At 31.3% G+C, this 60,948-nt stretch overlaps 1 protein-coding gene across 1 annotated transcript; it reads right to left on the bottom strand.

Moving 5' to 3' along the window:
• Positions 1–48,426: 48,426 nt before the first annotated feature.
• LOC127723544 (uncharacterized) lies at positions 48,427–56,784 on the bottom strand. Its single transcript, XM_052230197.1, has 2 exons — positions 55,997–56,784; positions 48,427–53,136 (listed from the first exon to the last, which is right to left on the bottom strand). The coding sequence occupies exons 1-2, from the start codon at positions 56,325–56,327 to the stop codon at positions 51,158–51,160; spliced, it is 2,310 nt and encodes a 769-aa protein (XP_052086157.1). The 5' UTR covers positions 56,328–56,784; the 3' UTR covers positions 48,427–51,157.
• Positions 56,785–60,948: the final 4,164 nt, after the last annotated feature.

Consider the following 60,948-nt stretch of genomic DNA (forward strand, 5'->3'; position numbering starts at 1 on the left):
ATGTGAACTTGGGAGAAAATCAGAAACGCCCCAGCTTGTCTGGCAAAACAGCCGTTGGCGTTTCTCGAGTTCCCTGTCGTTTATATCGCGAAAATCTCGGCATTTTTCTTACTTTGAAATACGGTCAAACTGAAATTCGTAATTCTTCCATGAACAGGAAGTTCAGCTAGCTGTGTAAACTGTAAAATTAAGTGACCCATTAAGTGCATGGCTTCACCTGACAGCTTTGGTGTCAAACACATTGTTAATTAAACACCAATTATCTTTGCTTTATGTCAAAAACAATTTGTCTATTTCAAAAATGTTTGCCCAAAAAAAAAAATGAGTTACTTCCCCTTTTTAATCACCTTTTCACAATATATTCCGTTTATTTATGGGTTTTTTTTCGTAATTAAATAAATAAAAAACAAATTGAATGCAAATGCATATTAGAATATTTCTTTTAATTATTTTTAACCTGAAAACACTTAGAATATTAATATTTTGAAAATTTTTTTTTTTTATCTTCACCTCCAGTCATTGCTCTATCAAGTGCATTGAAGTAATAATTCAAATTGCTTTCTTCTAAGTTTGCATAAGATCCTAAAGATGAGTAACTAACAGGTTAACTTATATGAAACACATAAGCCACTAAATAATTAAATTCAGCTGCAGTGTGAACGTGTTATTAGTCACTACTAATGACCCGAGATTTTTAAAGCTAAACATAAAAAATTGTGCCAAAAGTATTGAATTTTATTACTCCCCTTCAACTAAAACTTGATTTTACCTTAGTGCCTGAGTTTTATTTTAGTTTAATTGCCCTTTTTTCAATGACATTTTACGAATAAAATTGTATTTTCTGACTAGAGCACCCTGCCCTTTTAAATCCTGGCTAGAACACTGTATCTTCATGTGAATGTGAATATACATATATTTAAAAAACAATAGTTAATTTCAGTCCCATAGATTTTCTTTTTTATTTGGTTGAATTTGTAATACAGATTATATTTTTTCTTAAGTCCCAATACCAGGAATCATCCAGGCCTTTTTTTTCCATTCAGATAGAATTTGTAAATGTCCTGAAAGTTGGATGAATGATGATCGAAAAGTCCTGATATATTCTGGTTTATATAATATGATTTTTGAAAGTCTTGATATATCCTGAGAATTCCCCCAGTTTTAAGCTGCTTGATTTGAAAGTCCTGACATTTTCTGGAATTCTCCCATTAATTTTTTCCTAAAAAAAGGACTTATAGCCTAACAGGATATTTTCAGGATATCCCAGGATAATCTTGAGATATCCTTATAATAAAAGTTGTCAGGATTTATTTCTGCAAGGGGTGTATGCATCATTTGATGGAAAATGTAAAAATAAAAGTATTGGTTACAGAACAGTCATATAAATAGTGACAAAAAAGTAATTTTAACAAAAAATAATATGTCACATTTAATAAGTTTACACTGGTGGAAAAAAAAACCCAAAGTATTCTTGAAATCCTTTCCTGTTACAAGATATATACAAGGTATTGCACAGTTTAGGAAATTGTTTGTTGCAACTTTCTAGCAAACAAACTCTTTCTTGCAACATTGCAGAAAGATACTGCAACTTTCTCACGAACAAATATTATTTCAGTAACATTGAGAGATTATGTTACAAGTTACAGTTGCAACAACATGTAACTTTCTTGCTAGTACTTCTTGTTAACAAATTTGTTTGCTCCAATATAATAGAAAACGTTTTACCTCAGTAAGGGATGTTAAATTTTCAGACATAATTATGCTGAAATTTTCTAAGTTTTTTTCCATCAAGCAAAATGACAGAGTTTAAATACCATCACACTTTCCATCAACAAAATATTCTAAGTCCAAATTCCATCTCACTTTCCATCAAAGAAAATGTTTAAGTCCAATTTCCATCAAACTTCCTTCATTTCCATCCTATTTTCCATCAGGTGGAATAAATGCCATCATATTTTCCATCAGAGGGTAAAAATGCCATCCAATTTTCCATCAGGGGTTAAAGATGCCATCAAATTTTCCATCAAAAGAATGCGGATGGAAATAAAATTCCTAATTTCCATCATCCTTTGATGGATTTTTTTGGTTTAGGATGGAATTCCATCAAGTACCATCAACTTTCCATCAATTGTCCATCAAGTGTTGATGGAAAATGAAGAAATTGATGGAAGATCTAGGGAAGTGATTGCTGTCATTTGTTTTATACATTGATTCCTGACATAAAAAATATGACTGATTTACTATGCGGGTATATAGATTTACAAATTAAAGTACACATGTAGTCAGTTTTGGTTGATGCGGTCAAATAATTTTGTTGTACAAGTCAGCATGCGGTTTCAAAACTACTGAAATTTTGTTACGTATCAATATTTTGAATAAAAGGAGGACATGCTGGCACCCTAAATTTATGCGAACAAAAATTTGTATTTATTGTATTTCAAAATTGCTGTCATTTGTATTATACATTGAATCCTGACATAAAAAATATGGCTAAATTTAATATGCTGATATATAGATTTACAAATTAGAGCGCACATGTGGTCAGTTTTGGTTGATGTGGTCAAATAATTTTGTTGTACAAGTCAGCATGAGGTATCAAAACTACTGAAATTTTGTTTCGTATTAATGTTTTGAATAAAAGGAGATCATGCTGGCATCCTAAATTTATGCGAACAAAAATTTGTAGTTATTTTATACCAATATTGCTGTCATTTGTAATATACATTGAATCCTGACATCGAAAATATGGCTGATATACTATGTGGCTGTGTAGATTTACAAAATAAAGTGCAAATATGGTCAGTTTCGGTTGATGCGGTCAAATCATGTTGTTGTACAAGTCAGCATGAGGTATCAAAACTTCTGAAATTTTGTTACGTATCAATATTTTGAATAAAAGGAGGACATACTTACATAATAAATTTATGAGACCAAAAATTTGTAGTTTTTATATTCCTATATTGCTGTCATTTGTATTATACATTGAATCCTGACGTAAAAAATATGGCTGATTTACTATGTGGGTATATAGATTTACAAAATAAAGTGCAAATATGGTCAGTTTTGGTTGATGCTGTCAAATAATTTTGTTGTACAAGTTAGCATGAGGTATCAAAACTACTGAAATTTTGTTACGTATCGATATTTTGAATAAAAGGAGGACATACCGACACCCTAAATTTATGCGACCATCAATTTGTAGTTATTGTATTCCAATATTGCTGTTATTTGTATTAAACATTGAATCCTGACATAAAAAATATGGCTGATTTACTATGCGGGTATATAGATTTACATATTAAAGTACACATACAGTCAGTTTTGGTTGATGCGGTCAAATAATTGTGTTGTACAAGTCAGCATGCGGTATCAAAACTACTGAAATTTTGTTACTTATCAATATTTTGAATAAAAAGAGGACATGCTGGCACCCTAAATTGATGCGAACAGAAATTTTTATTTATTGCATTCCAAAATTGCTGTCATTTTTCATGTTTGTATTATACATTGAATCCTGACATAAAGAATATGGCTAAATTTACTATACCGGTATACAGATTTCCAAATTAGAGTGCACATATGGTCAGTTTTGGTTGATGCGGTCAAATAAATTTGTTGTACAAGTCAGCATGAGGTATCAAAACTACTGAAATTTTGTTTCGTATTAATATTTTGAATAAAAGGAGGATATACTGGCATCATAAATTTATGAGACCAAAAATTTGTAGTTTTTATATTCCTATATTGCTGTCAGTTTTGGTTGATGCGGTCAAATAATTTTGTTGTACAAGTCAGCATGAGGTATCAAAACTACTGAAATTTTGTTTCGTATTAATATTTTGAATAAAAGGAGGACATGGTGGCATCCTAAATTTATGCGAACAAAAATTTATTTTTTATTGTATACCAATATTACTGTCATTTGTATTATACATTGAATCCTGACATAAAAAAAATATTGCTGATTTACTATGTGGCTATGTAGATTTACAAAATAAAGTGCAAATACGGTCAGTTTTGGTTGATGCGGTCAAATCATTTTGTTGTACAAGTCAGCCTGAGGTAATAAAACTACTAATATTTTGTTACGTATCAATATATTGAACAAAAGGAGTACATGCTGGCACCTTAAATTTATGCAGACAAAATTTTGTGGTCATCTGTTCCAAATTTTGCTTTCATTTTGTATTTTAAATTTTATCCTGACATTAAAATATTGCTGAGTTAAACATAGTATGCGGTTATATAGATATACATAATAAAGTGCAAATATGGTTGAATTTGATAGGTATTGGAATATATATTCAATGCCCGTTAGCATTGTAACCAAGATTGTTTTTTTTAATTGATAGAAAGGCAGATCATGGATAAATTTGTATAACAAGTTACGTTTTATGCGTACTTTATTTACAAATATATGTATTTAATCCTGTTTATATCACGGAAGTATTGAGTTCACTTCATTTTGATGTTTATACCAAGAAACAAAGATATTAAAAAATATTTTTAAAAAATCGACGTAGAGCGGTCCTGGTTACAAGTTACCTTAGTGTTGAGCAGACCAGTCATAAGTTAACTTGGGAACAGGTCTGGTTTCGATAGGAATTGTCAAAGCAAAAGTTTACGCATGTTAACTTTGTGGCAGGACTGGTTTCGAAGATAACTTATGTTAACTTTATGGCAGGACTGGTTTCGAAGTTAACATATGTTAACTTATGACTGGACTGGTTCGAAGTTAACTTATATCAATAGCGGACCTGTTTCCAAGTTAACTTTTTGGCAGACATAAAAGCAGTCCTAGGACCAACTCCGCTTTTCAAGTTAACTAGATTTTTGTCCTAGGACTGGTCAGAGCAGTCCTAAATCCGGTGACAAGTTAACTTTGACCAGTCCAAATGACTGGTTATCAAATTAACTTGCTGTACAGGTTAGGACTGCACCCATCTGTAAAAGGTATACTTTTTTGTAGAATGTTTAGGGTGTAAATATTGTCATTATGGACTTATAAATAACTGTATAGTACGTTTATTGATTATTGCTACAGGCCGTACCATAGTCTATTGTTTAATTCATAAACACTGGCTTTCGATTGGTAGAATATTGTCCAATTCGCAATCACACCAAATCGTCTTCTTTTAATCAAAATTACCAAACAAATAGCAATTAGTCATTTTTCAAATAATGATAAATGACTATAGTTGATGATTTTGGATAATGTGAGTATTCCTATAGAAAATGAGGCTTTTAAAATCAGAAAGTACTTTCCTTGTATTTTTACCTAAAACACTTTTATACAGAACACCTTATATACACTTTATATACTAACTTACAAAGGATGACTTGGGAATATAAATGTTGTCACTTGGTGTTCTCCCGAACGGCAGTAAAACGCTTGCCTAAGTGTGGCGTCTGTTTGGCTCTGCGGGATGTATCAAGTTTGCAGCCATGTCCGGTCAGAATGGGGACAGAATTCGATGCTACGTGTTAAGAGAGTGCCACATTCTGCACTTTAAGAACCCTTGCAACAACTCTGTGAGGGGTAAATAATATAATGCACGATCAGAAAAAAAATGAATAATAAAACCTGTTTTCATTAGTAGACATTACTCACATAATTCTATATTGATATTCTGGTAATGGATAGAAATAATCAAATTACAACATTTCAAAATTCTTCCCAATTTCGAATGGTATTTTTAGAAATTTACCTGTGACGTTCCTTTTCGTGGCTTTGATACATTCGTATGACGCACAGTTTGTTTTTACGTTGTTCTGTAATTGTTTTCTTTCGTAAATTAATTTTAAGTGTTTGTTGTTATTCTGTGGTTTTCATGTTGAAATGGACTATTATATTGTTTGTTTATGTATTTCTCTGTCCTGAATGTTCTTGTATTTATTTTTACTGTATTCCCGTCACTTGATGTTGTTTTAGAGGTATTTTTTACATTGCTTCATGTATATAAGTGGACGATTTGACATGCCATAAAACCAGGTTCAACCCACCAATTATCTCTTTAAAATGTCCTCTACTAAGTCAGGAATATGGCAATTATTATGGCAGTCCGATATTTATGTATGATGGCGTTTGTTTTTGTAGCAGTTCAGTGTTTTGTTGTTCCTTTTTGTTTCCTCTTATAGTTGACGTGTTTCCCTCAGTTTTGATTTCTGACCAGGATTTATTTCAGTTCAATCGATCTATAACCATTGAAAAGCGGTATATCACCATAGCCTTTATCTTAAACATGAATTTAACTACATATTTGAAATGTGAAGAACAAAGCACTACAACCGAAACACATAATACAGTGTGTAGGTAGTATTTAGCTTTTTTACCTTAACGACGTTTAGTATTAGAAACAAAACGGGTAGTAACTGGTAAAACAATTATATATTAAGTGCCCAAACCAACGCGCTATGGAATCAAAGTGTTAATCGTTTTTATTTTGCTTTATTTGTTTGGGGTATTTTTTTCACCGTTGTTGGTATTCTGTTGTTATTAATGGTTTTATTTGGACGATTCCTTTTGTTTTAATTGTGCGTTATGTAAACAGGGGGAAAAAGTACGCATTATCACAACTTTTCATCAACTTAAATGTTTTGTCTAGTATCAATTTCAAAATAGATTAAAAGAATGTTGAGGGAGTTTCATCAGTTACAAACAAACAATACAACATGCGTCGACAGAATAAGAGTTTACTGCATTGGCCACCATTCAGGGAACTCAAATAAAATGGCAGATGTTGCAATGGTAAACAATAATGAACTTTAATTGATAATAATAGAGTTGTGGACACAGTATTTCTTCTTTTTTTACAAAACTGAGTTTCTTTGGTGGTTTATACAGACTGCTAGTACATTAATGGTGTTGTATACAGACTGTTAGTTCATTGATTGGACCTCTTGTAATGCTTCAAATGCACATGTAAACAATTAATGCGACTTTAGCGGATTTGGAATGGTTTTATTTTAAACCTGCCCTTTAAACAATATATTATAAAAATATAAAAAAAAAATTCCCGTCATGAATAAAACCAAAGAGTTCCATTTATCGGACAAAAGCATAAACAGAGTAGCGAACATCCTTAAAGGGAGATAATTGTGGTCTCTTACAAACACGATTGACGGATGATTGTATTTCTAGAAATTCAATGTCAGACTAAATGTATGTTCAATTAATTTATTTACAATACTTGTACACAAAGAGCACATAGGCTAGAACATGATTTTAAAGCCGCTGTCGCATTTCTGTCTGGTGTATTACAAAAGCAATCAACCGTGAACTTAAACTATTAAAGCATCTATTTTGAGATGCTACTGCATTGATAAAAAAGTAAAACAAATACACTTTTAGAAACATTGTTAATCAGAATGTACTTTGCTGAATAAACAGTAAACATGAACACATATGAAAGAAGTGGGACTGCTTCCATAAGTTTTCTTTTGAAGAAAAAAAAGGTATGTATCCGATATAATCCCTTTATTGTCTGATATTTGCCGAATATACGGTAAAGGTTTTTCTCATTGTTGAAAGATGTAATATTGCCTTTAATTGCTGAAATCCATTTTATTTCAACTTTGGTTGATAGTTGTAGCTTTGGCAATCACACCACATCAATTATTTATATATAACCATTTAAATATTATTGTTACATAAGAAGGGTTACACAAAATTTGGTTATTCCCATAGACTGCAAATACGTATTTTCGTATTTTCATAGAAAAGCGGTTTATTAGATGAGACTTTTCACGGTTTAAATTGCCATTTTCTACATATCAAAATGCCTGTACCAATTCAGAAATATGACAGTTGTTGTCCATTCGGTTGATGTATTTGAGCTTTTGGTTTATCCCTTTGGTTCGGGACTTTCCGTGTTGAATTTTTCTCGGAGTTCGTATTTTTTTTGGTGATTTTACGTTTTACTAGATGTGGCGATACCTGACATCATTTGTCACTTAATGTTTGTGATTTTCGGTTAATCGTGACAAACATGTGATATGATTGTTTATTTATAGAAGAAGAGAAGAGGATCAAATAAGTCAAGCACTTCATAGTTTCGTTCACATATCCGGATGTTCTTCTTTCTATTCGAAAGTTTTTTTTTATTATACAAGACTTTGTTGAACTGAATCGTATTTAAAAATACGCAAAACATACTCACATGTATTATTTTCACTTCAACAATGCGACTCACTACTTAGCCGAGGAACTAAAAATATAGCTGGGGATCAAACACGGGACTCATTACATAGCTTGACAAGTACATGGGATATATGGCATGAGGTTTTTGGCAAACAGTATCTGATGATAACATCTCGTTCAACAGTGATGAAAAAACTTGTCATTCAAAAAGGAATTCTGTGTTTGTCTTGTCAATATTATAAAGATGGACTTACTTTTTCGAAGGTGAGAAGACGTTATTTATTAAAATGAAATTGTCCAACCAAGTATTAGTAATAATCACCAAATTAAATTACAGTAGGAAAAAAATAAAACTTAATATAATCATTGAGATTTTTAAACATTTCACAGTTCGTGATATTTGAGCTAACACTTAAATCTGCAATTTTTCAGATAATAATTGTAAGTTTGATGTTTGTTAGTTTTGTTAAGTCTTGTGTGTTCTTTTTTATATTTGTTATTATAATGGTTAATAACAACTTTATGTGGAATTAACACGCCAACATATAAATCTGCCATTTTTTCGATGATGATTAAAATGAAGAATGTAGATAGGGAATATGTCAAGGAGACAACAACCCGAACAAAGGGCAAAACAGACCCGAATGCCACCAATGGTTCTTCAACACAGCGGGAAAAATTCTGCACCCAAAAGCGTGTTTCAGCTGGCCCCTAAACAAAAATGTGTACCAGTTCAGTGATACGTGTGTGTTTGTTGTAATAGATCTTTCGTTATGTATTTGTATTGCTAAATGTCAACTCTGTACTATTTACTATTTTTATTTTGTTTATTGTTAAAGTCATATGAAACCTCAAATAAAAAAAAAATGATGCATATGTAAGTTTTTATAAGTAAAAGGATAGTTGTCACTATTAAACTTATGCACATATACTTTTTTCTGAAGAAAATTCTTTAGTTTGTCCACAATTTGAAGAAGTTTACTCTTTTATAATTGCTTGCTTCCAGGAAACAATTCGCCTTTAATTTTTTGTATTCAAAGTGACCTCAGAGAGACCCTTCTCGTAAAAATCCGGTGATCGCAACACGCTTGGATCTGTCACTGAAATACACTATTATCTGATTGTACATGTTATACACGTGCTAAATTTCCATGCTTCTTTGTTTATTGTTTACTAAATGGTGACAATCCGTAAAGTTCGGCTTCAAAACATGACAATTATTGAGCGGCCATATTTTAACTTCATTACAGACAGAGAGAAAACAAAATGACGATTATACGATATTTTTGCGTAAAAAATTAAAAAATCGTGCACAGAAGACTAAGTTTATGGTATGTACATGCATTGGTTCAACAATTGGATAAACATTATTTTTCACCAGTCACTCGTTTCATATGACTTTAAGTACATAAATTATGCAGTTACTTTTTTCAATTATATTATATAAAATCTGTCATTTTTGGGTCTTTGACTGCTTTGACAATTGTTGGTCAAAACTACATTCATACAGTGTGTACTACATATTGTATCGCATGTGGTCATTTCACGAAACATATAAATCTGATACAAGATATATTACATTCCAGATTAGGTGTGATAACACTCGTCTTCATTTGCTGTGTGTGGCCAATAACAGCAGCAGTGAGCTACCGCTGTTTCAAGCTTAATCGAGGATTATCCAGTGGCCGTAGTATCCCATTATTTAAAAAAGTTTTCGTTCAAAAAGAATTTCACACCAGCCTGTCAGTGTCATCATATCTGCTACAACTGGGTAAGTATACAGAGAACTCAACACGTGTCGTATTCAACATTTCCAATGAAATGACTCGATTCATCACCGTGATTATATTGACGTGCTATAGCGATTTATATGTACTCGTCTTGTCCAATGAAATGATTTGATTCATCACCGTAATTTTATCGACGTGCCAATGTGATTTCAATGTATTCGTCCTGTTCAATAAAATGATGCGATTCCATCGTGTTGCAGCGATTTTGTCTAATCAAATGTATCAATTCTTCACCTGGATTACATTACTAGGCAATTGCAATTTCATTGAACGTGTTTCACTTATCAATAAATAATTGAAAATATCTATAAGTTACTCAATGAAAAATTACAGGTTGAAACAAAATGTGTAATATTTCATTTTAGTTGAAATAACTTTGATTTATTTCAAATTCTTTTTCAGGTTCAGAATTGAACAAAAGCAGAAAATACGGCGACGATCTATTCCTGAAAGATATGAGGTAATTTTATGGGAAAATTAAATGGTATCAGAGAGGAACCTGTATATACTTCACACGTGTTTATTTCAGGGCTGTTCGCATTTGTGGTTTTTATAGTTACGAGCTTTTTTCAAAGAAAGAATGTAAGCAAACATGATTACTCAGATGTTTACCCTTAACAGTAGCGAATCCATCAATAAATTTGTGGCTTGTGTTCGAGGAGGAACATCATATTACAATAAAATATTCAACAAAACATAATGTTGTTATTAATTATTTAATGATACTAGAACACATCCATGACATCGCGGGACAGTTTATGAATGTAAGTAAGTTGTAGCACGATTTGATAGTATTCGTTTTGTCATCTGATAAAATCATGCTGATTATTATGTGCACCGTTTTCTCTTCTGGTTTTCTTACTTGGTTTTATATTTGATTTTATATATTTTGAGGATTAATGACACAGGTCAGTGGAATCTCGTTTTTGTATTGCCTTGAACTTTTTGTTTAAGGGGAAGATTAATTGTCATAATAGTAAAACCTGTCATGCACAGGCTGTGAAACTTAGAATGTAAATAAATCTGTACCGATTTACATGTAGTGTTGAATGTCCTCTTTAATACAATTACCAAAGGTGGTGTTCCTACTATAAGAGGAAGATACATAACATAAATATTTAATACACCCGGAAATAACAGGTGATATATACGATTGATATCGGTATCTGATTTGACCCGAAACTTCTTAATGATGGGTAATGGTAATTATGTCGAAAACAGCCTGAAATATGGTTTTGTCATTGTCCTGTATTAATTAGATATAAAGTTGTATAATTTTATTGGTCGTGTTTACGTCAGGCCTGCTAGCAAACTGGACCTCATCATTTTAGTAAAATAGATGTTCTGTATCTTACAATGTGTACTTTCTATTATATTACTGTGTAAGGAATAGTCCATGATGTTGATCGCTGGTGTAGTTTGTTGTACTGCTTTTTTTAAATTAAGTTTTATACATGGTCCATTATGTTGATAGTTGGTGTGGTTTGCTGTACTGTTTGTTGGATTACATATTATTTATATATATATTGTCCTAAAATTATAAAATGTAAGATTTATCAACACAAATTTGACCTTCGAGTATGTTATTATAGTCATGATAGTTTTGGGTGAGTTTTTACACAATCTTAACTCTTAAGTATTATTATATACTATTACTGTACGCGACGAATATATGACCATTTAAAGACACCCCAACCTTAAAATAGCCTTAGATTTCAGTTTTAAAGATTTAATTTGGAGGTTAATGTAGTGCAATTATCAAACTGTTTAAGGTGGCTCGGGTGTCTTCCTCCATCTTGGATTCTGAAGTAGCAGATAACGTTGGTCTAGATCTTTGATTAAATGTGCAAATTTTGAGAGTAGTATGCAATTTATGTGTAAGACTTTTAAAATAATTATAGAAAATTGTATGTTTCATCATAATTGATGCTGTAAGTTCTCAAAAACACCTTATTTGTGTTTGATTAATTTTTTTTCAACTTTGCTAAATAAGGGGAGATAACTCCGATAAAGTCATTTTTATAATAGAAAGTGTTGTGAATTTACCTATTTTAATCTGTAGCAAGAAAACAAATTCGGTGACCCCATTTTTTCTTTTTCTTATCTGAAAGCATGTTAAAAGAGCTATCTTCTCACATTATATCTTAAAATTCTATCAGATAGTTTTCTTTTTATCACACAAAATTTGATTTTCCATGCATTATATATACAAAATCTTACAATTTTGCACTACCTGTAGCATGAAAAAAAGTCCGGTGACCCATACTTTTTATTACATTTTTTAAAAAAGCATGATAAATACTTCATTTTGACAAATTATTAAAAAATTTTATCAATTTTAATTAAGACGCCCTAGCCACCTTAATGTGTCACCATAACGACCTGCAGTATAAATAATGTTAATTAAGAAATCATTCTGACTTCTATTTAACTCTTGCAAAATCAAAGACAGTTTTGTTTTGAAAACCGTCTATTTAGGAGAAAGAATAAAACGAAAGTTGCATATGAGTACTGACATTGTCAATCAGATAAAAAAAACGATGGAGAAGGAATAAAAAAAAAGAAACTAATCAACAGTGTTGTCAAACAATAAATGTTCCTATCATATTATTTATAAGGACTTGTGTTTTTTCAACATGTTTTTGTTTTGCCACGCTACTTTCAGTTGCTGGTTGTCTTAGTGCGTTCGATATAAACCCCATGTTTATATTTATTCATTAATACAAAGCATACAACGTACAAATAACTGCATTCGAAAAGAAAAATGTGAACACAATTGTATTTTTTATTCTAAAATATGTGTTCACAGTTTTGTAATGCTATTCTATGATACTTCATTATGACGCTCCTTTTAAAAGCCGGTAATACATATGTTGACAAGTAACACGCAAACTGATCATGTGTGTGTAGTGAGTCATAACAATACAGTACTTGGTTGCTATGCTCAAATACTAAATAATAGAAGTTTAACCTAACAATAAGAATAGATTTAAATGATATCGAAGTTATCTATAAATAAAAGACTGGCTAAGTTAATTTTCATATCGAAAGTAGAAATTCCTTTTTGACATGGACAATTTGGTGTAAGTGTCAATTTTTCAAAAATACTAGCTACATTTGAGCTAGGGTAATTTTTTGTTTTGTTTCATTTAATATATTTTGCAGGAATGGACATAACTTATAAGTAGAGTGGTAGATGTGTCAAACTATGTCTAATTTTGCGCAAAGCCCACTACTTGGCAAAATACATGACATAGCAAATCAGTATTTCAAATGTGTCCAACTGATGGATATAGGTTAAAGATAGTTATTGTTAACTATTTATTCGTCAGTGTTCTAAAACCATCATTGATCCTATGATATTATAAATATGACTGTTACTTGTCTTTCCATCAGTTTTGTTGCCACATTGCTGTTAGATGTTCCTTGTCTTAGTGCGTATGATCTCAAGTTCACAGCATAATAATACCTATTTATATAAACAATGAGTACACCATGTAAACGTTACGAACAACAGAGTCAGCATTAGGATATAAGAGTGCATATTTGTTTTTCCAGTTCGGACTTTGTTTTATTTCATCTTAGCATTCACTGTTTTTGGATTTGTTTAATACTTCATTATAACTCCCCAACAAGGTTAATATGTATGTTGACAAGTTGCACGCAAAATTGCAATTTTTGTGTAGTGCGTCATAGTTATACAATAGTTTAATGTAATGATTAAATATCTAAAAATAGAAGTTGAACATAGTGAGAAAAGATTTAAATTCCATCGAAGTTAAGAATAAGGCAATGTATTAATTAGGATATCGAAATCGGAAGTTCCCGGTGGATTTGATGGTATCGTCCTTTTAAAAGTAGACAAGCAATATTGTTTGAAGCTACTGTAAGTTATTTTTCATGAATATGTTTTTGCAGGAATGATCATAATTCTCTCTTAAACTGATATATTACATTTTCAATATATTATAAAAATATACTGTGAAGTAACTTGTATTCGTTGGAATCAATTTTTGTGGAATTTGAAAATTTCGTGGGTTTATGAATTCGTTGATATTATTAGAGCATTTAAGTTTTAAATAGAAACCAATTTCGAAATCTCGAAAATGAATACCTAACAAACAAGAATACGTTCACGGTATATATACTACATTTGTCATTATGTAAGCAATATTAGACTTTTACAATAATGCACAATATATTTAAAAAAAAAAAGTAAAATCACAAAAATACTGAACTCCGAGGAAAATTCAATCGGAAAGTCCCTAATCACATGGCAAAATCAAATGACAAAACACATCAAACGAATGGACAACAATTGTCATATTCCTGACTTGGTACAGGCATTTTCAAATGTAGAAAATGGTGGATTGAACCTGGTTTTATAGCGCTAAACCTCTCACTTGTACGACAGTCTTATCAAATTCCGTTACATTTAATGTATTGTTAACAGCCATCATGAACTGACAAGAAGATACGAAAAAGATAAGGATCTTAATATGTATGGATTAACGAAAGTAAGCTTCTGGGAAACGTTTTACTTACCGTGGAAAACGCAGATACACACCATTTGTTTACCGATCTGTAGACGGCGGGGTCATCATCTCAAATGACGTTTTCGGGCTGACAATCAGACAGTTTGACCGAGTGTTTAAAGCTTGTTGAAACAAAGGAAAACACATGAACAGTACATACTGAACTTAAGATATTCTGACAAATCATCAGATGAATATCTGGAATACTTACAGGATAGTACATATTTTCAATCAAGGTAATAACATAGTCATATAATACGTCATAGACAATCACTAAATGTGTATTGATGTTGATGGTATACAAATCATGAATAAGTCTTAAACAAAGAAAAATATACCTAGTTTGAAATTAAAAACCATGAGACAGAGATAGATGCATCATTTATCTCATGTGTTTATGTTTTGTCCGTTTAAATGTCTACCTTATTAATGCATAATATAATATTCTAGTGCTTTAAACAATAGCATTGTGCTTTTCGTAGATGTACTACTAATTTGTTTAAACCTAGACTATTGGTCGGTCTAGGAAAGTAGTTGAAAGCTATTTTTAACCACTAAGTATTTTTAAACACTTGGTCGCGAAAAAATGTGTTTAAATGACATATACGCAATAACTCAGATTGCATGAATCTTTATCATCTTATTGATTTTGGAAAAGGTTTACATTTTCAGACCATGATATCAAGTTTAATGATGTTGAGATTAACAAATAATTGATTCTGTCCATAAAAAGCATGTTAGAAAGTCGTTTTAAAGCATGGTCATTTTAATATTAAGTAAAAAAAAAAAACAGTTTAGAAATTCATTCACGAGACAGCAACTAAACGACACAAACTATAATTCATATTGCTGAATATGACACATTTAAAGCTATTTCGTATATAGAAAAAGCGAGTGTTGAATAACTGCACTCTCCAATCTTCGTTGTTGTTGCATTGAATATGTTTAATGATACTTTACATACTTCAGATAGTTTCTTTTATATTATTTACAATGACTTAAGTATGTAAAGTAACATAAGATATATTCAATTTTTCTAAATACTAGCCCTCCTAAAATTACAAGAAAAAATGTTTTAGAGGTTCAAACCATCCCTAAACATTGCAATATAATTGTGTTATTGTAATGTTGGTCTCTGTTATGTAGTTATAAGTTATAAGAATCTTTATTTCCATTTTTTAATTTGTCTCATCCTAGATTTTTAGATAACGGTGATGTTGAATGCATTACAACAATGAAATCGCAATTTCTTTATTTCCCTTATTTTTTTTTTTTTGTACTGAGAGATTTTATTTCAGCAACACATACGTCATTCTTTTACCTTTGCTTTGTAAATGAGTTCATCATGTCATAAATATATTTAAACTAGGAATTAACAAGTTTAGCACGGAAACAACCAGTGCAGCAACATCATGTGTTTGTCTGGTAACACGCAATGCTTTGAAGTATGTGATGTTTGATATCAGTAGTATTTCTGTTCCTGTTTTTCTGTGTTTTATAAAACAGTATTGTTCTCGAAAGACATTCGAATGCACGATACGAACATTCAAAGACCTTACAGTATCATATAAATAAAGGCAACAGTAGTATACCGCTGTTTGAAACTCATAAATCGATAGAAAAAGAAATCCGGGTTACACACTAAAACTGAGGGAGGCGCATTAAATATAAGAGGAGAACGACGACACAACAATAAAATGTAACACACACAGAAACAAACTAAGCATTAGACAAAATCCTAAGAGAATAACAAATATAACATCAAAACTAAATACATGAATTTGGGATAGAAAAGTACCGTGACACGTCTTAGCGTAATTTGAATTCACACTCAAATATAAGAGGAAAAAAACGACACAACAGAAACACAACGTAAAAATGTAACACACACAGAAACGAACTATAATATAACAATGGCATATTCCTGACTTGGTACAGGACATTATTTAAAGACGAAAATGGCGGGTTGAACCTGGTTTTGTGGCATGCCAAACCTCCCGCTTTAATGGCAATGTTATATAACATTAAAATGACAACATAACATTACAGGACTACAATAAAAATAAATATGAGAACATTTTGGACAAAGAAATACACGAATAATAGCTAACAAAAGACACCAGGTTTAAAATTTAATACGCCAGTGGGCGTTTCGTCTACACAAAACTAACTAGTGACGCCCAGTTACAAAAGTTCGAATGCCAAAACAAGTACAAAGTTGAACAGCACTGATGACCAAAAGTTCAATAAAGTTGTCCCAAATATGGCTAGGGTTTTCTGCTTGGGATAAGAACATCCTTATTATTTAGATTAATTTATACTTTTGCCAACAGTAAATTTTATAAAATGACTAAATAATAGATATACATGATAAAACTGAAGTATTAACTAATTACAGAAAAAAACCCGGATACATTACATACACCAACATAATCCAACACAAAAAAAACACCCGAGTTAGTCCAAGCCTCAACACAAAAAATGACTTCACATTTGAATGACTAAAACTATTTCTCAACAATAAGATAGAATTAGGATTGATTTAAGATTATATTTGTACTAAATACTGATATTACATTTAATAACAAAGAAAATAGCAATAGTTATTAATAACAAACTGAGGTAGCAATTAGACAATTAACTATATTATATAGCTATGTCCGGTTTATTATGAATCGAACTGCAAACGTAATACGTCGTACAAATTACGTTGAACCAAATCAAATCTAATAAATGAAGGCGGTGATTAATTTTCTTTACCATAACACATGATATAACAGAAAAGACGTCAAGACATTTGACAAAATCTGATGAGAATTACAAATATAACATCAAAACTTAATACATGAATTAGGGATAGAAAAAGTACCGTAACACGTCTTATAGCAATGCGAATTCACACTCAGCAAAACAGTCACAATCGGGAATAAGTCACGTTTGGTACTTAAAAGATTAGACGACGTAATGACAAACCACAATCTAACATGTTGTAAAAATGTCCTTAGCTAGTTTGGACAAGGACACAACGTATGGATCAACCAATTCGTGATGGTGTCCGTAAAATTTACGGAGTGTCAATTTTAATCTGTTCTCGTCATAACTTTGTTGGAGCAGTTTCTGCGTAAAGAGCACACTCCTGTGTATCAAGTCCGTATAGTGTGAACAAGCACGAGTATAACGTATCAATTGAAATTTGTAAACACCATACGAAGGGGCAGAGGTATGTTACTGCTCCTCCGCTTAAGTGTTTTAGCTAGTTTAATGAACTCGAATGCTCAATTCTTACCCTTTTCATTCTTAGCATGTCAATTTAAAATGGTACTATATACATCAATTGAGTTTGCATACAACATAAAATGTACGATTACAAGATTCAATACAAAAATGACACTTTCAACTAAATCCAAAGTGTCCTTAAATGATAGAAATCTCGTGGCAGTCCACATTGGATTTTGGTTCAATATTTCAATTGTAAATTTAAAAAAACTATTGATGTCATGAACTCTGTATTGATTTCTAAGTTAAATCTAAAACAATGGCTGATTTGTTTTGTTCTTACACCATTTTCAGAATAAAATAACACTCATATGAAAATAAAAATCAGTCTGACCATAAAAAAATGCACAGTTGGTCATGTTGGTTCCCATATGAATGATAAGAACCAACTGTAAGTTTCTGCTTTCAAACTCTACAAAGATATTGTCCATAGGACACCTTAGCAGATTCATAACTTTTTCTTAGGTGTAGCTTGTTTTAATATTGGCCTATTGTTTTTTTTAACTAAACAGGTAGAATTATATCCCACAAAACAATAAAAGAGGGACGAAAGATACCAGAGGGACAGTCAAACTCATAAATCGAAAATAAACTGACAACGCCATGGCTAAAAATAAAAAAGACAAACAGACTAACAATAGTACACAGTCATGACACAACATAGAAAACTAAAGAATAAACAACACGAACCCCACCAAAAACTAGGGGTGATCTCAGGTGCTCCGGAAGGGTAATAAGATGACAGCGTATTTTAACATTTATTTTCGGAAAGCATTGTGGAATATTTCTATTAGACGGGTGTAAAAAGATCTATGAAGCATCGGCTATTCGATATCATCGAAAATGCCAGCGTCGTAGATACATGTATATGTTTTAAGGCTAAACAGGCATCGTCAGCCAAGGCCGTTTTAGCAAAGTTCTGGTCACTTATGATTAATGTGTCCGACATATGATAAATTTGCTATTAATATGAAAATTATTCAACAGGCTGAATTTGAAATGTCTTCTATAGGGGTTGGGAAATAAATTGTATTCTGCAAAAAGAAAAGAAAATACGAGCACTTAGTGAATACAGCTGGTACTGAAATAGGTATACGTCAAAGGCAACAACTATTTATTACACATGATATAATACGACACTCCAAAATTAAAATAGAAAGATTAAAGTATACAGAAATATCGAGTGGAAGTTTAGCAGAAGGACTCGATCTACCAGGTAGTGACATAGTTATAATGATCGTCATCGAAGACGTCAACGTACTACAGGATGTAAGTAATATCAAACAATCAGTACAACGGACAACATTGGTTATGGAGAATGATAATGATCATCCTGGATTTACTAATCTCCGATTAATAGCAGGAGGGGAAGGGGAATCTATCTTTATACAACCCGAATGCTTTGAAAGCACTGGAAAATGTTTATATTTATCAGTGAACACATTTGTTAGAAATATAAATCAGAAATTATCAAATTGTATGTTATCATCCCACGGCCCTTGTTTATCAGATAACGATCAAGACCTGGATTTAGCATTCTGTCTATGAAGTACATATTTACCTTATAATGCAATACCATGGGCATCGCGTCACCGAATGCAATGGCCGCCGAATTCCATAATTGACCAGATTAAAAAATACGGATGTTTTTTAGTACCTATTGGTCCAAGGACTTTGCCAGATTGTAATGTATTATGGAGATTATCGTTCTCTGTTGCAGAAAAACTACTTGTTCATTCGCTTAATTTCACTCAACTTGTATGCTACTGTCTCATTAAAATAACATTAAAACATATCGTTAACACAAACAAATAGGCTGGAGACAGCTTTGTTCTGGGTCTCAGAAGAAGTTGATATTGACACATTTCAATTATCTAAATTATATTCTTGTTTTTGTCACTGTCTTAGTAAAATATTATTTTGGGTAAATAACTGTTATTGTCCGAACTATTTTATACCTGAGCATAATATGTTCCTAGGAAAGATTAATACAGATAACAATAAAATATTAATTAATGTATTGTATAAAATAAAGTTTGACGGAATTCATGGATTGATACATAGTTTATTTCAATACGAAAATGGACATCATCGTTTATTAAGTACACAGCTTGAACCTTCATTTATTATGTTAGACTTACTATTTTACAGGATATCTCATATAGATTTTGGATATAAGTATGACATTTCCAGCTGTTTGAAATTACTTGAATTTATTGAATATTTACTTAAGTCGAAATCGTCTTCATGTATTGTTGATGTATGTAAATGACATCATGCCCAAATAAGTCAATATGCAGCGCAACGACAACCAACGCAAACAGTTACGACTGAAAGGTACAACATGTACAAACATTGTCATAAACATTTACAGGACGGTATTAAGACAGATGCTGTCTCAAGCTGGTTGTTATATGCGTCGTTTTATTATATTATAGGGCAAAGTTACATTGAGAATAACGGATTTTGTTCTTTCAAAATTTTCACCTGATATGGTAACAATTGGTTGTATAAATTACTATGACAGACAAGTCAAACATTACAAAAACAATGTACATTCCACAATGACACTTCAGAACAAAATGCGTATGACAGTTGTAAGCTATGTTAATTGCATTAGGCACTCATCATTAATACCATAGGAACTTCAGTTGGAGGTGAAAGACCAGTCCATATGTTTAACTCCACCTGATTTGTCTCATTGTCGTAGATTTCTCTGCTATCATCATATAGGTGACATTTGTAACAGACAGCAGGCTTTATGTGATTTAATGTCAACAGTGAAAGATAGTGATTTATTGGATGTATACTGCTTATCGAATTCATTAACAATACTTGGAGTATGCTTTCAACTATCCGGTGATAAGGATGCAGCCTATCAGTGTTATGAGGAAGCTTTGCAATGTGAAGATATCAAATGTGCTACAGCAGAAGGGATGAGATTAAAACTTTTAACAGATATAGCATAATAGTTTGTATCAACAGTAATCGGAGTATGCATATTGAATCATTCAATTAAGACACAGCCTGTCTGTGTATATATTGGATGGATCTTCATGTTGCTGCATGTAGGACACTAATTGACAATATTGCACTGCTGTGGACCTAGTCAGATAATTCAAACACTTATCATTAATTTCAAAATACCAAAACGTCAAAGTACACTTTACTACCAGTATAGCAACCATTGTGATTTTCACTGCTGTAATAAGTCAATATGCAGCGCAATTTCTACCAGCACCACCAGTAAATTGTATTTAATCATTCTTTTGGTGACATTGTCAACAAACAACAGGCACTACGTAATCAAATATTAAAATGAAAAAAAAATGTTTGTTTTCCATCAGATACATTATTAGGCGATACATTAACAAATGGTCATAAGATATCAAGTGAAAATGAAACACCTTATCAGTGTTATGACAGTACTTCGAATAGTAGACGTCACGATGTCTATGATAATGACTTGAATGGATAAACTCATCAAAAATACCACGATTAACGTTTTTTTTTTTTTTAAATATTTTGATTTAAGCCTCACTGATAGGTCTTATGTAGACGAAACGTGCGTCTGGTGTATTAAATTGTAATCCTGGTATTTTTGATAACTAATTAAGCCTTTGAAAGCGAGACGCGCGTTTTGTTTTCAACAGACTCATAAATGACGCCAAAATGATTAAAAAATCAATTTGGAAAAAACACATTAATTGTATTCTACACTGTTGTTCGTCTTGGAGGATTATTATTCTTCCCAAAGACCAAATACATTCAAAGCTGGGTGTTTCCATAATTTCAAAATTACCATGTTATACAAACATGTAAAAAAAACCTGTTTCACCAACCCTTAATGTTTGTGAACGCTCAACCCTCCCCTTACCCGGAACAAGTGTGTTACAGCACAACAACATAAGAACAAATTATGAAATCAATTGACACCTACTTAACTCACCAGATCGATACAAAGCGTGGAAGAAAAAGTAATCTCACAGTTCATGTAGTAACTGGCAGTTAGTTCGAGGCAAACAACAACATTTAACAATTAACAAAAATATTAATCAACATTCAACATTCCATGGCTTTAGGACAGGAAATGTAGAGCAAATGTTAACGAACACAATCAATCAATATTATGTTTATTATATCAAAATAACTTTCTTACATTGATATTTCGTTTATCAATATTGTGCTCTTTGTTTTCTAGGCCTACATAGAGTTGTGAACACATTATTTCTCCTCTTTTAACTTATCTTTTTGATGGTTATACAGACTGTTATGACATTAGTGCTACCACTTGTATTGCAAAAAATGAACACTTCGACTATTATTGGATTTAGAATAAAAAATAAACTGGCCTTTTAAACAATATATTACCGATATTAGAATATATAAAGTTAATTAGGGGATAGCGGCCAATTTTTCCTTCATGAATAAAACTAGTGTGTTCTGTTTATCGGACAAAAGTATAAACAGAGTAGCGAATATCCTTAAAGGGAGGTAATTATGGTCTCTTACAAACACGATTGCCGGATGAGTGTATTTATAGAAATTAAATGTCAGGCTCAATGTATGTTCTATTAATTTATTGACGATAATTGTACAGAGGGCACATAGGCTAGAAGAACATGATATTTTGACAGCTGTCTCATTTCTACAAAAGCGTTCAAACGTGAACTTCAACTATTCAATTAAGCATCTATTTTGAAACACTTAGGTATTGATAAAAAAAGCATAAGTAGAGAAGCGGTTTACTAGATGTGGCTTTTCAAAGTTTAATCTGTCATTTTCTACCTAATAAAACATCTTGAACCAATTCAGGAATATGACAGTTGTTATTCAATCGTTAATCTGTTTGAGCTTTTGATTTTGCCAATTGATTAGGGTCTTCCATTTTAAAATTTCCTTTGAATTCAGTATTTTTTGTATTGTACTTTTTACTAGATGTGGCGCTATCTGACATCATTTATCACTTAATATTTGTAACTTTCGGTTAATCTTTACAACCATATGATATATTTGTTATTTTTAGAAGATGAGAAGAGGATCAGATAAGTCGAGCACGTATTAGTTTCGTCCATAAATCCGGTGATCTTCTTTTTTTTTTCGAAAGTCTTTTGATTACACAAGACTTTGTTTGACTGAATTGTATTTTAAAGTTCTATCTCACATGTTTAAATTTTGCGTGTGCATAAACCCGACGTGATAGAACCCCGGACATGTTGTTATGAGTCCGATCCAATCAGTCATTTGTATTACTCTCAATCATATAACGCTCTATCGAAAAGCATCGCAGAACATACGTCCGTCTTATTTGGTCAGTACATCAACGGACTCCCAAAGATAACAATTTTGTCAACGGACAACTTTTATTTTCATCCGTTAGGCGGCCGTTCGTGCTATCTGGTAAGGTGTGACTACAGCTTTATATTTGCTTTTGTTATACTTAATAGCTATTTTATGTGGAATTAACACGCTAACACATAAATCTGCCATTTTGTTTTGATGATAATGAAAGAGGAGAATGGAAATAGGGAATATGTCGTCAAGAAGACAACAACCCGACCAAAGAGCAAAACAGGCCCGACTACCACAAATGGGTCTTTAACACAGCGGGAAAATTCTGCACCCAAAGGCGTACTTCAGCTGGCCCCTTGACAAAAATATGTACTAGTTCACTGATAAGTATTTGTTTGTGTTGTTACATCTTTTATATTGCTAAATGTCGACTCTGTTCTATTTACTATTTTTGTTTTTTGTATCGTTAAGGACATAAATTATGCCGTTATTTTTGTCAATTATATTATAAAACATTTGTTATTTTTGGGTATTTGACTGTTTTGAAAATTGTTGGTCAAAGCTACATCCATACAGGATGTACTACAAACTGTATCGCATGTTGTTATTTCACGAAGCATATAAATCTGCAGGAAATATTACATTGCAGATTAATAAAGGCAACAGTAGTATACCGCTGTTCGAAATTCATAAATCGATACACTAGTAGCAATATTTGAGTCTGAAACGGTCATTTTGGTCTGATCAAGTCTTAATCGACTGGATTTACTGCTAGAGAAAAACGTCAAGACTTTTTCAGACTTTCAGACGCTGTCACGATATACCGTGTTAAGTCCGTTCAGTCATGTTAAGATAAACAAGACAGATTGTTCTTGCATCCGATTAAGACTTGATCAGACCATGTTCAGATCAAATCAGACTAAAGGTAAAAATGCTGTTTAGACTTTGTAAGATCGTGTTCAGTCGTGTTAAGATTTTAAATATTCGGATGCAAAACGGGCGACACTTTCTCTGTGTTTATTAGGGGTTGTTTCCCTTTCGTGAATAAAATCGGAAAAGAATGGAGGGTATTCTTTTGTGGTCTTTTAATGTTATGTTGTATGTCTATTAATTAAATAACGTTTGCAAAGTTGCAATTCATTTTTTTCCGATGTTATTTCACGTAAACATTTAATTGGTTATATAAGAAAAGAATAATTGGTGTAACCGGAAAAGTGTGCAAGTCATAAAAACTTTGCAGTCGTGCTTTCTTGCATTAAGTAATTTAGTATGTATTCGTTCCGTCTGTAAATATATAATGATTAGTAATAAATATCAAAAATGTTCTTAAACACATTTTCGTCTGTGATTTAAAATAATTGTTCTTACCCATATAAAATTAGTCAAGGAAAATATATTCTGAGTATCTTATTTACTTTATATTTTTCTAATTTTTGACAGATGACAGATGTTTGGTGAAAGTTATTTACATTTTAATATACGGATTATCTGAGCATTCAACCGAAACGGACTGTCAAACACTATCTTAATAATCATAAATACCCGTGCAACGCTGTGAATGTTTTATCCATGGAAGTTATGTGAAATATGTTGCCATGTTTTATCATATATAAGGATACACCGGATAAAATTATTACATTTACAAATTATACAACATTATTTCAAAATAAATGCAACAAGAATGCAGCATATTTCAAAAATCTAGGTAACAGTTTATATTTAGTATAGGTACCTATAAAACCCGATTTTGATACTTCTCTGACCGTTTTAAGCATCAAGTCTTTTTTAACAAGAACTAAAAAAAAAGAATAAACTATATTATAGAAAAATATAATATAGAATAAGTTATGAAACAATTATTAAAAAGAAAATGTACATAATTATACATCTAGTTTACGGTTTATATTTCTGTTTCGTAGCAGATTTGTTTTATATAGCACCCGTGTTACTTCTCATTTCATAAACAAAATGTCAAAGTGGCTTGGTGCTTAAACGGCTTCATGGTGCTTCAAAAAACATATCCTTCTAATGATTAAAATTTAATAAATCTTCAATTATCAAGGCTAATGAACAATTTCCCAAACTGTAAAAAGAAAATATGTAATAAAAAGTAATTATTTCAAGATTTGTCTCTTATATAATCAATCAATTGTCAACAAATTATATGTGACTTTTTGTCCTATCAAATTTGTAACTTTCTGTCCTGTGACTTTCTTTCCGCTGTCCGTTAAAAAGGACCTCCCGCACTCAGGGAGAGAAAACTGCCGAGACTACCAATGCTAATTGTTAGATAGAATAATAAGTACATCAGTCATTCTCAATTTTATATTTATAATAATCAAAATATGCATGCTGGTGCTTAAAAAAATCTGTTTCAAATGTTTAATTTAAGGAATGCTCTGATTTCAAAACTTAAATCTTCCTCTGTTGCTTTCGATTGATATCATTTGCATATCATGTAATATTGTTCGCTGAACATTCAACTATCTTAGCCAAGCATGTGCACTTCGGAATGCAATCTATAGAAAAAAAAATAAACCAGTTTTAAATTATGTACATTGTGCGAGTGTCGTGTTCGACTTATAATCCTTTAATCTATAAAATAGTCATCAGTTACTATTAATACAATTATACTGTTGCATTTTTGACACTTTACTCAGAAAGATGTGAATATATTTTAATTTTCTTTCAACAAAATTTCCTACTTCAATTTGCTACTCGTCTACAAAAAAAACCACATTTATTATTTCTTTTTTGCCATCGAAATTCCTGATAGATATGTTTTTTTTTATCTATCTATCAGGTAAATATCAAAAATGAATCCAGAGTTTTTCAAGTACATTGACGGTTGTGAATTAAGGATTAGTTACTTTATGGAAAACTCATTTACCTGAATGGTAATATTATCGTTAGTCTTTCTTTTAATAATTTGATAATTTTTCCTCTTTTGCAAATTATAGATAAAGAATAAAATGAAAATTTGTTTTCGATTGCACTCAGGCAGAGAGAAACATATTTTTTTTTTGTTTTATTTCAAATAATTACGGAAGATTTTTAGTACGGATATAAAACAATTCTTAATCTTTTCCAATTTGCAAATATAATTCGGTGGGTTTTTTTTTTTTTTTGCACATGGTTGATGAAAATTGTATGATCTAACTTCTTTCAGAGGTCTGTTAAACCTTGAAAATATGACAATTCCGTGAATCACACGTTGCTACATAGAATTCTTGCAAAATTCAGAAACTTGCAGTACGGTTATATTTTATATTTTCTCCGTTGAAAAAGAAAGTGTTAAAATAAGAAGGTGTAAACATGAAAGGGGGAGGGTTGTTACACGACACGTTCTTCGCAATTTAATGTTGAACGAATAGAAGCTTTCTTACTTTTTTCAAATATCGAATACACAATCAAATCTCTAACTTATCAATTTTTGCAGTAATTGTTTTATTGACAGGTTTCTGGAGGCATTTGATTGGACATCAGATTAATGTAGGCGTGGGAATGTATCACTTTTATCCAATCAGCTGTCTTATAAAACAAACCTGTATGCGATGATGCTTGAACATTGTCGGCATAGTTTTTTTATAAAGAATTCTACATTAAAAGGATATTGTTGCTACTGTGGTCTTGTCATAAAAAAATAGACAACGCTTATACCTATATACATATATATCTTCCACTGAGTATATTCATGGCTTGAGGGAAAGAAAGCAATTAATTAACTCGATAACCGTTTCAGTTTGTTATAAACTGATTGAAAAGTTGAGTTAAAAAGTGATCAAACGGAACTCAAACTGTTTGAGATGTGGGTTACACGTCAATATGACAGCAATCGAACGACAAAAACAACATAAGAACATCGAGAGGGTAACATATACATGTATAGTCTTCAACAAGAAACAGGTGTTTACACAATATATCAAGTTCTAAATTGTCACGAGTTTCTATAAAATTGTGAATACATAAAACCAAAACAATTAAAGATCTGAATATAAAAATAAAAATAATAATTTGAAAGGTAACAATATTTTACTACTTCAAGGCATAAATTTCCTTTTCTTTAACCCACAAGAGAATTAGCCATGGATTATATCGTCCGCATATTTTCCAAACGGTCGTGTAGATTGATGGCGTCATGTGTTAAAACAGAAGTAGGGTCACCCGAACAATACAGATTAAATGATTTTTTTTATTCAACATCTACAGTTGCAATCTAACTTGAGTATACATCTGCTAATTTAATGATAAAACATAGAAAATTGTTTAGTTTTTTTTTAAGTAAAGAAAATGTTTGTCTCGAAAAAAAATACCCTCCCCCCCTTTCCAAAAAATATTGGTCATTGACCTAAGTGGGGGCTAAAATTTGGAGACAGAGGGCCGACTGCCATTAACAACAGACGACCAATAGCAAACAATTTGAAATGTATGACAGTCGACGACGGACTCTAAATGATTGCACTGAATAATTTCAACTACCACAAGATACCCTATGGATTTATTTATATATATATATACTTGAACTCATTTAAGAGATATATTTCTGGAAAAAAACGAATTCAGTATGTTTACAATACAAACAGACGACAGACACCAAGTGATGGATTAAATTGTAGCTTTTACTGTTCAATTAATTTTTCCAGTTATTTAACTGCTAAATCCGGTGGACTTATTTCGTACGACATGTACATAAATCAAATACTCGTTTTTTTTTATTCATTAAATTGAGTTTCAGTTTTTATTCGGGACAACATTTTATTTGATACGAAATTATCAATTTTGGAGTTGTTTCATTTATCAGTACAAAAAAAAACACCAAAAAACGTTTTATCGGCTTACTATGCAGCAACGAGAATGATTTAATGAGACCTGTTATGGTCAAGGTTGTATGAACAATATATTCTTTTACTAGTATAAATTGCAATGATTTTTACATGTAAACTAAAGAAATATTAGCAAAAATAAGTGCCTTGTATTTTTACAGAGATCGAAAACAAATTCCCGCCACTATAAAAATTCTTCATTTTCGTATTTGTAATTTTTATAGGACCAATTTCCCTTTTCTACAATTTAGCGCACAAGGTATATTTTGACAGCACGCTAGGCTATAATCTATTTTCCTACTTTATTTCTAAATTCTCCATTCAGGCTAAACGGAAAAAAAAACCAATATGAAATTTAATAAAATATTCTTGCATCGGAAAACTCGTGGAATAAAACATGTATATATACAGACCTTCTAAAATTCAAACTGACCTATTTTCCGTGCATTCATCGTGCATCGTCCGTTCTGCGTGCGTGCATCGTTCATTCATCGTGCATTCAACGTGCGTGCGCTCATCGTTCATCATTCTGTGTGTTTTCCATTCAACGTGCGCTCAACGTTCATTCATTCTTAATCGTGTTAAGTGCATTCAACGTTCATTTATTCTCAATTGTGTTTAGTGCGCTCAACGTTCATTCATTCTTAATTGTGTAATTTGCACTCAACGTGTGTTAATTCTAAATCGGAGGATATTCATTCAGTCTTTAGTGCATTTTGTAAGATGACTTTACAGTCTTGTTTAACCATAACTGATTGGAAAACTTTTTTTTTAATTGCGAGATACTCATTTTTTCATCTACTTTTACATGTGTATCATGATGTTACAGAAATGGGTTTACTATTATGTAATTCTATCTTAATTCAATTGCAAAATATTTGAAACAGCAAATATCAAATCTCTTGTTCTCGATTTTGGGTTAAACTTTACTTACGTCTATAATTGAGTCTGAAAATTAAACCCAATAGTGTAAGAATTAGATCTTTAAGCTGAAAAATGTTTGTCTCTCAACGGGATTTGAACTCACACCTTTGATACACTGCAGCACCAATCGCAATATGCATGTATATATATATTTTGGACATCTTATTAATAACGTTCAACTTGAGTCATTTCTCCAATGTTGAACTATGCTAGATTAAAATTCTGAACGCTTATTTGGCAAATTCATATTCTACTTAGATATTTTCAATCATTTAGGTTTTGATAAATACCATGAAAGATATCAGATTTGTCCTAGTTCCTGGTGGTCACATGCATGTACATGAGGGTATTTCATCAAGAATATACAATATACAAGGTTGTCGGGTGAATGTGGATTGCGGATTAAGAAGTTGGATGTCAAACTTGAATAAACAAACTGAGGCAAAATTAACACGGATATGTATTTTCTCTTTAGCAACTTTTTTATTCTCTGTTCTTTATTTTAATTTAAACTAAGCTAGATACGTTTTGTGGCATATAAAATAAAATGTAGTACGTTAGGTCTTGTGTGTATCCTAACCTTAGGATAGCTAAAAGTTACAGATCAAAACGGTATTATTTGTTTTGCCTGAGCATTTGAAGATTCTTTCTTCTTGATTTCATAATGAGAATAAATTCAGAAATCTGGAGTGAATTCGGAACACTTTACATTGGTTAAATAATGAAATGTATGTTTCAGAAATTTACACAAGTCTAAATTCGGTTTTGACGCCCGGGGACACTCGTTTACAGTTAAGACGAAAATCTACACATGCATGTATGTTCTTATAAAAAAGAAGATGTGGTATGATTGCCAGTGTTCATAATTATATCATGATTAATGTTCTCCCCTAATAATCCATCTAACAGTTGCCAATGGACGTTAAACAACCAACTATTAATTCATTCATCTTATCCATTTAGGTTTGTGATAATTTGTATATCAACTACATGAAACAACTGCAGATTTACACTATAATTAGGAGGCCGAAATTATTGCACACATAAACCACTCATTCACATCCCTACGTCTTGATCCCCTCACAAAACAACACTTTAAGCACGATTGCCTTTATATACATGCAACTGCTTATACATCCTCTTGATTGAACTTACTTGAATAGTTGTCTCATTGGCAATTATACCACATCTCCTTATTTTTACATAAGAGCTAAATTCATCAAAGGCCAACTTAGTCTGAGGGAGCTAAAACCTTCATTTCTTAATATTTTTTTCTGAATTTATATACTGACAATTTACGAAATGTTTGTTATATATTTTTGTTTGTAACATAAGCATCAAAATATATCAGCTATGAAGATTTTTATACCTTTAGATAAACTCATATTTTCCTCGGGCAATATCCGCGGTAATAACAATTAATACTTTAGTACAATAAAAACCATTATCAGGAAATCGGTATGAAAAGTGTTTGCAATTATTGAAATCAAGTAAAAAGAAGTGTATATATATATATGTATCAGTCGGAGGTGCAATGGGGACCCTGAAGTCTGATTGTCACGCTGAAGTTAGATGGTCTGCGCCGAAGTGCAGTGGGCCGTCCGATGGTGTGCGATGGTCTGTATGACCTGAGACTACTATAACACATATAGCAGTCTCAGATATGACGCGTGAAAGCTAGATTAAAATCTACAGATGTGCAGTATATTTGTTTCAAATTCAGTACATACATTTGCATTCACTAGTGTTATTGTCTATGTATCTATTAGTTACAGTTGCGTAGTAAATGAGAGATCGTCCTCTTTGATTTTCTGGATGTGGAAATAATTCTGCGTTAACATTTTTCTTTAACTTGTTCCTCTCATTGAGATCCTCGTTTACCGTTATATTATAATAAGAAGAGTCTGTGGACCCGTATGTGTTTAGGGAATGCGTTTATTTCACGGTTCAAAGTCCTACATGCGTATATAGAATTTTACTCAGAACTCTGAAAGTTGATACCAGCACAGGTTATGCTTAAACCTCTTAATTCTAGATGTCAGATAACTTACTTGTGTTTGTGTTGGATTGCTGTCTGATTGACGCATACCCGCCATTTTAGTTTTTAATTTTTTGTTTAGGGGTGCATCCAGTTGCACCTTTTCATTCAAAATATATTAACGTGACGTAACCTTTAAAGATTCGTTACTTCAAAATTTTGATTTTTTTAGGGAAAACGAACCATCTTTCCGCATGTCGCACTTTGGATAATTGTTAACCTTGTTCTCTTTGGCAAATATGGCCTTGAATTTCAATTTTGATATAAATATAAAAAAGCCAAAAATTGATTACTAAATGAATATTTTTTAAAACCCCAAAAGCTAGGTAATACCAATCTTTTGATATAGGTTCCAAAATCAGCACGTTTTAGAGATTTTTAGAAAATACGATGGTTTTGTGCATTGTTCTAACCTAAAACATGAACAAATATAACTAAATAAACTAAAAATAAAATAAACAAATGTATTCTTGTCAGATCAAAATACCTTTAACATGCCAGTGCATTGATACAGATTATATTCTACTGAATTTTCTATATCGATAATATAACGTTCGTTAGTATTACGTAATAAATATATAAATCCTGTGTCAGGTGAGAAGTGACAACGGGTGGTATGTATACTAAAATGTTTATCGTCTTCCCTTATACACGAGGGTGTGGATGGGGGCTTACAGAATAGAGAATAGTTGACAAAAATATAAAGAATAGAGAAAATGATCAAACAAATAAAAAATGGAGAATGAAGAGGTACTAAAATATAAGGAATAAAGAATAATGGGCAAAAGTATACAGAATAGAGAAAAATGGCATAAAAATAATAGAAAACAGAAATAATGAATCCCTCTCCAGACCCTCATAGTCTGACATTAAGCTTTAGGGCAATTATGGGCATACGATACAGTTTTGATCTCACGATATTTTTTTTTTACGAAAGTTTGCATTCAAGCTATTTCTAACCAAATCAATTTGAATATGAAATAAAAAGTATATTTTCATGTAAATAATAGAATACAGAAATAATGAACCCCTCTCCAGACCCTCATAATCTGCCGATGACATTAAGCTTTAGGGCAATTATGGGCATACGATACAGTTTTGATCCCACGGTGATTTTTTTACGAAAGTTTGCATTCAAGCGATTTCTTACCCAATCAATTTGAATATGAAATAAAAAGCATATCTTCGTGTGCTAGATTTAAAAGATAAATGGGTTCGAAATTTTCAACATTTACTTAAAATTTCGGTTTCTTGGACATTTCTGTCCTTTGAACAGACATCCTTAACTTTTTTGTTTCAAAAGATAAACATATGCAGATTTCGGTAAAGAGATTTGAAATATCTTCGTTACAAAATAAGCCTCTACATTTGTGTTACAATTCTTTGTTAATAATTCATTTTTATGAAAAGAAATTGATTTTAGAAAAAAAAGGCATTTTTTTTTTTGTATATTTATGTAGTTTAAATAAGAAAAACGTCGGTGATTTCTTCATAAAAGTTGGAACGAATCATCTTCATACAGTATAAGTGTCTACAAAAAGAACGAATTCTACAATATATAAAATTCTGTCAAAAATCAAACATTATTAAGGTTATCCTTAGAAGTGATGAGAATAATAACATACTTATTGAATTTCATCCAATTAAATTTTAATGCAAAAAGTTCTGAGAGAGAGTTTAATGTCTGACTATTAAGATTAATTCAGCGAATTTTTTTTGTCTGCAAAAACATCATAGAGAGAGAGCGAAAGAGAATGACAACCACTTAAATGTGTATTATTTAAAAAAAGACTCCATGTAATAGAAATAAAACGATTAATTATTTTACACTTTAAATTTCGATTCTCGAAAATTCGTCCGAAGATATTTCTTTATATTGAATTTGTCATTGTTTTAAATACATGTAGTTCCAATTTAGTTATATGCAATTATCTAGGGACCGTCGGGTTGGGTTTTATCTTTCCAATTAAAAACGCATGTTTTAAACTCCCGGTTACGCTTGACCACAGAGATAACGCGTATTCGTTGATAAACATACTTACCGTGTCGACAACATCGGCGCGTGCCAACTAATTAAATAGTTATTTGATTTTTTATATCAAGTACGGAAATGACATTATGTAGCATGATATCATATTTAATAAGTAATAATTCACAATGCCATGACATGATACAATTTAGATTGAACAAATTCTTGTTCAGATCCAGGGACACAGATGTTCAAATTCTGAAATAATATAAAATGAAATGGCCATTTAAAGGGAAAATTCGCGATTTTTTACTTTTCATCTTATTATGTTCATAATACCATAAAAAACATATTTACCAAGTTTTATCTGGATATGAACACTAATAAAGAAGAAAATTGGGAATTAATAATTTAATTTATTCCAACTTCCTGACTTATGTGACGTAGTTTAAGTCTTTTTGCATGCCGGGAGTGAATAAATCTCGTTGTAAGTCTTGTTCGTTAATCATCTAATTACGCGATTTAAAGCGCATCGACGACTTTTGGCGTAGCTATTAACCAACTAATAATTAAGAAAGTAAAGTGATCCGCCGTGCAACTTTCAAAATTAAAATGTACAATTTATATTTAAAGGATTTCTGATATGATTATAGTAATAAAAGTAAATCATATAATAGAATATATTTTCATGAATTTTTTTTCCGACGGATATTTTGAACAAACATATATAACTGATATTGTTTTACAAATGCATGTTTGTATTCTCACCTGAAGGCTTTTACTTCAGTGTAGTACTGTGTAAATACAATGTGTATTGTACTGTGACACTAAGTGACCACCTGTTGAATGCGTGGTTAAATTCAAGGTAATTAAAAGATTAGCATTCTGTAATTCTATTCTTTTGATCTTCACTCAGTGAATTTAAGCCAACACGGTTCACCGTTACAGGTGTGAACAACATTTCGTATGAATGATAAAAACATTAATTATTTGGGGAGGAATATGGTGGCAAAATACCTGAATCGCCGTTATTATTATATACATGTATATCTTTTATATTTTGCGTAAGCTTAATTTTAAAATAGATAGGTGAGTATTTTGTTGTAACATCGAAATTCTGAATTACTTTCAATTAAATAATTTTACAAATAAAAATGGCCCACGAAAACGAGCGTATAAACCAAACACTGTACTTACTTTTTCAAATTATCATGGGTATTAACCGTGAATATTTCAATGTTTAGAGAAAATTATCGCGGTTACATGATTAATATACATAGCTTGGTCCGTCCACAGCGATCTACATTTACCTAATCGGGAATGCCCTTATTAAAATATTTAAAATCTCACAACGTATACATACTTTAGCTATTTGACCAACGATGTTTAAAAAAAATAACAGAATCAATCTAACGTCAACTATCCTTTTTTGAATGGAGACAGACCGGAGGAATCAATTTTCAATGTGATTTATATCTTCTACCTTTGCAAGACTTATCATTCATTCATAAACCCACTTTATACCAGAGACATATATGTCAGTCTTAACTGACAAGAATACACCTAAAGCGGACAAGCAGTATTTTCTTTAAGTTTCTGTGATTTAATACCAAGAAAGAAAAAAATCCCGAAATTAATTTGATACTTTGATACTCAATATTTTTCCTGGAAAATATTCATATCCTCGTTTGGTCTGAAAATCAGATAAGATTTTGGTATATAGAACATGCAGAAGTGTGAATGTCATAAAACCTTGTTATATCAGAAACCATTATAAATGTGAACCTGTATACGTAAGACCTCATGGGACGTCATCTAACCACATACAGGTAATATACAAGTAGCTCTGTTATACCCGGAAATGTCAAGGTAAATCACTACCGATACAGAATGTACCAATGCAAAGAAAATTCTGATGATTGTGAAGCATGACCATTCATGATTTTAGAGGAGTCTTAGGTGGAAATTGCCGGTACGATTTAAATTCTGACTATATTTTTTTCTCTCAATTTAAATCACTGAACTTAAAAAAAAAAAGAAACATACGCCCAAGATCAGAATTTTTCATGTAAATTCATAAATACAACGTTCTTGTTTTGTAACTTTCGATATACTTCACCCCCAACCACCGCCCCCTCTCAACCTAGGAACAGTATATCTAACATTACAATGTTTGTGTACCTGCCCAAATAAAAAAAAAAAGATGAAAAAAGAAAGAGATGAACGGTAAGTCACATCAGATTCAAATATTTATATGGTTGATTGTCGTTAACTAGAGATGTAAAGTTACATGTCTCTGCGTTAACTTATAAGAATGACAGGAAAGTATATACTTGAAATAGATTTATGATGAATAATATGCAACTGCAGCACCCCTTTTTATCAAAGTGTACATGCATGTATTTTAATGACTGTCCGTTATTTCGATTAAGAATGACAATTGTACGTGAAATTCTATAGTTGCCAGTGAGACTTTTTTTTACCAGATATGCGACTTTTCGTATTTATATTTTCTCTTATATTACTCTCATTTAATATTTTATGTATAAGTGCAATATTAGGAATGGTTTATCCCCCCTCCCTTTTAAGCTAACTAAATAAATTAATCAACCTTCTAGCTGACCAGACGTTAACACATCTACTATCAGTCAATTCGGAGTGAAGTTTCTTTATTTCTTCAAATAAGCTTTTTGGGGATCATTAGTGTACGTCCAGTGGCATATATATTACATGCATGTCGGAACAGGAAAATTGACATGAGGTATAATAGAACCATGTTCACATTATTACATTATTATATATAATACACAACCATTGAGATGATGACGACTTTCTTAAACTGTTCAAAATAATCTTATGGAAATAAAAATCTGTGATTTTACTATGTGCATAACTTTGATGAACCAAAGCAAGTTAGATATAATTAAATAAATAAATAAAATAAATAAAATAAATAAAATAAATAAAATAAATAAAATAAATAAAATAAATAAAATAAATAAAATAAATAAAATAAATAAAATAAATAAATAAATAATTATTTTATTATAGTGTCACATATTTGATCAAACAATATATATATACAACAATTCATAATAAAAACAGAGATCAAATATCCAGCCTTAGAATAGACTTATGAGACACTTAGATATCGACCTGTATTTAAATCAGATTGGTTTTGGATGTTTCTCTCGTATATTCAATACACATGTATATATTCTAAATTGCGACTATCTATAGTTCCGTAACCTTCTATCTAGGCGTATAATCCAATGATCGACAAGTGCGTACATTTTGTTAAATCAATATTTGTACGTTTCAAAATGTCCATAATTATTGACAACGAGTAATTACTTACATTTTCCCCAATTTACGTTTGGAAAATATGTAAATATATTTTTATTTTATCAAATCCTTTTTTGGAATTATTTAGATTTTCATAAATGTTCTTTACACCATAAATGTTATTTGCAAACAAGCGTATGAGTTTAGTCATATATATATAATGGCTATTATATCTATGGTTTAGTAAAGACTAGCATATCACTATCGGACACGCAAGACAAAGATGTATATTCACCTGATAGTTTCAAAATGGAAAGTTACAAGTTATCGGCCGTGTACACTTCTCAATACCCTCAGAGGTGAAGTGATGCACGAACTTGCTTTATGTAATTGTGTAATAAGAGTTTTAAAGCCCGACAGGAAATTGCTTGAATAACTGGACGTGTCAACTCACAATACCTCTGGGAACAATTCCTTTAGCAATGCTGGTGATCAGATAAGGGAAGGTCCGAATTTATTTAAATAAGATTATTACATAAATGAATTATGAACACACTAGATTTTCGAAAACATTTTTAAACTAATTTCCATTAACATTTCTTGTTTCAAAAACTTAGTAAAAAAAACAGTTTCAAAACGACAGACCATAGTACTAGTTATTCAAAAAAAATTATATATAATTACATTTTCCGTATCAAGTTAGTTAGGAAAGGTTGCATGCACAACCATGTCTATTATAATCTTTTTGTGTGACCCGGGAAACTGTTTAGGCTTTCTTTGTCGGGTAAAACAACCGTACGCTTGACAAGATATCGACACTCAATTACGGCTACGTTAGGTTACTGCTTGTTTTGGTCCTTTGTGGTTTATAGATATATCGTGGTTTTTATTCAGGGATGATGTCAAAATGGCCGCACGCGGAGAAGTGATACTCTAAATTTAAAATCGACGGTGATCTCTTATCTAGCAGAATTAAACTTTAATATTTATGAATTTGTGGTTTTTTATACATAATCAACATAATATCAATTTTTCATTTTTTTGCGAAGTTTCCCTTTAAGACGTTTTGTTTATCTAAGAGGGTTTTCTTTTGTCTTTTAGTATTTTCTATAAAAATACAAAAAAAGCACTACGTTTTATAATATGAATTTTTAAAAAGTATTATCTGCAATGTTGCATCCACAATGCACGCTTATATATATATATATATATTTCTTTTCTTCTAAGTTCTTCTTTTATGTTTACTGCTACTTATATATATTTCCAAACATTTTGATAAATCAACGAATGGTTTAAATGTATTTATAAATGTTATAAAGTTTTTTTTTTTTTTTTTTTTTGGCAACACAATATATTTTGTAATTAATTGATTATTCAATCTTTAAACACGTTAATGCATGCATAAAAGGCTTCCCTTAGATATGTGTTAGGTGATTCATGATTGATGTTTGCGTAATGTCCAGTAGCAAATATTTCATACATTTCTGGACGAAAACAAATGATAAAAAAAAAAGGTAAGGTTACAAATAAAGGGGGAGGGGGGAACTCCCTTTTTTGACCGTCACGATATGGCACAATAGTGCTGAAAGTAGCGTTAAACACCAACAATCAATCAATTAGTATTATCTTACCAATGTATCAAGATTGTTTTGTAACAAACGAAAAGTTTTCTGTTTTTAATAACACCACTGGGCTTCCACTTGAAATTCCCACGGAAATTTATGGTCTTTACTTTAGTCTTGTGTTGTCATCCGTATCAATACAGAATTTATCCAAATTGCAAATTGGAAGTGAGATTCAGAAACGTCTCGGATAAGTGAATGATGTATCTATGCCAGAACAGTAGTATTAAATATACAATATTAATATTGCACACAATTTTGTATACGTATTTCTAAAATAACGAAAAGGCTTCATAAGCATATGCGTGCCTAAGTTGTATGATATTGTTGGAATATATTTCTATTTTGAAAATCGTATGAATGTGATCTGTGTTAAATCTGGTGATGAATCAGTGGTCAGGGATTGTGACAGTGATCTTCCGTGTGAATTGGATTTGCAAATTTAAAAATAGTGTATTTGTTAATTCCTGTTCTCTAAGATGCCGTATTTTGTAAGGAATTAGCATCTGTCAGATGACATGTTACATTTGTACCATTACGCTGTTTTAAAGTGTCCGAATCACTTGCAAAGGATAAAAAGATGAATTGAGGACTAGATTTGATTTAAAAATCTTCTTTTTGAGACCTTTATGTTTAATGCAATTTCATGTATGGACTACTAGCCAAAATGATTGCATGCATCCGTCCATTTGGAACAAATCTCAACTTAAGTAGCTTGATGCATACGGGTCCAGTATTACAAGCCTTGACGGAATTTAGATAAATTCTGAAACTGACATGGAAAAATTATCGTTTGTTGTATGGTTAGTTAGAATAACCTCACAGATTTCTTGTTGTCAACAAGATATGCGACAATACGAACGACACGAAGAAAGACAAAAAAGCAATTTTTATCCCAAACGCCCTCTACGCCCCCCTCTGGATCCGCCACTAACAGATAGCTTTCTATTACCAGTTTTATGGCATTGCAACACCACTGCATGGGCATCCAATTAAAATTTAAATATTTATTTTATTACATAAGTGTTGTCATCCGTATCAATAAATTGTAAATCAAAATTTGAAGTGAGTATTAATAACGTCTAGGATAAGTGTTGGATTTGTCTGTTGATGTGAATACACAAAATTTAGCTAAATTTGTATTATCTAAATTAATGAAAAGGCCAGCTAGTGTGTGTTTAAAATGATATTGTTGGATTGGATTTATAGCATGAAAATTGTTTGTGACAGAGATTTTCCGTTGACTTGGACTGCGAATTTGAAAATAATATATTTTTCAATTCACATTCTACAAGATGACATATTTTGTAAGTACTTTAACCTTTTATTCTAATTATGGTATCTTTGAGATGACCTGTTACTTACAACTGTCACGTGTACATGTTCAAGGCGCGTGCCGCTGAAATAGGTCACCTTTCAAGTTTGAAAATATGTGAATAGGTCGGGAAAACTATCAGAAATATATATGATAAAATCAGTAAAGTTCCCACAACTTCTTTGGTCAACTTTCTTGCTGTTCCCGGGTGTGTTTTAATCGAAAAATATTCTCTCTTTTGACACGTACTATGGTATTCCACCCTTACTTTGCACACCACATAAAACCTAAACATTCCAAGTGCAGTGACTTGTAAATTAAATGATGAAAATTTGAATTGCGTATAAGAATAAGAATAAGAATATTTCATTTCCAATTAAAGGGCCCTATAAAGAGCTTTCATCACATTACATACAAGTACATAAGATTAGACATAAATTAGAGACATTTAAGAAAACAACACCGTTTAATACTATTAAAAATGCTATAAAAGGCCAGGACAGAACCAGATAATACAATTCACATCTTTGAAATATACCATTCAAAATCATATACCACTCAAAATATGTGTATTTGTGGCTAATTTGCATTTATTATCTTTGAACTTCTCCTTCTCTCAAGATTTTTAGATAAATACTTTCCCAAACATTTATACATATTTAAATTTTCTTGTGTAAATAGCCATGAAGACTTTGAAAAATTGTCCAAAGATTGAAAATTATTACAAGTTAGAGAAATTTCAGTAAAAACTCATTTCTGTTATCAACATATAGTGGACATTCAGTCACAAAGTGTATCTCATCTTCAACTTTATTTAATGTACAGTATAAACATTTTCTAGACTTGTTAACATTTTATAAGTATATATAGTATAGATTTGATTTGGCAATCTTCGTTTAGAGACCTTTGTGATTTATGCAATTTCATTTGTGGATTACTAGCATAAAGAATTACATGCACTTTATATATAAATGACATATTTTCTACATTAAAATAAAATTGAGAATGGACATTAAAAGCCTATTTCAAAAACATAAAAAGGATTTTTATTTGTAACTTTAAAAATCCTCGAAAAAAACTTTGTAATTGAAAGTTTCTTTAATATATTCTACACGTATACGGAAGAGTGTTCATACCAATTGTGTTCGCTTAATACCGAACCCGCGTAACCTTAAAAATTAAGACATTACACGATCAAAACATTAAAATTTTGTTTATTACAGATATTTTATATAATCCACGGTTGAATGCACAATGTCCCTATCCAAGAGAACCGTCTACTATTAGAGGAGGGACGACAGCCTAGATGTCGTGTGCAAAAATAAGAATCACTTGGTACGATTTCAGCTTGCGGTTTGCAATTTTAAATAGTATAGATCGATTTGTACGTGTTTTAAAATCAAATAAACTCTACTGCATTCCTGGAAAATATAGCAAGTTTCACATAGAAAACCTTCATTGATGATCGAAAATCACTTTGATATATATATATGTAAAAATAATGTATTTGTTACTTCTTTTTGGTAAATTGTATCTTTGAAGATCATATTCCGTAATGACCGGAATTCTATTCGATGTCTTTAAAAATACCAGGCAAAAGTTTTTGTTAATATTTCGTTAGATCGCCAGTAGAAATCATTGAAATTTATAACAATTAAAGAATATTGTTCATACACACAAAAGGCATTATTATGTCTGCATCCGTTGCTGCATACTTACGACGCTAAAAACGACGATTTTCAAGTAAAATGTCCAAATATATTTGTCAAATACGTGAGAAAATACGTAACATTAGGACATAAAAACTTTTTTTTTGTGTATTTTGATTAAATTCAAGATAAAATAAACACCTGAACAAGCATGTATAATAAAAAAGCTTATTTAAAAATGAGTGTTATTTGTGTATTGGTCGACTTCGTTCTCTAGTTCTCGTTTGTGTTTTTTTTTTTGTACAGATAAATGAAGAATGAGTACAATATATCTGATTTTGTAACAAATACAGTTTGGTACGAAATAAAAGCTTAAAACCAATCAAACTATTCTAGTAATCTCTCCTTGCCGTATGAAATAAGCCCTTGGGGAAAGCAGTTAATTAAAATATGGGGATAAGTATGACAAGTACGTGTATTCCCGACAAATAATGACAATTACCAAATTCGTTTATTACGTGTACATGAATGTATATTGTATAACCATTACATCTGTTTATAAATGTATAATTTCCTTTCGTATTTATTGACACGTGAATTGTGGGGTTAATTTAATTTGAATAATCAAATAAATAAATAAAGTTTGACGAATACATGACAAATAATTGTACATAAAGTATTTTTTTGGTAATATTAATATTTAGGCTCTTTCTGTCAGTAAACGAGTCCGGCTAAACAAAAGACGGATAATACAAAACTGCCTGTATGACATTATTAGTAATAACGCGGGCTCCGCTTGTAAAAACTGTGTGATAGTGGTTTTAGTTCGTAACATAAGTCCGCGTTGGTAGTCCGGGACTGTTTTACACCGGGAACGGTGAAATCGATGACATCCAAAACCTGTGATTTTAAAAACTTGGAACAAATATAGGAATTAGCCCTGCAATCAGCCAATTATTGTACAACTAAATAAAGTCTTTAACTTATTTTTACCTATAATGGTTTACTTTTACAAATTGTGACTTTGACGGAGAGTTGTCTCATTGGCACTCATACCACATCTTCTTATATCTATCTATACTGTTACTTCGCTTCCATATTGAGCAAACGGCTGTGTGAATTTTTTGTGTGTGTGTGACAAATGTGTGGGGTACGTCTAAACACCGCTCAGGACCTCCTGAGTGCACTCAGGACATACAATGTGCACTCAGGACCCTTTATAGTCATCGTATTTGTACACAGGATGGATGAATATATTCGTCACACGCTGCTTATTTAAGAGTTAAATTTTGGTACAATTTGAAATCGAACTTAGATAGATAATTCTTATGAAATAATGAGGGCACGTGTCACTGATTACACAACTACTGAGATGTGAATTATCCAATCAACAAAATTGATTGGATTATCTTTATTGTTGTTTATGAATTGTGTTGTTAGTACTGTGTTACGTTTAAAATGAATAACACGGTGTTATTAAGTTTTGTGAAAGTTGCAGTGTAGGGACTGAAAAACATTTCCTTATGGAATGCACACTTTATGACGATATTCGATATAACCTTTTTCATGATTGTTCAAAATTTATTCAAGATCTTCACAGCCTTGATATAGATAACAAATTTATTGAAATTATGAACTGGTCCTATATTTTCAATGACAATATTTAGAACTTAACCTTAATAAGACAGATCAGTATTTATTTATATGATTTGCTAAGTCTAATATCTTGGCTGCGTACGTGCTGTCCTTGGTCTTTTCCTTTTGTTTTTCTTACGAGCAAGTTTTTGGGGTATTGGCACTTCAAACTCTGTGCACGAAGACTTAGTCGTGGTTTGAACGGATTTCGTTTACTTACAAATTATTTAGAAATAATACTCAAATATGATAATTTTCAGAAAACGGAGACAAATTAATTTTTCAGAATTTATTTTCACATGGGAATTCGTTCAAGGCTTGTATCACAGCTAGACAAGAACAACTTTAATGAGAAAGATAAATCTTAATAAATGAGGATTTTTAAAACATTCGTATTACTCAAGAATGAAATTACTGGACAAGAACGATAAAAATGAGAAAGAACACTAACTATATGAGATTTGATTATTTGAAAGGCGTATTTTGGCAAGTACGGCTTCTACAGTTAAGAACGGCTTCCATTTACAAAACTAAATCTTAATTCATGAAAAGTATGACAAATTTATTTCCCTTTTCAAACTCGTTCAAGGGATTTATTACTGGACAAGAACGAGTTTCAATAGGGGAATAAATCTTAACTAAATGAAATTTTGATTGAATCGTTATGTTATACATACACAGCCTCTCATTGGTCAAAAAGTGTTAATTATTTGAATGAATCTCAAAGACAAGAAAATAGAACAAAACACACACACACACAATTATATAAATAAGAATTAGAACGCAATGATACCAATATTTTTTTTTTTTAATTCAACGCTATTTTTAGTGAGTGATCAGATTAACTGTTAGCTTGAAAGTAAATTATTAATGGTGTTTCACCGATTCTTTTTTTTACTATGGAACAATGCAATTAAAGTCTATTGTAATATATCTAGAGATATGAAAATACGAAAGAATTATTCTTCTTAATTTTTGAACTAAGAATAAAACTAAACTTTTTATTGCACGGAATTTTAATAAAATACGAAAATCTATACAAAGAAAATAATAACGATATTTTTTTTATCTATTAAGTTAATGAAATGAAATGAATTGAATGAAAATTTCCCAACTATATATGTAGATTTCTCATATTTCTCGACTGGCTTCAATTATTACAAACAAAAAGAAAAATGTTTATTTAACGGTTTTTTTCTAAAACAATATATCTTCATTGTTCTTTATTTTTCAAAAGACATCTTGATTTTGTTTGTTTGCCAAGCTTACTTGTATGAGGTAATTACCATCACTAATCACTCCTAATTATTAAAGATCAAACGACCTAATCAACATGATAATTGGTATTCACTATAATCATCGGTCATGCCTGATATATTTCATAAAAACGGCGCGTACCGATGAAAACCTTAATAACTTTTTAAATATTAAATTGATTTTATCAAAACAAAAATTATAAGATGAAGAATTAAATTATCTATCGAATGCATACCTTCACCACTAACAAAAACATATTTTTCATGTCCTGAGTGCACTCAGGAGGTCCTGAGCGGTGTTTAGACGTACCGCAAATGTGTGTGTGTGTGAAATTTAAGGTAAAGTAGTGATTTAGTCCAAATTAAAAGGATAAAACACTTGAATGATTGAAGCTTTCAAACTAAATTGTAGACCCCAACCCGCAACATAGAATGGTTCACATTTTGAGTTAGAGCTGTTAGACTGCTCTATAATTTCGGTACGTCTAAACACTGCTAAGGAGTCCTTAAGGTAACACGATACCGAATGGCATATCTCCCAATTTCCAAACTTTTTGACACACGTGTTCTTTGAATCGAATTACATCGGAATATGTTATAAAAAATGGGGGTCACCATTTTTGTTTTCTTGGTATTTTGATAGGAATACGTCAATTTTGGCGACAAATTTACATAGGTATATAGGAGTAATGGCTTTTTTTCGGCTTTCCTTTTTAGATTTTCCAATGGATGGATATGTTCTTATATACGGAGAAAAACAAAAAACTAACATAATATCCAGGATTGCATACTGAATCCATACACGTAAAAAAACTCATATGTCACCATCCTTGTTTTTGAGATAAATGGCTTCAAAGTTGATCGATATGCCTAGAATTTGACCGAAAACGTATGACGTTATTGAATACAGAATATAACGTTATTCCTACTCAGAGATATGGAAAACAAAATATGTGTCAGGATCTGAATGTTGTTTTTTTATTTTCATTTCCCCTGTCGGGTTTCGTAAATTTCCTAGTTATGCAATATGAAATTCTACTGATATAAATTTATTTCGTCCTGCACATGGAAATTTCACTCACATTAATCTCGTCTGAATTTCACACCAAACAAGCATATACTTGAAACTTGATTGAACTGGTTGGTTCCACGTAAATCTTATGATAATAGTTCATGCATAAATCAACGGAATTTGGTACACGTTGAATTCACGTAAATTTTTATAATAAGATTATTCAAATAATATCTTTATTCTAAATTTAATTAAAATCATGAAAAATACCTCCAAATGTTTGTAAAGTTCACGTGAAAATAACATGAAAAATTTCACGTGTGGTTCATTTGAATTACTGAGTTTTTAACTCCATCATTTAAGACAATGGTGGTGTCATCGCTGCATCCATGCAGAAATAGAGTACTTTAAAAATTTGATTCAGTTAACAGATTTATAATTGCTTGGTTTTTGATGGTTGTTTAACGTTCAGTGGCAAATAGTTCATGCATGTTCGGGACGATACAATACAATTTGGAAAACAGTTGTTTATAAAAGACAAATTTGATGCACCAGTCAAAAAAGGTTAAACATTCTGTTAGTTGTGAAAATTATGAGGGAAAATAATGATCCTGATAAAATACACATTCTAAAAAATAAAATAACAAAACTCAAAGAAAAATTCAAAACTTAAAAGTCCCTTATCAAATGACGAAATCATAAGCTCAAATACACCGAAAGAATGATAAACAGCCGTCATATTCTTGACTTGGTACATAACATGAATTAATAGTTGTTTTTTCACACATCATCCCAAGTGTCTATAGATTAGATTTCGACTTTCAAAACAAAATTTCATGGCGATACGGCGCGCATCATGAATAAGTATTTATTGCAAAAATAAACCAAGAATAAAATAAAGTGTTAAAACTCAGTCTGTTATGCATAAAAACATATATAAGATAAATCGTGCAGATGCTTAAATATTAAAGAAACACAATATTTAAAAGTAAAGTAATACATTTTTAAAGGTTAACAATGAGCAGAAGAATTGCCGGAAAACGATAAAGCAATCTATGTCAAATAAGTTAACCGTTACGTATTGCATCAAAACTCTCAGCACTCTACATCTAGGGAAAGTTACCGTTAAAAATGTCACATAATGAATTACCAAAAATATTTTTTTTATTATTTAATCACTTTGTGATTGCAGAACCTGCTGCATTGGCTTGTATGTGTGAACGTTATTCGATAACGTCAGGAACGATAACTCGTGGCGTAACGTCATTCGGTATCGTGTTACCTTAATGCACTAAGGACGTATACTATGCCACTAAGGACTAGAAGGGGTGCTGTTACATGTATTATGTTTACATATTAAGTTAGAGATTGATATTTTGATAATTTGAATACGAAATAACTAGGATCAGTTCATTTGTACTCGCTACACAAAAGGTGAAAAGATTGGTACGCCTCTCTTTTTGTCCAGTTACCAAAGTTCGTAAAATAAAAATTATATTTTCCGACAATGCACATATATATTGTATATGTTATTCCAACACTTACATTTTTCTTATTCTTTTAATTGTGTGGCTATTTAATGACCATTTTTATTTAAAGCCTGAATTTTCATCCTTCATTCTTAAGTACGTTTGAATTTCTACATAGATCACACTTAATTAATAAAAGTTTTGTGTTAAACGTCAATGACAAAGCAACCAATCCACAAAAAAAAAAGACATCTAGAGGATACATAGAAATCTTTCGTCTGGCAGCACGTATAAACCACAGTTATCGTAAATCATATAAAAGTACAAAATAAATCGAAATATAAAAAAAAGCATTAATTTTTTAAGACAAAACAGAGAAAAGAACTGATAGGTCCGGGCGATCCATGCGTCTATATATAGCTAGCTCCCGTTATGTTTCGATTTATTCAAAATTCATGTTAATTAAATTTAAGTTACTTTTAAATATTATACCACATGAAACATACACTGGTGGGTTCCATGTCAGAAACCCACAGTTCGTCCTGAACATGCATGAAATATTTGCCACTGGACTTTAAGCAACCAACAATCAATCACAATTCACAACTTATAGTATATATAGTTGTGAAATACAAAATGTATGTATAGTGATACAATTTTGCCAAATAAATAGAATACAAATACACACCACTTTATATAACTGACGTAATTTAAAGGAATACTCTCTAAACTATACAAGTAGAGAAGTGAAAAGTTTCTTTTGAATATTGAACAAACTTCCGAACTGTACATGTTTTTATAATGGTTTGCCATGCAGCGCTCAAATATTTTGCATTATCTTTTGGTATAGTGTTTAGAAATATATAATATTGTTAGAACCTTAAACTACACATACTAAGCTATAATAGATTCAGATTCATTATTTTATTGAATATAAAACATAGCATATATTAAAACTGACGGTCAAACATCAACAACTTAAATACTAATACGTATACATAAATTCATTAATTCTTTATTAACTTTTAGCCCTACGGCATATTTTTATTAAGAATCATGAGTGTAATTGTAAAATAGACTTTCTTACGTTATGGATCATTGATTTTGTTACCTGTTGACCCGGTTGATTACTAGCCCGTGCCATTGAACTCAATCATTTTAACTAAAACGGAAAATTTTAAATTTACGCCATACACTAAGTACTATATATATATATATATATATATATATAATATATGGGTTAGAAAATAAATATAAGGATACATTGTTTGAATGAAAATCTTTATACGGTGGTACTTTATTTATAGTTTAACACTGTCTCGACACAGACTGAATGCAGTATCATGATCAGCTTCATGTACTATGGCGACCTTGGTGGTGTTTAGACGCACCACTATGTAAAATAAATTATTGTTTAATAATATAAAATTATATTGTACAGTACAAAGCTATGGTTATAAAAGCTTTTCCAAGTTTAATAGAGTAACTCGCACGAAAATTAAAAAAAACCCAGCTCCAACGGTAATAGTAAACTAGGACATATCAACAGAAAACGAATTAAACCAACTGACATAAAACAAAAATACGCATGTGTTAATTTGCCTCCGCTTTATTTCTGTGGATTGTCTCATTGGCAATTATACCACATCTTCTTATTTTTTTAGGTTACGTTTAAGATTTTCCGTTACTAATTTTCAAATACGAAAAACATTTTCACACAGGGTTCACAACATTTTTAAGTTAAATGTATGGCAAACATTTTTGTAAGTATACAATTAACTGTTTACGTCCTTGCATTTAATAAGTATATAAATAAATAAACTAACAATTATTAAAAAATAAGCAACATATATAGACGAATAATTTATTAGTTCCTCAACAAAACAACAACAGAAATAAAGAATCAACAGAGGATTTAATCTTTAATTACTTTTTATTTATTCGAGAGATATACTTTAAATTCTAATAAATCTATATATTAATCTAAAATGCATTATCAAGCAGAAGGGGCGTAACTCGTAGTATCATACCGGCATACTGAACGGATCTAAACATGGTCTGACAATTTTGAACGTTAATTTTGAGATTTGGTCTGTTTTGGTCTGACACCGTCGTAACGGATCTTAACAGCTTGCTAGAAGATCCAGTCTTGTTTATCTTAACATGCCTTAACGGACTGATTTACCTAATGAGACTATCGATCGGAACGGCGTCTTAAAGTTCTTAAAAGTCTTGACATTTTTCTCTAGCGGTAAATCCAGTCGATTAAGATATGATCAGACCAAAATGACCGTTTCAGACTGAAATCGTGCTACTAGTGATAGAGAAAGACATATCCGGGTTTCAAACTAAAACTGAGGGAAACGCATCAAATATAAGAGAACTACGACACAACAGAAACACAACATTAAAATGTAACACACACAAAAACGAACTATAATATAAGTGTGATAACAGTCGTCTTCATTTGCTGTTCATGGCCAATGATAACAGCAGTTAGCTATCGCTGTTTCAAGCCTAATCCAGGATTTTCAAGTGGTTGTAGTATCCTATTATTTAAAAAGTTTCCGTTCAAAAACAATGTCACACCAGCCTGTCAGCGTCATTATATCTGCTACAACTGTGTAAGTATACAGAGAGTGCATAACCTGTAGTATTTCAACACGTTTAATAGAATTACTCAATTCATCACCGTGATGATATTGACATGCTTTTTCCATATTCATGTACTTATCCTGTTTTATGAAACGATTAGATTCATCACAATGATGATATTGACGTTTTATATCGATATTCATGTACTCATCCTGTCTATTAAAATAACCTTATTCATCACCGTCATGATATTCACGTGCTATTTCGATATTCATGTACTAATCCTGTGTAATGAAATGATTAGATTTATCGTCAATATGATATTGACGTGCTATATCGATATCCATGTACTAATCCTGTTTGATGAAACGATTAGATTCGTCACCATGTTCATATTGACGTGCTATATCGATATTCATGTACTCATCCTGTCTATTGAAATAACTTTATTCATCACTGTCATGATATTAACGTGCTATATCGATAATCATGTACTCATCCTGTCTAATGACATAAAAAGATTCATCACCGTGTTCATATTGACGTGCTGTTTCGATATGCATGTACTCATCCTGTTTAATTAAACGATAAGATTCATCACTATGATGATATTGACATGCTATATCGATATTCATGTACTTATCCTGTTTAATGAAACGATTAGATTCATCACCGTCATGATATTGACGTGCTATATCGATAATCATGTACTCATCCTGTCTAATGAAATGATTAGATTCATCACCATGATAATATTGACGTGCTATATCGATATTCATGGACTAATCCTGTTTAATAAAACGATTAGATTCATCACCGTCATGATATTGACGTGCTATATCGATATTCATTTACTCATTCTGTTTAATGAAACGATTAGATTCATCACCGTCATAATATTGACGTGCTATATCGATATTGATGTACTCATCCTGTTTAATGAAACGATTAGATTCATTACCGTGTTCATATTGACGTGTTATATCGATATTCATGTACTAATCCTGTTTAATGAAATGATTAGATTCATCGCAATGATGATATTAACATTCCATAGAGATGTGTGTGTACTCGTTCTGTCTATTGAAATAACTTTATTCATCACCGTCATGATATTGACGTGCTATATCGATATTCATGTTCTAATCCTGTTTAATGAAATAGCTTTATTCATCACCGTGATCATATGGACATGCAATATAGATATTTATGTACTCATCCTGTCTAATGACATGATTAGATTCATCATCATCATGATATTGACGTGCTATTTCGATATTCATGTATTCATCCTGTCTAATGAAACGATTAGATTCATCACCGTCATGATATTGACGTGCTATATGGACATTCATGTACTAATCCTGTCTAATGAAATGATTCGATTAATCACCATGATAATGGAAGCTTACTATATAGCGATATGTGTGTACTCCTCCTTCCCAAGGAAATGTTTCGATTTAACACAACCATCATATAACCAGATTTAGGAGATAACTGTATTGTATTTTAAGCTTGGCCTCCGTAAAACGTAGATTTTACTGTCGCAAATTGAGTTTACCTAGCGACGCGGAGAGGAGATAGGTAAACGGATATTTGCGACAGTAATATCAAGTTTTACAAAGGCCAAGCTTAAAATAAAATACAGTTATATCCATTCTAATGCAACATATTAAAATAAATGTCATTTAATAAATTTTTTGGCTTAAAAAATGGCATGAATGTGTCGTCATATGTATAGTCTGGATGTCAAACATGAATACTAAATGTATTTTTACTTTTCGTACGCTTCAGAATGGTTTCAATAATGACAAAAAAAGAAGAGTTTGAGGCTCAAAATGTGACTATCTTGTTTATTATTGGAGAAATTACATACCCTAAAAAAATCAGAATTAAAAATGGTGGCTTTCTTACTTACGGACTGGTAGAACGTGGGATCTAACCCCTCAAAATATTTGTCAACGTCCAATGAAAATTATTGTTAAAATCTAATTGCATTATAATATGGCAATTTATTGAAGGAGCATCAAAATTGCAATAATAATTAAATAGTTGATAACAAGATAATGCAAAAAATAAGAAAGTTTCTCATTGAAAAGTTATAGGTTGGAACAAAATATTTAATATTTTATTGTAGTTTCGGATGCGTCGTCAAAGGTAACAAACATGTGTTTTTATATGACATTTTTGTGACTTTTATTGACAGTTTATTTGCATTGGTTTACATTGTTGTTTATTGTTTTCTGCACATTCGTTTTTGATATTTCTTTTGCCAAATATTAATTTCTTTCACATTTGTCCTAAGGGGGATAATTGTTAAGGATGTGACTTTGTCATTTAATTCCCCTAAATGTGCACAGATCAAACGTTTATTAATTCAATGTTTGTTTAAGTCTAATTTGGTTTGAACATATTAATGTTATTAGTATACATTAAAAGTGTTGTAAGAAGCTGACCACTAATGTCATATTATCATTCAATGTCATACATGCAGTAAAATGAAGATGCATCTAAAGAGTACAAAGATAGTGTTTACAGTTTTGATAGTCTTGTTTCTGCTGTAGCACATATATAACAGTCACATTGTAAAGCTTCCCTATAACACTGGTAGGCTGCATCCGTATCATTGGATATTTCACAGCATACTCCAAGTATTGTCATTGACATAGATAAGGTATTTACATCAATTAAATGTCTTCCTTTCACTGTTGAACATAAATCACATAAAGCCTGTTGTCTGTTAAAAAAATCGCCTGTATGATGATAGCAGAGAAATCTAAGAAAGTGAGACATAACTATGGGAGGTACAACTATGTAATGGTCACACACCTCCAGCTGTAGTTCATGGGGTATTAACGATGAATGCTGAACGTATCTGACATTGTTCACAACTGCCATTCTCATCTTGTTACGAAGTGTCATTGTGGAATGTACATGATTTCTGTAATAATTGACATGTCTGTCATGGCAATGTTGACCGCCAAGTAGTATCATATCAGGTGAACATCTTGACAGAACATAATCCGTAAGTCTTAGAGTAACATTGAACTGCCCTGTTACATAATAAAACGACGCGTATAACAACCAACCCGAGACAGCATTTGCTTTAATACCGTCCTGTAAATGTTTATGACAATGTTTGTGCATGTTGTACCTTTCAGTCGTTACTGTTTGCGTTGGAAGTAGTTGTGCTGCATACTGACTTATTTCAGTATGATGATATTTACATACATCAACAATAAATGCAGACGATTTCGACTGAATTAAATATTCAGTAGTATTCAGTAATTTCAAACATTGTGATATGTCAGACAGACGAGCTAATACTAAATGAGATATCCTGTAAAAAAGTAAGTCTAACATTACAAAAGAAGGTCTAGGCTGAGAACTTAATAAAGGAGGATTTACATTGTCGTATTGACGAACATTCTGTATCAATCCATCAATTCCGTCACGCTCTATGCTATCCAATACATTTTTTAGAATTTCATTGTTATCGGTTCTGATTTTTCCTAGGAACATATTCTGTGCAGGTATAAAATAATTCGGACAATAACAGTTATTTACCCATAATATTAATTTACGTAAGCAGTGAGAAAAACAAGAATGTAATTTAAATAATTGGAATGTGTCGATATCGATTTCTTCAGAAACCCAGAATAAAACTGTTTTCAGATAGTAAGAGCACAATAAGCCTTTTGCACATGTGTTTGTGTTAACGATATGTTTTAATGTCAGTTTGAGAAGACAGTAACACAACAGTTGAATGTAATTAAACGAATGAACAAGTAATTTTTCGGCAACAGAGAAAGATAATCTCCATAACACATTACAATCTCGCAAAGTCCTTGGCCCAATAGGCACTAACAAACATCCGTATTTTTTAATCTTGTCAATTACAGAATTGGGCGGCCATTGCCTTCGATAACGCGAAGCCCATGGTATTGTATTGTACGGTAAATATTTACTTCGAAGACAGTATGCATAATCCACGTTTTGATAGTGATGTGTTAAACAGGGGCCGTGAGATGATACAATATAATGATCGTGATGCCTAATTTTTATATTACTAACAAATGTATTCACTGATAAATATAAGCCTTTTCTAGTCACTTCAAAGCATTCAGGTGGTGTAAAATAAGACTCTCCTTCCCCTCCTGCTAGTAATCGGAGTCTAGTAAATCCAGGATATTCATTGTCAGTCTCCATAACCAGTGTTGTCCGTTGTACTTGGTGTATGATATTCTTTACATCCCGTATTACGTCTACGTCCTTGATGACGTACATTATATCTATGTCACTACCTGGTATATCCAGTCCCTCTGCTAAACTTCCAGCCGTTATTTCTGTTAATTTTGAACCTAATTTTAGCATAATTTCATTTTGTATCATATCATGTGTCAAAAATAGTTGTTGTCTTTTACGCATGTCTATTTCAGTACCAGCTGTGTTGACTAAGTGTTCGTATAAGTTTCTTTCCTGCAAATTACTTCCCGACCAGGTCACGTAATCTATAAAACATATATTTATTCAACTATGTATCTTAAAAGTTTCATGATTTTTGTGTACATACATTTCTCTTGGTCATTATAACAAACGATCATTCTTATTTTACCACCAACATTGAGTTAAATGTAGACATACTGGGTACCTATTGTCGTGAATCGAAAACTAGGACGATACACATTTATCACTGATCAATTTTCAAAAATCGAAAAGAGAGAAATAAAGGTAACAACCAAAAACGGAAGGGATCGTATAAACTCCAAAAAAAGAAAAAAAAAACAAAATAGGTACATCGACAAAATAAGCGTCTCCTGTTATGCATGCATCAACCTCTTTTCAAATCTACAAACAATCAAAATGTCAAAACATGTCCCCTCAACTAGAGACTTCATATAAAATGACATTCGTACGTAACGCGACCTTATGGGACTGGTTATTGCCAAATATTTAATTTAATCTAATACGTTGCTTAACATGCTTAGGTTCAAACAAGCTTAAGGCATTCGATGACGTTCAATATTTCAAACTGGACGATTCGTCTATGAAAATAATTTTGTTATGACATAAAATGATAGAAATTTAGTATGTTACTTATAACATGTATTTCTAGATTTCCGACTTTCTTTTTACTGACTTAAGATCACATATAAAAACACACACTTCGCATAATTAGCATACGTACAATTTGAGTTATCTTTTATATTTTCATTATGACAATAACTTTTCAATATTCTTAAAGGATCAATAATTTCACCAGGATCGTTTCTAAATTTCCGGTCACGATAAACACCATATCCGTAAAATAAGGGTGTGCTATCCTATTGAAATAAGTTTTTTACAGGTACAACCAAACTTCAAACCAAATCTGTATTTCTATGGAAGAATTTAGTAAAAGTTTTAAGTAATTTGTGGTAACAAAATCTCTGGATTTATAAAATACCAGTAATACATAGATTACGTTCGTTAAAATCTAAAACGTCACAACAGACACGGGCATAGCGAACGAGTTGTGAAATATTGACCCCGTAAGAAGGTGCCTAAGGAACATCACCACCCAGAAAAAGAAAATTAACAATAGGGAACGATAAAAACGTCCCTTTTGCGGTAAATATTTTAGTGTGGAGTTTCCCATGTAAAACCGAACTATCTAAATATAGGATGAGACCGTTATTATTAATTTTTAAATTGATTTATTAAAAGTAAGTTCCTTTGGGTAACTTTCGGCAGTATATTGAGAATCTTCTTGATTATTTAACAAATAAATGTCATCAAAATAACGGTAAGCGTTGCTGAATTGATCAATTCAATGAAATTAAGACGGGGTTTGGTCATAAACTGTGACTCATAACAGTTCAAAAACAAGTCTGCTATTAAAATGAGACAATAAGGGCCCATTAAAATACATTAAACCTGTCGATAAACTGCGTTGCCGAAAAATGTTAAAGACTGTTCTGTTCTTTGAAAAAAGGTTCATCGGAAAGTACAGAAACCTAAAAAAATAATTTTAAGTGACTAATTTAGTCAATGTGGTCTTAAGGAATTTAGGGATTTTTGGTGATTAATTATAAAAAAAGAAGATGTGGTATGATTACCAATGAGACAACTCTCCACAAGAGACCAAAATGACACAGAAATTAACAACTATAGGTAACCGTACGGTCCTCAACAATGAGCAAAGCCCATACCGCATAGTCAGCTATAAAAGGCCCGGAAATGACAATGTAAAAAAATTCAAACGAGAAAACTATCGGCCTTATTTATATAAAACATGAACGAAAAACAAATATGTAACACATAAACCCTCCCCCTAACCTGGGACAGTGGTATAACAGTACAACATAAGAACGAACTATAAAAATCAGTAAAAATAGGCTTAACTCATCAGATGGACAAAAATACATGAGGACGTGATTAAGTTGTGTATCTTTTTATTTCATTAAGTTCCCCGTTATTTGCATGTCTTTCTTTGTTTGCATGGACTTTGTCATGACTCGTTATCTAAACATGCCATCATCGAATTAATGACCTACTTTCTTGGTAAGGTGGGTCCTGAAGTTCATATCGAACTCATGGTTTTTACAGTTTGTCTTTTTTGTGAACTTTTGTGTTTATTGATATTTTCTTAATAAATATACTATATGCGATATGTGCTATTAGCGACAACATTGACGTCATTGTCAAATATCAAATTAAATATCTACTCCATTATTTAAATTGACGTTCTTGTTAGATGTTGTGTATACAATTGAGAATGGAAATGGAGAATGTGTCAAAAAGACAACAACCCGATCATAGAACAGACAACAGCAGAAGGTCACCAATAGGTCTGCAATGCAGCGAGAAACACCCGCTCCCTGGTTTGTTTGCATTCTATAGTCAGTTGTGTTCTTCTTGACCGTTTATGCTGTTGGATCCCAACATTTGTCACATAAATATATTATGGGTGTTTAGGTCTCTGACCCAATTCTGTCAATATATTGTGGGTTCATTATTATTCGTTGGATACCAATTTTCGTGGGTTTCGTGGGTACAAGTAAACCACGAATTCAAACGTTCAACGAATTAAAAACTTGCTATGGCTTTGTGTGCACATATATTTGCAAAACCACGAAATAAAATATACACGAAAATGCAAGTTTTCCTCAATCCACGAAAATTGATACCCACGAAAAGAAATAGAATTCTAAAAAATTCGAATACAGCTAAAGGGTTTAGTGAGATATACAACCAGGATCCCACACCATTTTTGTCTGACATATCTGTTTTAGACTGTCCTAATGACCAGTTTTCAGACACATTGAACAGTATTTACTGGACATTCTAATATGTATGTTAAGACATTGGTTAATATAACTATGAAATTACCTTGATTGTAATCTGTACTATACTGTAAGTATTCAAGATATTCATCAGAGGTTTTATCAGGATATCTTACATTAATTATATTCTGTTCTCTTGTTTTCCTTCTGTCTAAACAAGCTTTATAGATTCGGTCAAACTGTCTGATTGTCAGCCCGAAAACGTCATTTGAGATGATAATTCCTCCATCTACAGATCGGTAAACAAATGGTGTGTATCTGCGTCTCCCACGGTATGGAAAACGTTTGGCGCCGTATTTTTCCAAGAAGTTCACATTCCTCAATACATACACATTATGATCGATATCCTTTTCATCGTTTCTTGAGTTTCGGTTCATGTTTGCTGTTAACTATAAATTGAATGTATTGTGCAATATTGTGAAAATCATATTATTTTCATAATGAAGTACAAATGTAAGCAAATGGTGAGTATCTCCCACGATAAGGAAATCGTTGGACGCCGTACTTTTCCCAGAAGCTTACTTTCCTCAATCCATACACATTATGATCTTTATCTGTTCCTTTGTTTCTTGGGTTTCGGTTCATGCTGGCTATAAATTGAATATAGTATGCAATATTGTGAAAGTCTAATATTATTTCATAAGAAGTGCAAATGAAGTAAATACAAGTTTTGAGAATTTGATATATCTGTGTAATATATAACATGTATAGTTAAATCCATTCCTGCTAGAATTATTTCAATACAAACAGCTTGCCATAGATACAATTGATATTGCTAACTTTTTCATATACACATTAAAACCAATAGGAATTACCGCTTTAGATTCCACCTAGCCCAATCTCTCATTTATTTATAACTTCGATGTAATTTAAATCTATTCTTAAAGCTTTGTTAAATTTCTACGTCAAGATATTATATAATAACAACAAAATACTGTTATGACACACAACACACCAATGATCATTTTGCATTTTATAAAATTATGCACCAAAAAAACTTACTAAAATTAAAATGATCTTGTTATTCTTTATACAAAATGAACAGTTATGTAAAAATCCAACATGTCCAATGGGAATTTTTGATTTGATATCCCAAATCAATCTGTCATTTATTGATAACTTCGATGTAATTTAAATCTTTTCTTACAGCTATGTTAAACTTAAATGTTTAGATAGTTGATCATAATAACATAATATTGTATTGGTACTGTATTGGTATGACACACTACACACCGATGGTCATTTGGCATATTATGAAACTACACAAAACAAGTTACTCAAGTATCAAATAATATTACTAGTCGTTTTAGAAAATGGAATTTCCAATTAGATTTGTGCTATTAATATCACAGTTATCTAAGTCACTTTGTCATTAATCTTTAATTGTGATCTAATTTAAACTTATTCGTATCGCTTGATAAACTTTAATGATTAGGTATTTGATCATACCAACAAAATACTGTAGGGATATGACACGCTTTGTGTGTTACTTGTCAACATACATAATAACGCCTTTGAAATGAATAATAATAATGAATACTCTACGAATAAAAAAAGCATGACACACCTGTGTAAATAAAAATAAAATTATCAAAAGTTTTATTTGAAAATCAAAACAAAACGACAACTTAGACTTTCTTACAGACCGTCATGTAATTAAAAAAAAGGTATAGTGTTTTAAATATTGTTTCTTCTAAATGAATTAAGATTTCATAATTATTCTTTAAATATGTGTTCAGTACTAAAAAGTGTATTTTGTCATGACATCGTGAGACAATAATACATTTAACCTTATTGTTAAGCTTTCATCCAATGTTTTCATTTTCGTCCTATGTTATTCATGCGTAAATAAAGCTAAACCAATTTTGAACTATCGTTTGGCTATAAAAGGTTAATAATCGATGCCATTATTGCATTTAATTGTGTGAAAATTTGACAATGTTGGAATATTTTTTTACTTACAAAAACAAAATTACATGTATGACGATAATAAAAAAGGTAAAGGTTTACAAAGATTGTTTTTGTAAATGGATATAAATAACGGATGACAATAATTTAGCAAAAGTTTCATCTCCTTTAACTTTGTAAGTATCACCACCTTTCCCATTCTACATACATGAAGGGCCGCAGGTTTTAGTAAGGCAAAATACATTTAGAAAACAATACTGATGCAACAAGAAACGTTATTCTGATGACCTTTTTTAACTTGATTTCTACATTCATGAATTTATTTGAATACAAAATATTCTACTTTTTTTACTATCCAAGTTAGGCTTTGTCCCAATCGAAAAAAAACCTGAAGTCTTAACCCAAAAATGAAAAAAAAACCAATGAAATAATTAAAATGTATGTAGTTTGTAGTATTTCTCCTATAAAATGTACAACATTTTGTTTAGTATTTTTTTACAATGTTTATCTGATAGAAGTAGTTCCTACTTATATATAACAATGTCAATACTAGTTCAATTATGTTGAATCTGAATAAAAGCAAATAGTATAAAGTATATTTTCTGTCGTTGTATTGTTTGGTTAATTAATGTTATCAAGAACATATGATAATACACATTTAGGAAATACCAAATCTGATGCCACGTATTCAGTCTAATTCCACATTAGACATAAACAACTGCACAGTTAAAGCTAGTTAAGATTACTGGACTGGTGCCGTTTTATGCATAATTTAAACTTTTGATTTGAAATAGGCATTTAAAAAAATCGTACAGACCTTAACGTAATACACAACAGAGTGAAATGTTTTAAGATTTTTTTGTACCTGATAAAATTGGATTTTATGTTGCCACCTTCAATGTTTTCAAGTTTCGACAAAACGGTCTGCGATTGAGGGTAATACAATAAAACCTGATTAAAAACAAGTAGTAACAACACGGCCGGATTTTTTAATGTTTCGCGTGTTATATATATTCAAGATGTGAATGTGTCATATAAAAGTACGTTCAGTCAACACCGTCTTGTGATAGTAAATAAAAAGAAACGCAAATATTAGAATCAAAGTTATTATTATGGTTAAATAATTGAATCAATAGAAAAAAGCATTTGAAAGAAAACCAAGAGTACTTAACGTCCGAAAGTTACACCCCTTATCAAATGAACAAGTTTTGAATTGTCGTTTCTGCTCTCTAATTTGAGTTTGCCATAAATAAATGTAAATTTCTTATTATAAAAAACACTCATAGTAAGTATGAAATTGTGAAGCTTCAGCTATGTCCCTTTATAACTTTATGTGCAAGCGGTGGCTCCATTCTATTTATTGACACATTCCACATTTATCATCTATTACCTCTTGGTTCTCTTTTGTACACTTTATAATAAGATATATATTGTACATGACAAAGAAAATAATTGTGTTTACAGCAGACAACAACCAATAAAAACACAAAACTGATTTAATAACTTTTTGTTACAATAAAGTCAATCAACATTGGCTCTATTCCAGCAAATGTAGAGCACGTGTCAACCACCAAAAAATATTTGATATTATCATGATAATATGAAATACATTTCTGATATGGATATGTCGTTTATTGAACCTTGTGCTCTTTGTTTTCTGGGACACCATAGAGTTGTGAACATAGTAATTTCTTCTATTACCGTAACTTTTTGGTTGGTTAAACAGACTGTTATGGCAGTAATAGTACCAATTGTACATGTTGTAAAGCATCAAATGCAGATTTTGACTATTAATGAGACTTTAGTAAATTTAAATTGACCTTTTAAACAATATATTATTAAAATATAATTACAAAAGTAGGAGTTAGCCGGCATTTTTTCCTTCATGAATAAAACTAGTGTGTTCCGTTTATCGGAAACAAGTATAAACATTTTGCGAACATCCTTAAAGAGAGATAATTGTGTGCCTGTTAAAAATTTGATTGACGGATGATTGTATTTCTAGAAATTCAATGTCAGACTAAATATATGTTCAGTTATTGTATTATTGTTAATTGTACCAAAAGGGCACAGAAGGCTCGGACATGATTTTGTGGCCGCTGTCGCATTTCTATCGGATGTATTACAAACGTGATTAACTTATTGATAAAAAATAGTATAAAAAGTATACATTTTCAAAAACACTGTTAATAAGAATGTAGTTTGCTTTATTTATTCAAATATATCAACAGTTAACATGAACGCATATGGAAGAAGTGGCACTGCGTCCATAAGTTTTCTTTTAAAGAAAAATAGTTCTGCATCTACTTGTAGTATGAATCAAATATAATCCAATTATTGTCTGGTATATATTTGCCGTCCATTCTTGAAGTACTTAATGTTGCTTATAATTGCTTAAATCCAATTCATTTAAATTTTGATAGATATTTGTCTCGTTGACAATCACACTTCATCTCTTATTTGTATATCTGCATTTCAGTATTCTTGTTACATAAGAAATTTACACAAACATTTGGTTATTATCATAGACTAGAAATAAGTAATCCGTATTTTCATAGAGAAGCGGTTTACTAGATGTGGCGATTAATGGTTTAATCTATCAGTTTCTTCATCAGAAAATGCATAAATCAATTCAGGAATGTTACAGTTGTTATACATTCGCTGAATGTGTTTGAACTAAAGATTTTGCCATTCGTTTAGAGACATTCCTTTTTGAATTATCCTCTGAGTTCGGTATTTTGTGATTTTACTTTTTACCAGATGTGTCGATATCTGACATCATTTAGCACTTATTTTTTTTACTGTCGGTTTATCTTGACAAACATGTGATATATTTATTATTTTCTAGAATTAAGAGAAAAGGATAAGATGAGTCTTACAGTTCTTAATTTCGTGCATATATCCGAATGTGTTTCTTCCTTTTCAAAAATCTTTTGATTACACGAGACTTTGTTGGACTGAATCGTATTTTTACGTTTTATCTCACACGTTTACATTTCGCATGGACAGAAAGCCGACATGATAGAATCCCGGACATTTTGTTCTGACTACGATCCAATCAGTCAATTTTAAGTCCTAATCATAAAACAC

The sequence above is a fragment of the Mytilus californianus genome, unplaced genomic scaffold (assembly GCF_021869535.1).
Source record: "Mytilus californianus isolate M0D057914Y unplaced genomic scaffold, xbMytCali1.0.p SCAF_13, whole genome shotgun sequence".
Classification (NCBI taxonomy): Eukaryota; Metazoa; Mollusca; class Bivalvia; order Mytilida; family Mytilidae; genus Mytilus; species Mytilus californianus.

Excerpts from the sequence above, each read along its gene's own strand:
- LOC127723544 (XM_052230197.1), bottom strand. The coding sequence starts at position 56,327 with ATGAACCGAAACTCAAGAAACGATGAAAAGGATATCGATCATAATGTG. Across the intron at positions 53,137-55,996 it reads TAGTACAGATTACAATCAAG|ATTACGTGACCTGGTCGGGA; the intron begins GTAATTTCATAG and ends TATGTTTTATAG.